General features: G+C 35.8%; 2 protein-coding genes across 2 annotated transcripts; one reads left to right on the top strand and one right to left on the bottom strand.

Moving 5' to 3' along the window:
* Positions 1–29,213: 29,213 nt before the first annotated feature.
* On the bottom strand, positions 29,214–33,113 carry LOC129004477 (uncharacterized). Its single transcript, XM_054433078.1, has 2 exons — positions 32,903–33,113; positions 29,214–29,563 (listed from the first exon to the last, which is right to left on the bottom strand). The coding sequence occupies exons 1-2, from the start codon at positions 33,024–33,026 to the stop codon at positions 29,325–29,327; spliced, it is 363 nt and encodes a 120-aa protein (XP_054289053.1). The 5' UTR covers positions 33,027–33,113; the 3' UTR covers positions 29,214–29,324.
* Positions 33,114–46,175: 13,062 nt separating this feature from the next.
* LOC129003745 (uncharacterized protein F54H12.2-like) lies at positions 46,176–47,111 on the top strand. Its single transcript, XM_054432041.1, has one exon. It carries the CDS (start codon positions 46,176–46,178, stop codon positions 47,109–47,111), a length of 936 nt encoding a protein of 311 aa, XP_054288016.1.
* Positions 47,112–72,089: the final 24,978 nt, after the last annotated feature.

The raw sequence follows: 72,089 nt of genomic DNA, 5'->3' as shown, positions 1-72,089 counted from the left end.
ACATGGCAAAATAACATGCATATCTGATGTAAATTATCCATACAAATGAATAAGACATATTATTAAAGATATTAATTAGTTAATATAATATAAAATAATACATTAATAATAAAGACTGTAACTGACCATGAAATAATTATAAGTTAAAATAAATTTACCTTTTAAAAATCATATAATTTAAAATTACATTGAATAAATTATATTAATGAATTAAATTACTGTAAAACGAAATAACAGTGGCCAAAAGAACGGTTGCATTATGAAAACAGAATTACACACTCATTTTCCATGCTTTGCATAATCAAAGGCGTTCGAATACAAGTATTCGTAAAAGTATTCGAATACAGGGGAGGCTACGAATTCACTGTATTCGATTCTTTAAAGTATTCGATTCTCCCATCACTAAACCGAACCGACGACGACGACGTGACGACGATAAGAAAAAAGACACCATGTTATGGTTAGAAAAAATGTCTCTTTAAGAAAAATCTGATTGGCATAGGCATTTAATAGTATGCTATAACAATAATATTGAAAATTAATAATATACAAAGCTCAAGACAATGTTAACACCACTTATTTTTAGAAATCCATCATGCCACCCAAGTGATGAAGTTTGGCCCAAGGACTAAGGTAAGGTCTTAATTCAAGCCTACTAAACAAACAACATAAACACATGTAAAAAGTTAAAACATGTAAATACCTAAAATATTTTTATCGATTATAATACATTTGAGTGGATATTTTTAAATCCCATATTTATTTCCTCAGATGAATATTTTTTTTTAATAATTATAATTTAAAGATTTATTATGCATATAAAACCATTGACTAATATAATATACCTACACTGTCTACTCCATGGATGAAATAAATAATAGAATTCACTTCGGTCTCTTTGGTCTCTAGAATTCACAACAAAGTTGTTGGTCGTAAAATGTAAACAAAAAAAAAGAAGAAGAAGGTAGCTCCTAATGTTATTCTTATGGGGGAAAATTAAAATGGTTTTTTTAGGATTTTATAATTATTACTGAACAAATAATCTCCAATAACGAACTTAACCAAGATAATATGATAAAGAACCTTTGTGCAAAACATCAACTTCATATACGTAGTCATTCTCGAGTTTTTGGATTTACATGAGATGCATTTTACACCAGTATGAGAATTCACTTCGTTCATTCAATTAACATTGTTTAAGAATACCTAGGTTTGCTGCTTAAGGGAAACTAATAAAGTGGATTTTTTATTAAAATATTAATAGCTTAGTACTGGATAAATAAATCTGCCAAGTTTGATCAAAATATATCCATAAACAAGCCAACTACTACAGTTACAATATTGTCCATAAGAATAACATTGGAGTTTTAAATGAAAAATGTTTTTATTTTCTCAGTAACCAATAACCGTTCAAAAACACTTTTACCGTTCAAAAAACATAGGTACTCTTAAACAATGTTAATTTAATAGATTAATTGAAAATCAATCCAGACACTTCTTTAGACACATACATTAACATTGAATGGTAAAACTGTCTATATATGACTCGAACACAGCCATCGATGACGGGTTTATATGCGTTTTTGCGCCGAATTAGGTTGTTTTGTAAGATTTTTCTAGTTTCTTGACGTGATCCTTTGAGTAAAGCATATCGAATTTGGTATTTTTGTAAAGCCCTTTTAACGTGCTACAACTTTGCCTCCAAGTTATTTCTGATATATTGTATCAATAAAACGTTATCGACAAAAATAACAGAAAAATGTTTAAAAATATAGGTTTTTGCAAAATTACGAAAAATGTACTAAACATACAACAAAAGTGTAAATGTAAAAAAGATAGCATGTAAACTTATCTTTCAAACAAAAAAATATTCATTCCGATCCGATACATGGTATGTAAAATATAGTTATTTTTAATATAGCCCTTTCCGCCATTTTAATGACGTCATAACCGGAAACTGCAGTGGGTGCAGACGTGACACCCGAGTTGAAAACACTTATTTAGACACATACATCAACATTGAATGGTAAAACTGTCTTTATAAGACTTGCGAACTGTCCTAGATGCCGGACTAATAGGCGTTTTTGCGCCAAAATTGGTGTTTTTATGAGGTTTATCTAGTTTCTTGACGTAATCTTTTGAGTAAAACATATCGAATTTGGTATTTTTGTAAAGATTTTTAAACGTTCTACAACTTTTTTCATTGGTGGTTTTTGATAAATTGTATCAATAAAACGTTACAAACAAAAATAACACAAAAATATTTAAAAATACAGGTTTTTGCAAAATTACGAAGAATGTACTAAACATACAACAAATGTGTAAATTTAAAACAGGTAGCATTTATAATTATCTTTCAAACAAAAAAAGTTCATTCCGATCCGACAAATAGTTTGCGAAATATACGATTTAAAAAAATCAAAGGCCGCCATTTTGATGACGTCATAGCTCGAAAACGTACCAGGTGCGAACTTGACACCCGAGTGGAAAACACTTCCTAAGACACCTATATTGAAATGCAAAAGCAAAATTCTCTATACACGACATGCACACAGAACCCTAGTCAGGTCCTGGACTATTGGGTTTATTACAGGCATTTTGCATTCTATTGGAATTATAGGCTAATTTTGCCTTTCTAACTGCTTTTTTATAATCACGCTTAAGCCTATTATAATTATCTCTATACTCTATGCACCCAGTTGTTTAAAAACATTCTAGTTTTAAACATTAACTAGACACGAAAACGATCTTCGAAATATACAATAGGATGAAAGGTCTACTTGTGTTGGTTAGTCTATCTATGGTATATGCTAGATATAACAATTAGTTTAACCAACGCTTTATCTATGATATAACATTGGCTCTTTGCATTCACATATGCGTCCCCGGCTTTTCACCCGGGTGTAAACAAGGCCCCACTAGTGGGGGCCTTAGTGTAAATCAGTATTTTTGCCTGACTGTGTCTGATTCAGGGACTGAGTACGTACAGTTGGTTCTCCAATTCTTTATTTTTACCAAACAAAGCCTATAAACATTTTTTGTATGAGAGAATACTCAGCCCCTGTATCAGACACAGTCAGGCAAAACTACTGATTTACTCCAAGGCCCCCACTAGTGCAATAAAGGCTTATTGCAAGGCCTTCACTAGGCCCCCACTAGTGGGGCCTTGTTGCACCCGGGCGATAAGCACGGGACTCAAGTGTGAAAGCAAAGAGCCAATGTTATATCATAGATTAGTGTTGGTTGGTATAATTGTTCTATACTAGCATTGTTTATTGTTTATTTTTAATTTTTGTTCTAAGATATTAATTGACACGATCAATGCACATTTTGTATTTTTTATTTTGGTTCAATAAACGAGTTATGAGTTAAAGAAGGCTGAAATTAACATTTTGCACATTTTGGCTTTGTTTGAATTTCAGTGGTAGATCAATACCCCTGCCACAGCAAACCATTTTCCATTTGTCTCAGTAAATTGTTACAAAAATATTTCATTGGACATTTAAGATTTATATACCATTTAAATAACATTAGGCAAAACGAGTCCTTAGGTTAGCCTATATAGTGAAGGCAATGAAGAGTTGTTTTACTGTAGCTAAAACCATAAAAACCTCATAAGTGTTATACATGCATAAGTAATAAGTCAAAATTTGAACTACAGTTCAAATTCAAAAAGAACGGCGAAAGATATGCTTATGGTTAACATCAGATTGCCGTGGACATTATACACAAGTGTACGCTCTTCTGTCGTCACCGTACAAAGATATGCATAACACTCAATCGGCACTTTTACACACATCTTCGACCCAAAAATAACATATTTATCGTGGGAGTAATGTACTTTCATTTCGGGCACAACAAGTAAAGCATAACCACTTCTCTTTTAGTCATTTCAATCACAAACACACCCATAAGTCACAAGATTCCCGCCTGGAAACGGGTCCCGGGTCGGGGCGGCTAATGTGAACGGGCTTTTTGGGCCAGCCCGGATCGACGGTCCGGTACCGGTCTGTATTGCACTGGTGTGATTGCCGGTGTGAAAGAAGGCTAACAGGCCTGTACCTACTTACAGTATGTTTAGTTTCAGATTCAATGGTTTTTTAACTTTGCCCTGTACTTATTTGTGTTTTTGTGAAAAATCTTATTCTAAAAGCTTTCATTTTCTACGACCATCGATTTCGAATAGTGTTAGGAAGAATAATATATTGATTTTCTAAATAGGCTAAAATACACTATATCCAAATAGGATGTCATCCTATTGTAAAATTGAAAACTTGGAAGAGATTAAATCGATTCCTGAATTTGGTCTGAAGCCTGTTTTGACTTTTTTTGTTACATACTGGATACTTTTAAGAAGAGCTGATGCTGATAATGTTTTCTTATTTCTTGAGGAAATCAATTATATTATGTACTACAATCTTCGATTTTGCATGTACCTTATCTGATCTATAAAAATTATAAATCCAGAAGAAAGTATATATTTTATATTAAAAAACCTACCCTAGTTGTCCATTTGGTAAGGTTGTTCATCGTTGATTAAAAGTGTAATACTACAGTACTACAAGTACTACTGATTCTTCAGTATATCGATGATATAATGTATATAACCATAGAATATACACAGAATGTATATAGTGTATACAATGTGTATAGTGAACTATTATATAACCAACCAATGGTTGTACGTAGAACTAAGCAAAGATGTCATACAACAAATCATTTCTAGTCACTCTATTTAATGTTTTCATTGTTTTTGTTCCATATAGCCTCCTCTTATACAAGCCCGTGACAAGACAAAATTGGAAACAATGCAGTACCAGCCTATTGAAACAGCTGCTCTAATTCAAAATGGAGCGTCTACGAATTGTTAGTCTCTTCTAAAACAATGCCGTAGTCTACTCTAAACGTCCTATTGCCATTACCAGGGCATTTAACAGACGTGTAAAGTCAATGAATACAAACGCAAAGTAAAGATGTTCCCAGAACGCGCTCTATGATTTCATGCGTCATCCACAATCCATTTAGACAATCATTCAATTTGGTTAAATTATGCGTCAGTTACTGGGTGGAATAAACATAGAATAATTCATGTTAATAGCAACCTGCGTCACTTAGTGGCTTCAAAATTCGTGATGTATTTTATACATAGCTGATAAGGATGGACACGATTATGTCTCATCATATCCCTATTATTTTCATTGCGAGTCCTATTATTTTCATTGCGATCTCTTCGAGGCATCTTAGACAAATTACAAATACTAACGAAACATACTATGAAAACACAAAATATAACGTAAGCCATTTTCTTCTTTTCATTTTATACAAATAACATTACAACATTTTAGGCGAATTTAGGACCACATGGTCCTTTCTTCACCTTTTTGTCATCAACCGAACAAACGAGTAAAGTGACACACATTTACGGGATAGTGGTTATGATTAAAAATATCCTACATTTATATTAAGTTTGGTTCAACAATCAGGGCTTACTTTTGGGATTTGGTGCTATATAAGTACTATATCACTCTTCTAGTAGGTCTCTGGTCTACTACTATCATTGACCATAAATACGACTATTATTGAGAAAATTAAAGTCAATCCTACTACAGTGTTAGGTGGGGTATATACGCTGTGATTTCTTGGGTTAAATTAAGCAAAACAGGTTATACACGCATATGTCTGATCTCATTACGTTTAGTGTCTAGACAGACGTCTGTATTGGTTTTACAACCGCCCTACTTAACAGATTTCTAATATTGAGGTGTCATTTAAAGCTTGCTTTAGCGGAGGGACGGATGGCAGTTGAAATTTGAAAAGGTAAAATGTTTAACCCTCTAGATTGTTTAGTTGTATCCTAATTGAGGTAAACACTCTTTATAGGAATAAATTTACATAAAAACGATAAATTAAATTAATTGAATTTATTAGTTGCATATCTTGTAGTTTTCTTAAACCAAAATTATCTTTTAAAGGTAAAAGGACATTGAATTAATCTGCTTTCCTCAGAAACAAGTTTTGTAATTGGTTATTGATTCTAATCGGGTCTTAGAACCTTAAAACCTAGTCTTAGAACCTTGTCGTCGCTGTCTTATACGTTTAAAACCCACAGGAACGAAAAAAGCAAGACAGAAAAATAATATTATTTCACAATATTTAACCGTTTTAATGACCGAAACATTTCGACTGAAATCTTGTTTGTGTATGCTTTGAAATGCATCGAGGCGACATAATTCAGACCAGTGATAAGCTGAAAGCCGAGCATTTTGTCAAAGCAGTGTTGGCGGAGTGAATCCTGGGGAGGAAATGATTTTGTTATGGTGATGGGTTGACCTCGATATAGTGTATACTCTTCAGAACTGAGCTTTCATATCTCTACTTGATAGAGGGATTCTTGCAAAAGTAAACCAGCCATTTCATCTCTTTGAGTTCAGATAAGAAGTTATTAATTAAAACAAAATGAATTGCTTTCAATGTATTTGTTTATCAATCATTTCAGCCTCTGGATTGCTTATATAATCAAATAGATAACGTAAACTCTTACCTTGGCAATCCTTATTATGGTTGTCCGATATTCATTTCGAACCCGTAACTAATTATATAAAATACAGTAACACAAAATATCCTAAAAGTATTAAATGTGAAAGTTTGAATGTTTGTGAGTATGTCACATCGTGATTCACGTTAAAATCACTGAACCAGCCGAACATTTTTAGAAAAAACAGCTACCATGGATAAACATAGGCCTATTTTTATTTTTATACTCAACTAGGACACCACTCCGCCCCTCTGGCTTCCAAAGTTGACGTGTTAATTTTCATGATTATGCGTCCGATCAATATTTGAGTTAGTATATTCTCTTTAACAATAGTACCTGGGGACCGAGCAATGGCTCGGTGTAGTTTATTTATATTGTAAAAGCTATACTGTATAAAGGATACTCACGTTTTATTAACAACTAACTAATTTTGGCTTTTATTATTTAAGTATCAGTGGAATTTCAATTTATTATGATGGAAATTTTAACCTGGCAATACTCAAGACATTAATTTATTATACAGTCGATGTATACAAGTCGAAGCTCTGTACATGAGTCTTAAAAAAAGGATATGCAAATTATTATACTGCTCAACTTTTTTAGGAAAGGGTAGGAAAATCCATTTTTTACACGTTTTAATTCATTTTGGTTTGTTTACAATCAATGTTTTTGAATGATTAAACTTTGTTTGAATTAGGCCCGGAAATATTGATGTCATAAAGAAGGAGATCAAGAATCCTCAGGAATACAATTTTAAATTACCACCACAACCTCAGACAGGTTTTATCCAAAGATATACAGATATGAATGACATAGATTGAGCACAACGTCATCATTGACCTAGGATACTGCAATTAGACTAACCATCCTTTTATGAAATCTAAAAAGTTGTTTGACGTGTGTTCAGATGTGGCTACGTTTGGAGGCGCTGAATATTTTATAGTTTAAATAAATGAATATGGGGAATTACGGTGTACATTGATTTAATGAGGGTGGTTTAATTATTAAGGATATTAGAATTGATAACGGAATGGATAATAAACATAGACAATTAATTACGTCACTAGCTTTACTAGCGTGTTTAACGTTTTAAATTCCTTCAACATGTGACCAGTTCTTTTGTTCCAAATGAATGTTATTTTATTTTTGACTCAGCTGTTTACCAAAACAAACTATATGTTGTTGTTTTTACCTTTTTGTTTACACTTATTTATTTAGCAATAATTGATGCAGTGAAATTGATATAAAGGATATGTGTGGACGATTCGTTTAATGATGTCAGGACACCAACGTTATATAATTATGTGTACTGTGAATTTTATTGGATGTTTTTGTTTTATTTTAGGGAGTTTCTATTCAGCCCTACTGGAAATTGTGTATAGTATGAGTAATTGTATTGTGTTGATATTTTGTTTATGGAAGAGGCAGGTATGCGATGGAATTGGAAGGTGATATCGTGATTAGGCCTATACACTTTCTCAATTGATAATTAATCTTTCTACTGTAGGCTGCTATAAAAATTTGTCTTTATACGTGGAAGCTTTATAGCTGTTCTGATTTATACACAGTTTTAACTTACTACTCCCGTACATAGGACGGGCTAACACCTCGTAATTGTATATCTACTAGTGTACCTGTTGCTCGAATTCGAGCAATTGCGAAGCATTACAGGCAACTCACAAAGATTTTGGAAATACTCTCGATCTACACAACAGTTAGATATAGGCTAATCAAAATCTTTTGTAAATATCTTATCTTTTCTCAAAAAGCTGATCTTGTTTTTTAATGTTTCTACAAATTTTTCCCTCTCATAGCCGCATTAGGTTGTCTATAATAACGATTATAAATGAAAAAAAAAAAAACATTATTTCTTTTCTTCTACTTGGTTGTGTTCCATGACTTTTTCTATGTTTCCATTGTTTGCAAATCGGTTATTTCAATGATTGCTCAAGAAATGTAGCATATTGTTAATTCAGTTTTATTTTTAGCCTATATCAAATTGTCCAGGATTTCTCGCTTTTTTCCATTGTAATAATTTCACCAACCCAAGTTTCGTCTACAGATGCAATACGCCAAAGAATATCACCTACGTACAATCTCCAAGAAGTGGTAAAAAAAAGGCAGAAACCAAGCCCTACAATAGATATAAGTTAACTCCTTAAGAAATAATTTTAAGAGTTAACTTACTGTGATATTAGGATTTTCCATTGATTTGGTAATAGAACATTATATTGCAAAACATGACACGATGCAGAATAAAATCGGTTTTAAAATCAGAAAAACCCATTGCAAATACTGTACTTCATTTTGACAAATTCAATAAATCACAATTTAAATATTAACAGCTGTTTTATTATAAAGTAGTGTAGAATTATGCATATGGTAAACAAATTTGAAGAGACAACTTTAAAGGCTTCTGGGGCAGAGCCCCAAGGGAATTTACCTCGTTCCTCTTTTGATGGCTCATCTATAGACCAAGACCTTTCTTTAGAGACCCCTACCAAGTTTCTACGCCCAGCCGTTCTCTCAAATTAGCTGGGTCAAAAACCCAGTTTTTCCAGTTTAACATGGGATGGGAATTCAAAGGCCACTGGGGCAGAGCCCCAAGGGAATTCACCACGTTTCTCTTTTGATGGCTCATCTACAGACCAAGACCTTTCTTTAGACACCTCTACCGAGTTTCTACGCCCAGCCGTTCTCTCAATTTAGCTATGACAAAGAAAAACAGTTTCAAAATAATATATAGATAAACTAACGCTTATCCTCTGGTATAATAAACAAAAATTAATAACACTAAAGTTTACCGACATCGACGCACCTGAACGTTATCGGACATGAGACAAACATGTTTCAAATTTTAGAACATTTTGAGAAGTCTAATTGCGGTATCCAACGTCGATGGTCTGAACAGACTAAAGGTGTTGCAAACGACAGCGTTTCCTATCAAACAGTGACAATACGGGTTTAATTGCCTAGTTAGTGTACTGTTTGAAGCTACCATCTCTTTGGCGAGTACTGTATACTGTTTGTGACGTGTGTCTAACGCCTGTAGAAAATTTGACTGATGAAAGAGTAAAAAATAATAGTAATGAACTTCTGCCCAAGCTATGGTAAATGTTGTTTATATCACCTACTGGTTTTACTTTAGGCAGTTACGCGCTAAGGGAAATAAAATAAAAACTCTTAACTGGTACAATTAATTATTCCACAGAGCTCATCTTAAATAGTAAATTAACATACATAAACATTTCAGTTACACGAAGCGATTCAAGAGTAGTAACTAATTATTTAATATGATACAAGAACATTTCTTCATGATTGACAGGAAATTTAAATTCGAATTTATCGAGCCTCCCGTTGAAAACGCATTTGGTTACATAAATACGACAATCATATCGGACATTGTTTAGGCGATGATTTAAAATGCATAAGTAAGGATCGATGCCCAGTATTTATAACCGTAAGAGTTGGTTAGCAATATATTCAGTAACACTTTAAATAATGTGCATCATAACTCACGTTAGCGCCTGTATAGGGTTTTTCGGTATTTCACACTAGCGCCAAGTTAAAAGGTTCGCCCCACTTGCTCACCGTTGCATCGCGATGGCGATATCCAACTTCCAACATACTCCCCTCCTCCCCTCCCCCCCCCCCGCCAGGGCAAACATTTACCTCAACATGCATCTCAAAGCCACTGGGATGGTGATGTGTACAAAGCCCCTCTGTGAATACTACAACTTATCTGCTGTACAACTTGTCTACAATAGCATTGCTGTTCACAACAAATGCAACGGCGAACAAACGTTTTCAAGATCTTAGCCTAAGCTGTGAGAAAATTATTTCTCGTTATTATTTATTTATTCTTTATTCTTTCATTTTCATACAAAAACACACCAAACACATTAAATCACAACGGAAGGTCTTTGAACTTGCTGAAATTCTGGATATTCGCCTCAAGACTCCAATGTAGAAAATTGACATGTTTTTATGTTTTTGTTTACACATAAGTATGCACATTTTACGTCAGCTTGTATATTATTAATTTACAAGTGTACCTGTTGGTTGACATCTAACAATTATTATCAAGTACCGTTATATACAGGAGTTATTTTATAAGACATAACAGACATGAGTTCCGATGAGTTTAAAGAGTCAACTCAAGGATTATGTGCCTAAAGGAAATACTCACGCTCTTAATAACAGCTTGATGTAATAAACATTTCTTGTTAATAGTTTATCATTTTTCAGAAGCTGGCCTTGTTTGTGTACAAATCTTTCCAGACTTACCCATAGCTGTTACCAGTAAACATTTCTTGCACGTTTTCGTTTGATCTCACATAAGACAAGTTTACTTTACCGCCGTCCTAATACAATGTGTATATTCTTATTCTTCGTGTATTTTTTCACTTCCAAAGTACTGTAAGTTGCATATCAGAACTGGCAAATATTATTCATCTCTCCAAGTGAGCGTGTATCTAGATTCCTTACTGTTAGACGAGCCGGTACCCGTTAGACCATGTCTCTCTTCCTCTACTCTTCTCATATACAAAAGATCTCTTATTTGTCTCCTCCTCCTGTCTTCAATATTTCTTCTTTGAACTCAACGCATTTTCTGTTCTTTCAACAAAACTGATTAACCAACAAAAAACCAGTATGGTCGGACTATGGGAACAAGGTTATTTTAATGGTGGTTTATCGTTGTAAAGATTTAGTTTTATAATTCTTTGCCCTAAAGACATTAATTTTGTAATATCTTCCTTAAAAACAAAAACAACAAATAATTATATAATTAGTATAGTAAAGCGTTGTTTACCTTATATTTTCCTTAATGCTTAAGGAAAAATCCCCCCTCCCCTCCCCATAAGCATGAACTATTATCAATTATCAAAAATCCAACAATGAATTTTGACAATTTTGTTTTGATTATTTGTTTGTTTGTTTTAATTAGAGCAGTAAACTAAAAGAATATTTCTGCAAAGTATTAAAGTGCGAATTGTTTTAAAAACTAGTATGCGAGCTTAAATAAATAAATAAACTAATAAATTACTAACAAACGCTTTTTATCAAAAATTTCCTTGAAAAATCAGCAGAATCAGTTTGTACAACTGCTAACTGCATAAAAGCTTTTCAGAACGACAGCTTAAAATTCCGTTTCAGATCGATGGCAAAAATGTCTAGAAAAAGCTACAAATACTCCAACTTATTACTATCGATATTACTTAACTCCGCTGTGTTATAAATAAACATTTTACATAGTATAAAAACAGACTTTGAGTATATGAAATCATTTTAATCGTAATTTTCAGGAAGTCTTAACTACTCGTTGTATTAGGCCTATGTTGTATGCTTTTATACTTGTCATTCTGATACAATTATTTAAATACGACTAATTGAAAGATACTAGGGGAAACCCGTCGAAATCGACGGTTACTTTCAAGGCTTACGTTAATTCATCTAACTGCGATAAATTGGGTGAAATATACATATTTTGAGCATTTAGCATTGTTTAAAGGGTAGTAAGTGTGAAAACAATAATGATTTTAATTGCGTTAGTTGCCAAATTTGGTTGATCATTCAATGATTAAAATATTTCCCATACCGTACGTCATTTAACTCATCGGAGTTATTATTAGTATGTTATATGATATCTCTTCCTTTGGAAGAACCTTTAAATAGTATTAAAATCGTATTGGTGGGTCTTTTGTAGTTAAACACTTCTGTGATTTCATCAGTGTAATATGATTTTATTTGAAAAGAAAATATTTTTTTGGAAGAAATGTTCTAACTTCAAAGGGAGGTATGTCCGTTACAGTGTAAGTTTGATTTTTCCTTCGTCACGTCGCGTCAGTTCATATCGTTCATAGGCAAAAGTGGTGAAAAAGACAGACACCAACCCGTACAATAGATATAAGATAGTTCAATAAGAAATAATTTAAGAATTTCTGTGATCAAAGGATTTTCCACTGATTTCGTAATAGAACGTTATATTGCAAAACATGACATGATAAAGAGGAAAATTAATTTTAAAATCAGAAAATAACATTGCAAATACTTATTTGGTACAATTCAGTAACCCAATAAATATGTGTGGTTTGAAATACAATTTAAAAATGAACAGCTGTTTTATTAAAAAGTATTATTCACATGGCCAAAATGTAAACAACTCTGTGGAGGGATCTTTAAAGGCTTCTGGGGCAGAGCCCTAAGGGATTTTGCTTAGTTTTTCTTTTGATATCTCTTCTACAGACCAAGACCTTTCTTTGGACACCTCTACCAAGTTTCTACGCCCAGCCGTTCTCTCAAATTAGTGGGGACAAAGTTTCCAATTAAATATTTAAATTCCCCATGTTAATCTTATGGGAGAAAATCCAACTTTGATGGCCTGTGGGGCAAAGCCCGAGGATTTTTATTACATGAATTGGTGAAAGGGGGCGTCTACACAAAAAATACTTTATTTTGACACGTCGTTTGTAAAAATCCGTCCATTATTAACGGAGGAGTAGTGTTTTCAAGAAATCGCCTTCACGTATTATATATAAGGATTTCGTAAAAATGCTAACGAGAAACTTCACTACAATTTTAATTGGTTTATTGCCTATCATATGTTAAAACAAATGATGCGCAACTGTCCTCATGGTATAGCAGGACAAACGGTTAGATCATTCTAATTTGGAATAGTAGTTCTCCAAGTTTGTTCAATTTAATTATCTTTGTTTAACTTAGGATTCTATAATATACGAATGCAAAGCTGCTTGGTCAGCCCTAAGTAATTGGCTGTTTTGTCTGACTTGGATGAAGATGTAGGTCAGACTGGGATAGAAGGATAAGCATGTCATAATAAGCGGACGTCACACAAGACTTGAATAAACTATTGTAGTCGGTCAACCATTTAAAATAAAACTGCAATAATAATACTCTCTACCTTATATGTCAAGCGTATGCAACCGTATTTTTAATATTTGTTGCAAAGAACCTGTGTCAATAACAATCAAAACTAAAGTGATTTGCAGGATTGATCCTGTTGTTAGTTAACCAAAGCCAATTGCTGTAGCTTTCTAATCCAAGTTAATGCTGCCAGATAATAAAGAGTGATACATCTACATGAATTCAGGAAGAAACACTGGAAAGGCTTGTGGCACGTGGGGAGATGACCCAACGCGAGACCCGGCACGACGCCTTGCTCTACTTTCAAAAAGTGCGCCTGGAAGTGGATAGGAAAGGGTTTTCATACTTTGGCCCAAAGATTTACAATGATCTCCCCTTGGACCTAAAACAGCTGGGGGTCCTGGCTTTTAAAAGAAACTTAAAAAACGTATTTATATTGTAAAGTAGTTGTATATATATTTAATATTTTTATTTTATCACACGATGTCTTGTATTATAATAGTATTGCATTTTTAGTTAGTTTTGACCTGAGTTACTCTGTAAAACAGTAATATTGGTTCTGCGAGACGCTCGGAAATAAAGGCATTTTTATTTATTTATTTATTTAAACGCTCATCTCTATCTGGTGAGGTTTCTGTATCTGCTGCAATGTATAGACGTGCAATGCCAGGCAGTGCTCGTAAGAACTTGAACACTTGATAACTTATTTTTCGAGCTGTCGCCCCACAGACGGTCGGCTGACTTGCTGGGATCCGTCTTCACTTGGGATTATACCTACCATCATAGATTAAAGGAGTGTCTACTCTTTCAATCTATGCTACAATTTACCATACAATATGTTACAGTGTTCTATATTCAATGTCTTTACCCAGATGGACGGTAACCCAGAACAAAAATGCCACTCTTAGTTAAACTGCTTGTACACTGATGAATACATATAAATAGAACAGTTAATGTTTGTGAACTAAGTTTTATTACAAGAAATCTCTTGAGTATATTATACTCACTTGTAAGTGCGCATTTTACACTCCAAATATGAAAGAAGAATAAGGGTAGAATAAAACCAGATGCATTGGTAATGTATGTATTGGTAGTGCATTGGCTGCGTATGTGACTACTTAGGTTTACTGCTATGCTTAGTTCTCAAAACCTTCATATCGTATATCGTCAAAAGAATAGTTTTAGTACATGGATTTGACGTGAGGTTCCATTCTAAGTGGTTCATTGACTACATATGTGCTTGCTTATAAGTTTACTGTTATGATATAACGACTCCTTCATATTGAGTGTTCCAGTATCTAATATTGACGTGAAGTTGCATCCTAAGAGGTTCATTCTCTACAATGAGCATTCTTATAAGTTTAGATAATGTCGATCTATGTGATCAAAATAGAGAATTTTGCTAACTGCCTAAAATAGCGTTATTTTGTTGATAATGCTGTAAATTGTCATCAGTTCAAGTACTTTATTGTAAATGTAACCAATTAAAGTACTTTACCTAGTTTAATTACTGTAACTTACCTAGTCTAAAGACGAAACTGTAGAGTCGGCCACGTATAAAGTAAAAAAAACTCAATATTTTTCGAGGGCAAATTCATTTAATGAGTCACTTTTAAACCTCTATAAGGCATCGTTTCAAACACTCTACTTAATAAAATTTGTTAAATAATCAAATACTCGTACTAAAATGGTTTGTGTGGTGAACTAAATATCTAGAATTTAGCTGAAATAAAATGTTTGAGTTCGTGTACATTATGTTCAGCGAGATTCCAAAAGTATTTCGAAAGGTACACATTCGTTGTAAAGTTGAGACATTTTCAACATAAGGTTAGCAAAAGTGGTACTTTAAAGAGCGAGCGTAATAAAGAAGTATGGAGTTGTAAATGGAGAAAAACGAGTGAGAAAGTTTGTGCTGCAGACGGAGTAAAAATAATGACGAAAGTTGCAAAATGGACTTTCTTGGAAAGTTGAGTTTGCAATGACAAAAAATGGATCTTACAGCCCCATAAATTATTTCTGTGGCTATTTCAAAATAACTTCTGAACTCGTTTACCCACCTGTATTTATTTATACTGACCATTTATTACCACCATGTATTAACTACTAATTAGGATTTAACTATGATTTATTTGTAAAGTAGTTTCGTGAAACACGATAGCATAACATCAAAATACAGTAAAGTGTGAACCTAAAGTTATATGAAATTTGATTCGAGTCCCACAAACCACTCACTGTAAATAGTTTGTATCAAAATGTCACAACCTAAATGTGTTAACAGTGGATGTGGCAATGCAATAATTAAACATTAATATTATATTTCACAGAACTGTGTCTGCATCTGTATTTCAAGATTAGCAACTGACACAGCTAAATATTCCAGTTATTATTATTTTTTTTTATAAAACCATTAAGATCAAGCATAAGCCCAATTTAACGACATATGACATAATTATTGTTGGATTATTATTAGCTACTAGTGTACCTGTTGCTCTAATTCGAGCAATTGCGAAGTATTACAGGCGTTATTTTAAAACGAATAACAGTCATAATTTCCGATGACTTTAAAAGAGTCAACTCAAAGATTATGTACATACTCACGATGTACATAACAGTTCGATATGATCAACCTTCCTTGTAAATATCTTATCCTTTAAAAAAATATCTTGTTATTAGTGGTGGAATGGCCTCTGGATCGTCTGAATTAACTATATAGTGGTTTAAATTACCTTGTTACTGTCAAAACGATCCTTTGTAGTTTGTTAAGACAACAGCCTACAGCTGTTTCATGCTTCGAATGGAGCACATCATCAGGTCAGAAGAATGTCAAGTAGTCTTCATATTCCTCGCAGTGGAGTTCGTCAAAAGTTTAATAATAAATAGACAACAAAACACATAACACACGGAAACACGAAACATTTAATATTGGTCGACCAGACGACGGTAACAACACACGTGATACGGCGCCGGTTGAGGGTGAGTCGCGACTCAATTGGTGAAGTTATCGCTTCATCATTAGTTTAATAATTATCTATTTATTATTAAACTTTTGACAAACTCCACTGCGAGGAATATGAAGACTACTTGACATTCTTCTGATCTGATGATGTGCTCCATTCGAAGCATGAAACAGCTGTAGTCTTACTAACTACAAAGGATCGTTTTGACAGTAACAAGGTAATTTAAACCACTATTTAGTTGTTATTAGTGTTTTTACAAAATGTTGCCCACTCATAGCCGCATTAGGTTGTCCATAATAACGATTATAAATTCTAAAATCTTGGTGGTGTTCTATGAATTTCCTAGGTTTCCACAGTTTGCAAATCGGCTCTTTCAGTGATTGCTTAAGAAATGCAGCACAGTGTTAATTTAGTTTTCTTTTTAGTATATCAAATTGTCCAGGCTTTCTCTCCTTTTTCCATTGTAATATTTACGCCAGCCCAAATTCAAATAGTTAATATTCATCAAGTCAGCAAATGTTTTTAACACATTTATCTTTATTATTGAAAGTGGCTTTTGCGGGTTTGTATGATACCCATGAAATTCCTTCGTCCTATAGTCTTTTAAAATTTATGAGTTTGTGCTGAATTCTAAATTGTTGATCATCTAAACTTTTTTAAGTAGGTATAGATTTGTTTACATCGAAACATATAATTTTGTTTACACACATACATGGGGCTATCATTACAGTAGTTGGTGATGTTTTAGTGAATTCAAGTAAAATATTGTAATGTTATTTGTATGAAATGAAGAAGAAAATGACTTACGTTAGATTTTGCGTTGTGATAGAATTTTGTGTTTTCGTGGGAAAAAAGAGATTTGCCCGTAGATCTGTGCGTGGAACGTATCCAGCAAAGCAAGGGGTGAGCCGGTTCAGTACAAAGCTGAACTGAACTGAATGCTTTCGGCAGTGACCAGGATCCGAACCCACGACATCGCTGCTTGGGCCCGAAGTCCGTGACGCTACCGACTGAGCCACCGACTCACCACTGGTCGAATTACCCAATCCATGTAAACAGATGTTTAAAATGCAGGATAAAAATACACCGTGTTAGCTGCAAGACGTTCAACATTATGCAAGATCAGCAATATTGTAATAGTCTGTTTGAGATGCTAACAATGCATACAACACTTGTGATGCTACTGCACGCGTCCTTGTTGTAAGGCATGCAAACAGCATCCTGACTCGTCACCTGTTAAGGTAAATGCACCAGTAGCTGACAGTGCTCCAGAAGCTGACAGTTTGAGTTTCTTTACATTATAATGTGGTCTCTTAAAAATATTTACACATGATTGCATTGTTAGAAGAACATATGTTTATTCTTGATTTGTTAACAAACAAATCAGTGAAATTTAGCTCATACTCGCTGAATGGTGGTGGTTTGAAAGCGACCCTGTCTGTACACATCACATTTAGTCGATTCCCTTAATGAACTTGTTAAGAAGGTAAGTTTGGTTTTTTGTCATTTCGCTAAATTTCTTAAATAGTATTAATGATTAGGCTAATTATTTTTATCAATTATACCTTTGTTGACAATTTCATGATAAAATTGGAGTGTTAGGGGTTTTGGATTTAAAATTATATCAATGTCAGGCTTTGGTACACAAAAGCTATACAAGTTCCACTAGCTGACAGGGGATATTTACTACTTGCACAATATTAAATTGGTTTTACCCATCGAAATTTGCATGCTATTTATAATTTATGTAATCTCACATTTTTATAAAATGATTTTAATTTTTTAATTAATAAGCCAAATTATTTAAAAAAATGTATATTTTTTAAATATATATAAAATATATATATATTTTTTAAATGTAAATATTTTTTATTTTAAAATATGTAAAATAAATTTTCTTAATAACGTTTTACACGATTTTATAATTTAATTATTAAGTTAGATTTTATTCGTCTTATAAATTATAAAACCCTTAGGTTTAGCAGCTAGTACATTTATAGTTCCAGTGTCAGCTACTGGGACAATATTGACAGTCAGCTACTGGTACAAGCACTTTTTTCACTGTCAGCCACTGGAACACGTACAAAGGTTGAATTAAGTTTAAAAATGCTATAAAATATATTCAAAAAACCCTTTTTGTATGACAAATTTGAAAACTACACTAAATTTAGAATCATATAAAATCCGTAATATCTCTGTAGTTCCTATTTATTCAAAACCACGGATTATTAAGTGCGTATAGTTTCTTATACTGTCAGCTACTGGTGCGTTTACCTTATATACCTGGATGAAGCGTTAGTTTGTAAACTACGCCAGTTTATACGCTTACATGTTTAATTTGCATGCTGGTATATTCTATCTGTATGACGATTTAGCTAGGATTTATAAGGTAATGTGTTTACTTGCTGATACAAATCCCACTTGTGTAAACTACGCTGTGTAAAACAGCTTCAGCTTTTGTATTTTGCCAGTATATCCTATCTTAGTAAAGTATGTGTACTACGTCGTTTTACAAGCCTACGTGATATATTATGTTGCCGGTATATCTGGATAAGCTTGTGAACACCATGCTTTACTGTCATATTTTACGTGTTGTTACTCTAGTCTAGATGTATGAAAAACTAGACTTTGTGCATTAAATTTTATTTTGATGGCAAACGGAAGAAATATATTGTTATTGTTGTTAAAATTCATTGATGTAAAACAATACGTTTATTTAGTCAATCAAATTGCAAATTACATAGGTCCACTGTGTATAGTCAATGGTAAAACCAAAACGTACATGTTGATGATTAGTTTAGATACCCTATGCCTAGAAGTTTACTTTGAATCCCATTCTCCTCAATACTGAACAAAACAGTTCCGGGCTAGAACCAAAATATAAATAAATAAATTAACAACAACTGGTTTATTTTTGTAGCTAAATTCTAATTAATTTATCTTTTTCTACTAGGCCTAGCTAGTTAAAAAAATTATTTGGCTCTATCCCTTAGTTATTACTCTACATAAACCAAAGTTATGATAAGTAGTTCTGAAAGTTGATTGGTAATATTTTACTGGCTTATCAAGCTGTATGATCTCGGTAAAGCATCAGATAGGAGGCGCCAGGTGTTAAGCAGTGAAAGGGGCTTTACTCAGTTTATGTGGGACGTAAAGCAGATTTAACGGCGAAGGTTTAGGAGATGATTCTAACCTTTTACGAATTTTCACTAACGAGATTTTATTAACGAAATATGAATACCTTATAAAAATGAAACCTAGAATATGTAGCTAGAAACCAATCTGATTCTTATGATTCTGAATCAAAGAAATATACAAATACGCCCGCCGCAGCAAACCTGAAATTATATATCCCTTAAATATTTCCTTAAAAATATCACTTTTAGTCCCTATTTAAATAGAATTAGTTTAACGAGTACTTAGGTTTACCGCAACAGGGAGGGTAAGGAAGTGTACTATTAAAATTTTACAAATAAATGGAGAATGTTAACTGTTGTAATATGCTAATAAACAAGCAAACTACAACAGTTTACATTCTCCATAAGAATAACATGGGAATTTTAAATTTACAATTTTTTGGAATTTTCTCCGTAACTATTAGGCGCATTTTAACGCTTCAATAATACTAAATTATTTGTTTTTTAGCTCTAAAAATGGGTTTGAAAAGAAATTGCTAAGTTTTATTTGTTTGTCAAAAATAAAAATAAAACTATTTTTACCCCATAACACCCCCCATAAACCCCCGTTCCTAAAGTCCGATCATGTTGGTTCGTGAACTCGTTCGAATACATGTAGGTTTTACAAGTTTATAAAAAATGTCATCAAAATCGGATCATTTTTGCTCGAGTTATCTTGAACGGATGGTGTTTTTGGCCTCTAGGGACCTTAAAACGGAAAAGAATGGTTAAAAGAATTTCCTATTAAGAGATTTTTAGCGTTCTAAGAAAAGCGGTAAACAAGGTAACATTGAGTTTGCAGTTTAATCAGTCGGGTTAGGACGAACTTTCTGACAGACGTCGGTGGCGGCGGTGGCGTCCGTGACGGCCGTGCCGTCCTAGTGCGCGCACCTCCATTTACATTACATGGGAACGACTTTTGGAGAAGGCCGGCCGTGACGGCGCAGTGCGCGCGGGGCTTTACAGTCTATAACCTTTTGTTTACATCGCACACATTGTTAAAACATACCCGGTTCAAGTCTATCATTGTTACGGATCCACAATCGACAATTAATGGATTATGTTTTCTGTGTTTCTTATGTAGGGCGCGTTTTGAGTTTTGCTATTTGCTACTGCATAACTGAATGCTGTATTGATCAAATCGGGTGTGCTACCGGGCTAAAATAGTGGTGTAGAGTCGGACAGTGTGAGAGGGAGAGGTCTACATGTGCAATCCGGCATATCACAAAAATGTGAGAAGTTTGGACGTTTATTTAAAATAGTTGTAGAATCAATCGCGCCACTCATCCTACACTCGGGGCAGACTCAACTGGTCCCGTAAGCCAGGTACCCTACTTCTACTGGTCCCAGTCTCAAGTAAGGTCTCTTAATCCGCACTTCCACTGCTCCCGTCGGCAGCCCCTTTGTAATTTGTCTAACAGGATTACGGCTAGTGTCTGTATAGCTATCAATGCCCATTCATCAGTAGGAGGAAGGGGCCTGAGGTGTTTCGTTGTCTCTAAAACCACATGTTTGGAGAGTGTTTGATAGATTTAGATAGTGTTACCAGTAACATTAAAAAGTACAGCATTAATGTTTATATACTTTCAAGTGTTTAAAAGGTGATTCAGCGAATGAGTATCAGTAATATGGCATGTTATAGAATTCATTGGGTTTTAATTCCGAAGGATACTAATACACGGTGTTGTGAATAATGTTCGATTATTTCATGCTGAAAATATTTATTATAAAATACAAATGCGTTAACAAAAGAACTGAAAAAATATACAAAGACATGTGTTTAAAACAATCTATATAAATAAAACTAGAGTTTTGTATGTACATTGCTCAGAATCATAAATTTTTAGGTTATTTTTACGTTTTATACATTAAAGAAGCCGAAACAAGTCTCATCTCAATTTCTGTCTGCCTGTCTTCCGTCTGTCACGGCCCAAGAGCCATTTACGCGGCCTTCTCCTGAAAAACGAGAGTACTTATCAAGATCCGAATCATTTTAATCTATTCTTTGGATTGGCGAGAGTGTCTTTAGCTATTAAAATATGGTCTCACTACTTTTTAAATAAACTTACGGACGTTTAAAAACCCAATTTTGTGCGATTTTTGTCAAGTTTTCTCCCAATTTTTATCACATAATCATCTATGAAATAGCGAACAGCTGTTCGGATCAAGATTATTTTTCTCTAGATGTCACTGATATGTTTACATTTAATGTTATTTACAAATACCGCAATCATTTCCGATCACGTTTCAAAAGCAAATCCAAACCAAGTTGGATTAAAACAGTTTTTCCTTACATAACGGATTTAATTAATCGCAAGTTCAATAATTTGTGGAGTTACCGTAAATGAAAATAGAGATTCTTTGTGTATAAAAGTTTTCTTGAGTTTTGATAACCGGGAAAAAGACCTTGAATCAGTGTTTTATACGGCTGGGAAACTTACATTTTTTACATAAGCATTACCAATAGCTTACATAAAAGGTTTAAACTCATTGACGGCACTTCAATGGTGGTTGTGTAAGGTGTAAAGTGACAACTGCAGTGGGTGATTGTAACAGAGGTTTACGGATTATGCTCAAATCGCTTTTCCAATGTGTCGTCTCAACGCTATGTGCTGCTCGCTGGACCATACAGCCATTAGACCAATTGCCCATCTCTTGGGATCGTAGGCCTAAACAATTATTCATAAGTTGGTAGCGCATATTATATTACTCAGTGTTCCGTACGGACAGGACAAGAACACCTTTGATAGTGAAATTTTCAACCTGAATGTTTAATAGCGAGGTTGAGGTATAGTAAGGTAAGGTTAACCTAACCTAACTAACCAAACGATATATCGAATTAAACAATCGAATAATCAATATTACTCATTTGGTTGTTTGTGCCAACAGATATGGAAGTGTAGGACCCCTTATAGTTCTATTACGCATTTTTTTTTTTTTTTTTTACTTGAAACTGTCGGATACTGTATTTGTTTATATATAATAGTTTGGCCAGCATATTTGAAAATATGCAAACCAACTGCTGTTCTTTATATAGGAAGGTTTAACTGACCACTATAAGATCCCCGTGCGTAGAACGGGCACACAGCTAAAAGATTAAAATTTACGATTTAATAACAACTAAGTACATTTTAAAACATATTTAACAAAAATTGACATAAACATTGATCAAAAACCAGATCAAATACGATTATATATGAAATTAAATTGCGGAAAAGATATATTTACAATTGATAACAAAAAAAAAAAACTCATAAAATATACGAAAAAACGAAAAATACGACAAACTGAATGCTTACAAAGATTTTACAAACAAACTACCATATTACAAATGACTAAAAACTATATTTACAAACTCTATTCCCCTCGACTAAACCTCTCTGGGTAAGGAAACGTTTGATACACATTTTTAAATAACCCCGCCGCAGCAAACCTGCAGCCTAAGCGATTTTCCATTTGCCTGATTGGTTTTACACTAAAATGTATCCTTAAAAATATCACATTTATTCCCTATTTAAATAACATTAGTTTAACGAGTATGCCTACTTAGGTTTGCTGCAACAGGGAGGGTAACAATGTGTTTTTTTTTTGTAAAATGTTAATAGTTTAGTATGAAATTAATGCATTTTCCAAATTTGATCAAAATATGTTCATAAACAAGCAAACTACAACAGTTAACTTATTCTCCATAAGAATAACATGGGAATTTTAAAATAACAGATTTTTGGAATTTTCTCCGTAACAATTAGGCGCATAATAACGCTTTAATATACTAAATAATTTGTTTTTTAAGCTCTACAAAATGGTTTGAAAAGAAATTGCTAAATTTTAAGTTTTTAGGGTCAAAAATGGGAAAACACCATAAAACCCCCCATAAACCCCTGTTCCCATGGTCCGATCATGCTGGTTCGCGAACTCATTCGAATACACATAAGTTTACACGTTTGTACCAAATTTCATCAAAATCGGAACATTTTTGCTCGAGTTATCGCGCTAACGGACGGTGTGGTGTTATATATGAATTTGAACGGATGGTGTTTTTTGCCTCTAGGGACCTCAAAACAAAAAAAAAATAAATCGGTCCCGGGTCCAGGTCTCACCATGAGTAATACGGTAATAGCTTATTCCCTATAGGGGAAATCCGCTAAAAGTGACCAGGTCAATCTCCCCTGTTGAAAGAGATTCTAGCTTTTTTTCGATGAAGTATTTCATTGCTACAGTCTTCTTTTTCCTCCACGTTCCTTCTCTCCCCTTAACATTTGATTTTGAACATAAATATCCCTACTAACTTTGCTTATTACAGTACTACCTCTTGTACTCAATTTTGTTTACTTCTCTCATAGATGTTTAAAGGGTCGTACTGCTTTTGCGCTCTAATCCGGACCCCCCAAAAGGATTAGCAAGGGTCACTTAATCCCCGATCTCGTTTGCGCTTTCTTCGGGCCAGGTAGCCAACGTGACGGCATTCCCCTTTAGACAACTATTTGTAAACAAACCCTTACACACTGGATAAATATTTGTAAATAAGTCTACTCCTTGTGAACGCAGCCGTGACAAAAAACTGATCTAAAGACCAAGTGGCTTGGAGAAAAGATTGTCCAGTTAGGAGGAGAAAAAATTGGGAAAATGGACTTTATAAAATGTGTGGGGTACAGGGCGAGTGTAGAGAAATAAGTTTTCCTACAGTCACCCGACAAAGTTGGCTCCCTTGTACTGTTTATTGTACAGAAAGCTGCTAATTGCTGCATATATATACTTTGTCGTACGGTTTATACTTTGTCGTACGGTTTATACTTTGTCGTACGGTTTATACTTTGTCGTACGGTTTATACTTTGTCGTACGGCTTACACTTTGGCGCACATCAGGATTCTAACGAAACAACACAAAACAGCGTGGTTCTATTATGCACGTAATCCGTGTACGCTTGGAAATAGGTTGGCAACACTTGAAGATAATAATACTATGAACAGCTGATTGACTATTATAACTACGATTTAACCTGTCATTTCGTGTTCATAGTTTACGTTCTCTTTTCGGTATTTCTGAACTTTCTGGACTTTTCTTTTAAACGTTTTAAAACACTCATACAATCTTAATAAACAAGAAAATATCTTTAAAGCATTTTTTTAGGCGCGGAAACCACTGCAAATTACAAAAATATACGGAACTATTTTCTTAAGTTGCGGAGCACATTGCTTGCCGAGGAAAAAATAGCGGAGTGATACGGACCAGAGACTAACTTCCTCTAGGGCACCTATTTGTGTTGCCAGCTGAACCTAAAAACGTGTTGTATAGTGTTTGAAAGACTAATTATTTATATGCTTTATAGTGACTGTAGGAAAAATATAATGTGTAACACGAGTGCAAAAGGCCTTTGCTCACTAGTTACACAAATAACTATTTAAATATAGGGTTAAGTATTATGTATATATTTCTTTTATTGTTTGTTGTTTGTATTGTAAATAGTTAAATCAATAACATCTATAATATTTCAATTACTATATATATATATAAAACATACTCTTTTTCAGATATTTTTTTGGTATAAATATGTTTACGCATGGGAATGGGGAAATATACTGAGTTAAAAGTATAAATGTGTATTGTTTTAATAAGCCCATAATATAATACAAAGAGTACAGCTTAAGAAAATACTAGGCTAGTACTTAATTTTAATATAGGATTTTAATATACTGTAGTTCACAATCGAGTATGATATTCAATAAGAAAGCAAGTCATAACTCTGAACTCTGACCCATTCGACTCTGCATGTTAGGTGTCTACTTATAACTAATTATACGATAGAGCAAGAATTACAATCCGTATTTAATACAAACGGATATATTTTACAAATGATGCCGCCAAAAAGCGCAAACGAGATTTGCCTGATGGGGTACCTGTGGGCCCGTCTGGGCTTGAAGCGCAAACGAGATCAACTTTCTACCTGACAGAGGATTAGAGCGCAAACGAGGTCCGCCCGTTTAAAGGCATATTTATCAACTTCCCCTTATGGTAGGTGAGTGCTACAAAACCCCAAATTCGCAACATTCTTTGATACCGAGAGCGCTGCAAGTATTTGCTGTTGTTGACGTGTAGAGTGAAGTGATGCATTGTTTAGAGCTTCGCGATGGGATGATGACCTGGCGAGGGAATTCCAAAATTCGCACCATTCATTGCTGAGGACAGGACTGCAAGTATTTATTGTTTGTTTACATCACGCTTCATGCCTCATTGCCCCACTGGATTAGCCACCCCAAAACTACCTGGACCTCTCGGGACCAGTGGAGTCGTTTTATTGCCCCAACCTTTTTCGACCCTCGGATTACGGGACCAGCTAACCATTACCCCTACACTCATCTCCATTCATACTTGGCTTAAAATACCTACTTTGTATGGTCGCCATTTCACTAAAAAGTATAAAGTATTCATAGGACGCGATGTATAAACACGCTCCATCGTTGATATAAACACGAACAGAAAATAAAATAATTTTATATACAAAATGGGTTTATAAGTTAGAGGATTTCCTCTATGAAATTAAATAATTTCCTCGCTTACGTCAATATCTTTGAAAATCTGAGTAGGTTACAGAGCTCGCTTGGCAATCAGGAGGACTCCGTTCGATCCTGAAATATTCCGCGGTCTTTGATTTGAAACTAGACCGGGCTGTTATTGGTCATTGGACTGAAACTGATCGTTCTGAAAAAAAAAAAACTGTAAAATATCTACATCTACATCTACATCCTCATTCATATTTGGGTTAAAATACGCCTTCGCTGCGTCCCCATCTTATTACAGAGGAATAGTGCCGTTAGAAATATAACGCTTCAAATGATCGCAGCTAAAAATGCTCCGCGTTATAAATAATAAAAATAGCGCACCAGGTGTTCGGTGAGGATTTACACTGTTTATGAACGACGTAAAATAGACTTAACGGTAATATTCAAGAGATGAATTCCACGTTACCTCGCTACACCCTATACATAGTCATTATAAGCTCAGGACGGTTCATAATTCCGACGTAGTTTTACACTAATCCTTTATGGGAGCACGAACTTCATATGTAACGGTGATTTTATGGATTTGGATACGTTCATGTCGCTCATATTAGTTTTCTCACGCTCTATTCATACAATATTCAATTATATATACTATATTTGTACTATTTGTACTATATTTGTATATTTGTACTACTATATTTATATTTATACTATATACTACAATTTAAACAAACTATTTTTTCTCTTAATGTTTACGATCCACGGTAGACCAATTTGGCAACGTCCAATTTTTATACACGCTTATACAGTACTATGGGCAGAACGATATTTTTTTACTACGGTATGCAAAATTGTAGCCAGTTTTTAAATAAAAATTACATAGCTTAATTGAGCTATTGATTGGTTACACTGCTGTCAACTGATGTTTTCTGTTTTTTTTTTACCCTAGCAAAACTAAAAGGGTAAATTACTAAAAACTACAAAATCTTTATACCCACTCAACTACGTAAGTTTGGAGAATAAAGGTAAAATAACTTATGTAGCGCTCTCTGTGAGCCGTTCATTAAACTAACTTCAGATCGAATGAAAATCGGCTAAAATTTGGTCCACTATAGACTTTAAAGTCCACTCTGTGACTGTGTTGGTTTGGCTTAGAGTTGGTATTTAAATGTTCAGTTTACTATTCAATAGTGATTTTTTCACTATCCATTCGGTAGTGAAGTAGACATGCAATCTTAATATACCACTTGTAAACAGTATTTGCTCAGCAAGAATATGCTCGAATCATATAGAGTATACTACTGACGTTCAACCCTCATCTTCACTTTTTGGTCATTTTATTATTTTTTTTTTTCATTTTGCCTACTATTAGAGTATCTAAAAGTCATTGATAGGCCTACTAGTTTCTCATTTTTTGAAGAAGACATAAAAGATCCTTTAATTAAGTCGTCCTTTCAGATGGCACATAAAAACAAAACGGTATTGTACAACAATCCAAGACCTCAACATGGTACGTAAACTACAAGTACTTGACGATGATGAATCAATTAAAGCTTACACCAAGCAGATGGGAGAGGTAGTGCCTAACTTAGTATATATAGTCAATATACAATGCGTTTCCTCGTGTATTTGCCAAGTATTGTCATTTACTGCCTCCATCAAACACAAAACATTCCTGAACTAAACTCTACTTTGATTCGCCGAATGTATGATTGAGACACATATTACTTGTCGGCGACTGCAAACTGCAATACGAGAGGTAAACCAACAATCATCTAAATTTAGTTGAAATCCCTTTGTTAGTATACAGCGTAAAGGGATTCCTGAAAGTTTGAAATTAAATTCTCTTGAACATATTCCCTCGACACACAACATTCCCGTGTTAGTTACGAGCCTTTCCTTATCAAATAATATACCGTATCTGAATTCGTACCTTGATTTGTTTGAGCTACGGGAGTAACAGTTTAGCTTTAGGGCCGGCGCGCACTATCCCGACCACGACCACGACCACGACTCCGACTGGTCGGATACGACCAGTTTTATAATAGGAATAAATGGAACAGCGCGCACTGGTCGGCTGGTCGGACCCTGGTCGGGCCCTGGTCGCACGACCAAAATTTTCCAGTTTGGTCGGGCCCGACCCGCTGGTCGTTGCAGCCAAAAATAGCACACAATGTAATGGGACGACGCGCACTACCCCCGACTTGCCTCCGACCCGACCAGTACACCACTCAACCCCGAATATTCCTAGACTAATCAAACGGTGAGCACTAGTTTTTTGCGCCGGTCTGTGAAGTGACTCATTTGGTAAAATGTCGCAGGATTTTGACACTTTTGAAACCTGTCTTCATATTGACGTAGCTCTTCATAAAATGTTGCAAAATGCCCTTTCAGACCTAACAGTTAACAGTGTCTTCTTCCGCTTAACGTACTTACAATACAAATGCACCATAACAACTACTTCTTCAACAATCATCTTGACACTGAAGTTTGTAAAACATTCGCTGCCTTGGTCGGGTCGTGGTCGGGTCGTGCTCTGGTCGCATGGTGAATGACAACCACCGGTCGGGCGTTTGGTCGTGGTCGTGGTCGTGGTCGGGATAGTGCGCGCCCGGCCTTAGCCTACTCGTCTTCCGCTTAAGGATTTCTTTGTGACGGAAACAACTAAACATTCCAAAACATCGATAACATTAATTAGTTTAACAAGACGTGCAATTTATTGAATTTCAATTTTGAGGTAGACATACCTTCTTTAAAGACTATCTGAAGAATTTTTTCATAATATGGTTGAAAGGCCATGTCACAGGCCTTAATCTGAATTTCCCTCCTTTTTTGTTGTATTTTTGGTTGTAAAATCGTGTACTCTCAGTTTGGCTTTAAAAATTTTCGTATTCGGCAAAAATCAGTAACTCACATAAACGAACTCAGTCGATGGTTAAATTCTACAACGTTAATTTTTATTTGAAATCTGCAACTTTAAAATGAGAATGGCATCTGGCATGTCCAGTTCTATAAATAATAGTCAAAACGAGCATCCTCCTTTGAAGTTTTATACTTGTTTTGTTTTACTTATGTTTGAAGAGTTTGACAGTTACGGATCCAAAATTGTAATTTTTTTGACAAATAAATTTATTGGTGAGATTGATTAAAAATCGCAACAAAATCTATTTAATCGAAAAATCATCACTACAACACAAACACAATTAGTTTACATAGTTGTTCCTTTTTGTGTGATATCACTCCTAATTTCGAAGTTTTCACTCACTGATATCAGATTCCTCTGGTGTGTTTATCAACATCCCTCTCTCTTCCATTGGTAGAACTCTCAATCCCCAGCAGATCGACAACAACGTTCTGGTCCAGAGCTCTAAGACACGACAACAATCCTTGTAGACTTCGCAGGAGAGCCAGGTCCCTCTGCATATCCTCCAGGAACCGGGAGAGAACCGGAGGAAGCGACCGGGAGAGATTCTTCTTCTCCCGTAGTCTAGGAGAATCAACCTCATCTCCTGAAAGTTAAAACTTGCTGTATAAGGTTATACATACATGCTAGGAATCTTTGCTTATTCTGAGAGCTATGACGAATGCCGAGGGTTTTTTGGTACGTCTGAAGTATTTTGTGTGTATGATGGTTTTTAAGAGGTGTGTGGCAACTGGCAACCTCGCATTTGCCCATATGGGCCGAAAAGGCCTGTGCGTGCAAAAACACACTCCAACCAAACAGCACACATCCAACAGTGCAAACATACTCCTCAAGGAGTATGTTTTATCTATGGTGGAGCATATCAACGTAAAGCAAAGCCAGGGAATAGCCGGAATAGTGCAATAGAGACATGTACTTAAAATGCATTTTTTTAATTGGCAGGACCGAGATGAAGCCCAAAACATCTCTGCCTTGATTTCATAGTCCGTCTACTCACAAAAAGACCGAACTTAAGGGGGCATTTTCCTTATAACCGTTCGATGTAAACAAGGCTTTGGCATTTTAACATTGCGAGAGTCGCTAGACCTTTTGCACCTAGTGTAGACATTTGAGACAGTTAGACACGAGATTATCTTGTTGTTTTTTTCCAAGGTGCATACCGAAATAGTATCTCAGAACGGAAAAATACCCGATTTCATTCTTGTTTACAAACAATATTTTGAAAATCTACTTATTAAAACATCAATCTTTATGTCGAGACCTATATCCAAGACTAGTGTATGCACCTTTTCTTTTTAAGATCCTAAAAGCCAAAATCATCGAAGATATGTTTTTTTTTTTAGGTACAACAACTCTCGTAATAAACTCCAGGATTTTAAATTAAATGAGCACTGTTAACTAATTAACCCCTTGATTAACTTAAAATTTATCTGAATGAATTCAGGAGATACTCTCATCCTATCAAGTTAATCAGAGATGAAGAAGGTTCTACAAAACGGTTAAAACTTTTTTCAAACCTTGCCATTGAAATTAGCCAATTAACTTAATAACAATTCAGTATATCGCCATGTTTATCATACTCCTATTGGTGGCAGATAATTAAAAATATGACACGAAGAATGCTGTATCCCAAGTCTTCTTTGTGAAAAGTGAAACTAATAAAGTACTCTGGAAATTATGTCGATTAAGGTGACCAAGGGAGCCATAGTAATTTATATACCTATCATTAGAAACAAGATTTTAATCTGAAAACGCTGATGTAAAAAGTTTCTGCTGTCACAAAAACTGAATAAACTACGATAGTTTTTAATTTTACTTATGTCATGCCTCTTGTCTGATTTTCTTTGTAAAAGTTAATTTTTTTTAAATTTTCCCTCCATAGAGCGTATTTTTTGGCGACTTCCATCTTATGGCTTTAAATTAGATACAATCATATTTTAAGTTGCATTTTTTTGTTTTGCTACCCAAAAAGTAACGTAAGTGGCCTCCGGATAATACCTTTAGGAAAATGCCTTCAAACACTGATACACTATTTGCTACAGTGTAATGCACTACATGTTGCAGCACCGCTTTGCAGGCTACATTTGAATCTCTATCTATAGCCACAGAGTAGGCCCGTGCTGTATGCTGTAACTTAGCCCACTTTGTCAAACATACTACATTTGGTTTGTTTTTTAACGACAGTATATGTTATAGTATATAACTACAAAAAAACAATTTAGGTACGGTACTCATTTCTTGTGACTTTTCTAAAAATTGTTATTGTTAATGAAATTAATACCTTTGATAACATGTTTAATCATCTAAAGATAGTGATTTATTTATTTAGACATTAGCACAACTTTCAAGCATTAAGCTTATTAGGTTATACTACAACTCCTATCAGTATTATTTTGGAATTAAACTTTTACAAAGATATAGCACGTACGGTACCGGTATATTGTTTAAGATACATATATATCTGTTAACCAAGGAAGCTTGAAAAATATTTCAATAATAATCAACAAGAACCAGCAAATACACTGTAATCGGTGCAAAATCTTCACTAAAATATTAAATACCCCCGCCGCAGCAAACCTGCAGACTAAGCGAATTTCCATTTGACTGATTGGATTTACACTGAAATGTCTACTTAAAAATATAACATTTATTCCCGATTTAAATAGAATTAGTTTAACAAGTACTTAGGTTTGCTGCATCAGGGAGGGTAAAACTGTTCTTTTTTTGTAAAATGTTAATAGTTAGTAAGAAATAAAAATATTTTTCAAATTCGATCAAAATATGTTCATAAACAAGCAAACTACAACAGTCTACTTATCCTCCATAAGAATAACATTGGAATTTTAAATTTACAATTTTTTGGAATTTTCTCCGTAACCATTAGGTGCATAATAACGCTTCAATATACTAAATTATTTGTTTTTTTAAGCTCTACAAAATGGCTTGAAAAGAAATTGCTAAATTTTATGTTTTTTGGGTAAAAAATAGGAAAAACCTATTTTTACCCCATAAAACCCCCCGTAAACTCCCGTTCCCATGGTCCGATCATGCTGGATTGCGAACTCGTTCGAATAAACGTAGGTTTACACGTTTGTACCAAATTTCATTTTTGCTCGAGTTATCATGCTAACGGACATATATATATATATATATATATATATATATATACTAGCTGTACCCGCGGGCTTCGCCCCGTTTAACTTCATAAATATTCGCATGGCTCATTCACGTCCTGGTTGAAGTTCGTTCGCTACGCTCACTCACCTTTAGGTTGGAGCTCGTTCGCTGCGCTCACTTGCCTTCAGGTTAGCTCGTTCGCTACGCTAACTTGCCACCAGGTTGAAGTTCGTTCGCTACGCTCACTCACCTTTTGGTTGAAAATTAGCTGTTGTCATAAATAAAAAAAAATTAATAGTGCTGCACCCTGTTGGTAATCATTGTAACTTTTACGCTATTGCACATCATAGAACAGAACCAACTTATTTAATTGAAACAGCTGTTAAGATTCATTAATTCCTTTTAAATATGAAAAATCATAAGATTAACATGGGGAACTACAGAGCCACTGGGGCGGAGCCCGAAAGTGTTTTTGAGATAAGAATATGCTTTAATGTTAATCGGGAATGTGAGCTATCATCATGCCAAATTTCAGCCCAATCCGTCCAGTAGTTTATGCGTGATTGAGCAACAAACACACACACAAACATACACACAAACATACACACAAACATACACACAAACTCACAAACTTTCAGATTTATAATATTAGTAAGATATATGAATTTGAACGGATGGTGTTTTTGGCCTCTAGGAACCTCAAAACGAAAAAAAATCGGCCCCGCGTCCAGGTCTTACCATGAGTACTACGGTAATAGCTTATTCCCTATATGGGAAATTCGCTAAAATGCCAAATTGGCAAACTTACCTAGACATTCTAAAGCTCCATTCAGTTTCGCGATCGCAACGTAATTAATCATCAGTCTGGTTCTCTTTTTATGCACATCTAGCATAGAATCTAATAAATTAGACAATTTTCTCATAATTTCCATCGTGAAAACACTATATTAATGTAACACGCACTGATATTTAGATATAAAACTGAATATCACAGTTAGTCGGTATTTATGTTGCATTGTTTTTAATCACACAGCTGTTTAACATTTTGACGTTTAATAATCCTACTAATTGCCAGGCTTAAAGGATATTTAATAGACAGGTGTTAGTAAAGGCAATCAGGTTAGAATGAATGGAGTCAATAATTTACAATACATGGTGGGTTGAAGGGTTTTGTCATTGTTACATAATCAATGGTTACAGCACCAATGTAAAGCAACTAGACGTGTTTTACCAAAAATTTCGCGAGTGGAGTGTAGAAAAGATAATTTTTTCACTGGAATACCGAACCCCAACGTGAAATTGGTTTCTTGATAGGTGTAAGTTAACTTTTTTTAACAAAATTATATATTGCTCCCATACATTCTTCATCTATACGTACCAGCCGAAGAAAACTTAAAAGATTAATTTCTTTCCAGTTTGTATTAATACGTGTTTAATCTGTAGGCCTATATTTCTTGTTATTTCAACAGTTTTGAAACAAAAAATAAATTGAAATGAAATGCATATAACATTGCTCGTGTGTAAGATGTGTTCATGGTTAACTTATAAAACAAACTAGGGGATTGTTCTGCTTTATATTAAATACTCCCATGTAGATTTGTCGTCAATTTTAAGATATAAGTGTCTGCCAGGTATATGGTATAAGCCATTCAATTTTAAAAATTTATTTCTTGTTTTTTTATCAGCTAAAGACTATTTTACAAAATAAATGAATGTATTCATGTATTATAACTTGTTTTTTATGAAGTGCCAAAGAGTAAAGAGGACTGTAAACTTACCCTAAAATAAGATACTGTATCAACATCAATATCTACGTAGTCAAAAGTAAATCGGACATGAAAAACACATCAACAACAGTATGAACAGTATGGGGTGTGTTGCTAGCCTGTATACTGTAGTAGTCTTTGGGGCAAGAAGGGACCTCGATATATTCACAAAAATTAAGTTTGGGTTTAGATTACTTTCCTTTTAAAGTGATAAATGGGCTCAATAAAAAATTCTTTGAACTTATAATAATAATCTTTTTAATATAATAGGAATAATCTGTTTACTGTAGTTCATCTATGAGTCTACTAGCATCATCGATAAAACATACATTCATTGTAGTCCATGATAGCTCTAAATATTGTAGAGATAAATCGGAACGACACACGTATATAATTGGACATCGTGACAATAAATAAATCTCAGAGGATCAGACAGTCCATAAGTTGAGCATCGGACAGATTTGTAGTCCCAGGGGGCAATTGTTGGCGTTTGTCACCTCTATCTCTCTCTTGCTCTGATGGGTGACAAGCTGTTTATAATTACAGGCTAAGTTAGGGCCGTTATTTGGGGAAGATCGCACGGTATGGCTCCAGAGATTGTTTTATGTTGGGAGATATTTAGAAGTGCATCGGCCACGACTGTTTGTGCAAAGGATTTACTGCCGAATCAGGCGATAAGTTAGATTCAAGATGTGTAAACGACCGCTGCATTCCTAGAGCGGCTGTTCTGAAAGGGGACTACTGTTTTAGTTTTGGGTCGTGAGCTTCAACGTTGTATTTGGAAACGGTTTTCATAAATCTTATATGAGGTAGTTTGCGTACTAAAGAATATTTGTGACGCAATCGTTTTTTCTTTGTGCAAACTTACAATTTTAAAAGACACATATTTTTTTGTACTAGCTGCTAGGTTAGTCACACAGTGTGAAGACATAGAGGGAGGAGGGATGGAGGTTAGATGAAGAGACCGTATTACGTCTATGTAAAACGTAAATCTATGTAATTCATCATGTCGGGCGCGCACGAAGAGTCGCATTGGAGGTTACATAGAGGTGTAGCCGGAAGCATACTACTCTAGTTTGGTATACTACGGGGTCTTCATGGAGGTTTGCGTGGAGGATTATATGCGGTTGGTACACTCAGTGCCATAGCACCCCTCTTTCCATTTCTTTTATAAAACCGTAATTATTTGATACAAATTGTGTACATCAATTAATTTACCCTTCGAGTGTTATGCTAGGCCCACCTCAGAGTGTTGAAGGCCCGTCACATTCATTGATAAATGTTTATCGAAAGGTCGTATGGAAATGTACCGCCACATATCTATAATAGTACAGATGGTAACAGCCCTTCTCAAACTCATCAAATGCCACAGCCATGATGTATTACAGAACTAAGTCATATGTGTATTTTCAGCCTGTTTCTGTTTTACTGTCGGTTGTCACAGATGTGATATTACAGTCATCTCCAGTGTCTAGCGGCGTTAATTTGTTTGAAAAATCTGGAATTGGGCGTGAAAGTGTGGTTATTTAACGAAGCCACCCACGAAGTCGATCTGTCAGGACTGCAGGTAACGAACGACGCTTCATGAATGAACCTCATTCATCAGGAACAACACGGAAGATATGAAGAGATCTTTTGTAAATAAAATGAGGTAAGTAAACTGCTTTCATTGTATTCATACGAAACTACTCCTAGTAAGACTATAGTTATGCAGAACCATCGATGTATAAATATATGGCCTAACTAATTAAAGTTAGACTATATCAATGTGCATATCTAGATTCAGACGATGCTCCTTGATACAGTTGTTTATAAGCAACATCGTTCGATATTAATTTAACTATTACCCCATCGATGCAACACATCCTGAGAAAATTATTAAACGAATTGTTTTTAGTTTTATTTAAAATCAATACATATTATGCATGGTTTTTAGTGGGGTGAGTTCCTCGGTACAGAGGAGTTTCTCATCGCTTAGTAAAATATAGTTCTAAATAGGACATGTCTCTCGTTAATTGGGTAACGTACTTACTTATGAAGGTGGATGCCGAACCACTACATTATATAGCAATAATATGGTCCATTTGTGATCAGCTATGTTTGAACCCGGGCCATCAGGCTGGAAGACCTAACCTAACCTAACCTATCACAAGAGATCAGTCAAATAAATCAAATTGATCCGTAAAATGATACATCAAAAATTTAGTTAATAACAAAGACCATTTAATTGTTGATGAAAGTAATAAATGCGAGAGCTCCGGTACAAGTTCATTTGCTGGTACTGTTTTATCTTAACTTACTTCTAATATTTTACAAAATACACATTATTGATCTTGGTGAATTGTGAACGGTACGTGCACAAGTCACATCTAAGGATAAAAACTAAGCTCATCTCCTGAAGTACCAAGTTTCCATTTTGAAGATGAGGATTCTGGGTTACAGCAATAATAATCATTAGCATTAACAGTACAGTATTACTTACTGAGAACTATGTACGAGCCAACTGCTTGGAAAAGAGTCGTTATAACATGTGCAGAATACATACAGAGAACTGTAAAACTGTAATGGTAACTACAATAGACAGAATGAATACTCTTAGTTGAATGAGTTTATTTTTATATTAATACTTTAAGCTTGATTCATATATTGACATTGTAAACTATTACTTACTTTTACGCACTATTCCTTTCTATTAATACTTCACCTCTTCTCAGTGCAAATAAAGAATTATGATATAGGACATAGGGTAACAATTGGAGGACGAGTGTAAGATAATACAATAGGTCTTTGGAGAAATAACTTTAACAATCCGATTAATTTTAGCGAATTTGCCAAATAGGGAATAAGATATTACCGTAGGTCTCATGGTAACACCTAGACCCGGGACAATTTTTTTTTTCGTTTTGAGGTACCCAGAGGACAAAAACACCATCCGTTCAATTTCATGTCCGCTAGCGCAAAAGATTATCTGATTTTGATGAGATTTGGTACAAACGTATAAACCTACGTTTATTAGAACGAGTTCGCGAATCAGCAAGATTGGAATATGGGAAGGGGGGTTCTGGGTTTTTTTATGGGGTAAAAAAGTTTTCCCATTTTTTGACCCTAAAAGCACACACAATTTCTTCACAATGTCTTTTCGAACCATTTAGTAGAGCTTAAAAAAATAATTTTGTATATTGAAGCGTTGTTCTATGCCGAACGGTTGCGGAGATAATTAAAAAAAAAATTAAAAATGTTCATGTTATTCTTATGGAGAATAAATAAACTGTTGTAGTTTGCTTGTTTATGGATATATTTTTAATACAATTTGTCAAATTTGTTTATTTAATTCTAAGCTATCAACATTTAATAAAAACACTACACACCTCATTACTTTCCCTGTAGCAGCAAACCTAAGTAGTCTTTAACATTAAAGTTAATTAATTAAATAGGAAATAAATCTGACAATTTTAAGGGAATATTTTAGTATAAATCCAGCCAAGAAAATGGAAATTCGCTTAGACTGTTGGTTTTCTGTGGTGGGGGTAATAAAAACGCAATAAAATAATATGAATAACAATTTTATTCATATTATTTTTTATGCGTTTTGACATTGGGTGTTCGCAGTGGGACCAAAGATTAGTTTTAAAATAAGCTAAATTTAGGTGAAATAGTTTTAAAATAAGTTTTTTAAATATTTTAAATTCAAAATAAATTTTAGCTTTGCAAGGTCTTAGACAGCTCAAAATGTCCAAAAAGTCTGTTTGATTTGTTTACAATAATAATTAAAGTATGTTACGTAATACCACACAATAATCTTGTTACTGTATTGGTATTGATTATAGTTTGAGGCAATTCTTTGCAATATTTGCTACAGGTAAAAATATGCATACCTTGTAAAGTATTATAGAAACATCAATATTTTATTGGATTTGATCGTTATTCATTTTTCCAACAGGATATTCATCATTCTAAATGTCCGTGTCAAATTTCTTCTCTATTTATCAATATGAATACAGTATTGAACAATAACATTTACTTAGCACGAATCCAATTTTAGTTCCCGTCAACCGAAAGCATCAAATCCGATTCTGATTCCTGTAATGTTGCAATTCCAGCTAATTTGGATAGTTGGTTTAATCTCGCTAGACTTAAAGTTTATTCTGAAACACGAAAATAGTATTAGCCAAACCTCGCTTAATAAACTTTAATTTCTTATCCGAACAATCTCATATCTCCGCACCAACTAGTAACTAGTCCAATTAAAACTTTGCTTTACCCTGATAAAGTAATACTTTTAATTTGGAGTTTATCCTCTTTACTTAGCAGTATTCAAATTAGAACTTCTTACTCCGTATAATTAATGTTTTCTGTGGTTGACGTCCTCAGAGTTCTATGGTAACAAACAAAATGGTTGATCGTGTTTCAGTTATATCTTATTACTAAACGTCACTTATTTGAAAAGGTGGTTCATTATGTTTAAACCTATTTCATTCTGTCATACAAGTAGATTATTCAAATTCTCTTATGCTGTATTTTTGCTTTGTTAATATAGTGGGCATATTTTCACCCAAAAAATATGAAAAAAGGGTGATCGTAGAATAGAATTGAAGGGATAGAATGTTCCTGATTTTTAGAAGGATTGACCCGCCGACCTTTTGTTTATTAGCACTACAACCACTAAGCTATTGATTTGATATCTCATTCATTTTTTCATCTTGGGTAAATTTAAATAGGATTTTAAGATTCGTGTCTGTCCAGTGTTTTGTAGATGGCGGTTAAATGTTAATTGTTAATTTTTTATTCCATATTACTTCACCCAATATAACTACATTAGGTACCCAATAAAACGATATATTTACATAACACTGTTTTCCATCAGCAATAATAATAAAAATTGTTGAGCGAATATTATTACAAATACTGTACAGTAGACGATAATGGCAAACTCTTTTAAACGTAACCGAAAAAAAAACACATTAAAACCTTCGGCATGCAAAATAGAGTAATAAGACTAAAGATAAAATCCTGTAAGTGGTAATCCAAATTAATCATATAGTTTTTAGAGTATCTATTTTTTCTAAGTATCTTTTTAACTTTAATTTGAAGAAATACATTATGTTTGTTTTTCGCAACATTTAAACGGATTTTCAACTTTTCGTCATTTATAAGCTCTAATGTATGAATGGAAGGTATATGGTAATAGTAGAGGGATTTAGCGGCTCCGGCGGCAGTGAGCGTGAGTGAGCGTGTGAGCGTGTGACGTCACACGACGCCGCCCCCGCCCCCGCCCCACCCCCGCCCCGACGCCACCCCCACCCCGACGCCACCCCCGACGCCACCCCACCCCCGGCGCCACCCCCGTCGCTAACCCCTACCACCCTCGGGCAGGTTCAAGGTCATCCTTTGTTGTCTGGAACCACCCTACGCATCGTGGGAGGTCTCCAAGCCAACCCTCCCTACACCATCACTCACTGTCAGCCGCAGCTGCTCCCCAACACCTGCTCTCCAAGCGGCCCCCCGCTCATCCCTTGTATTCTTTGTTCTCCGCATAGCGCACACTTATTTCTTATTTACCACCAATAGGATGTTAGCTTATTTTGACCAATCAGAGAGCAGTATTTCACATATTTCAAATATTTTAACCGTTTTACCTGCCAGACTGTTTGAACGACCAACCCAACTGAAAAAGTGGTAGGAATAGTGATGTAATAGACGTACACTATGAAAATAGCGTACATATGACACAAAATTGTAAGAAAAGTGTATGTTTTTCAAGTCCAATAGTTACTGTATTTTATTTTGCGGACTATGAAGACAGAAGATGCTACTCACATTTAGATAGTATTCGTTTTAAACTGAGAATAGAACAGACTGAAACATTATTACGTAAACCTATTCTGCTAAGGTTACAACATATAATAGAGTGTCAAAATGTAAACCATGAGTTATGTTTTGAAAAATTATTAAAATATATTGTTGGCACACCTGCATTGGCTTGCTCACCTCTACCCTAACTCATTGCACATCACGTCAGTCACAGTGGAGCAGCCGAACAGTGTGAATATGAATCCCTCTTGCAGCATTGACGAATACATTCAATCATTTATGCAAGAGATAGACGGTATGACGGACAACGCAGTTCAACAGACTCCAATCACAAACAGTACTAGTGGTAGTAGTAGTAGTAGTATGAAGAAAAGGAAGAGTTCCCCGGCTAAGACCAAGGTGGAAAAGTCAGGATGGGTACCGAAGCCGCCAGCGGATTGTCCCATAGTATCATGGATGGATAAAGGTAATATGTATGCAGTGCAAAATCCAGCAAACAAAGGAAGTGTTTTATTGAAAGTGGAAGTGTATGAAGGTGTCGACATGAAGTTCATGTGCGGTTTATATTTGGACAAAGACAAAGCAGTGCAAGAAAGTGTTAATGAAGCAATTGAAAAGATCGAAAACATGTGGGTTGATAAAACAACTGGTGCTCCGAAACTCACGGGATTAACTCAAACTGTTACACAATGCAAAAGTGGCGAGCTAGATGTAAAACCAAAGAAACGTGTGGTACGTAAAAAGCAATAGAGATGTTTATATGAATTAATGAACACATGTGCCCATAAACTATCCACATGTGACAACCGACTCTTTTTTCTAGACATTTGTAAACACGTGTGTTAAAACAGCTGCGCTCATTATTAATCCCCCCCACTCTCCCACCAACTAAAATGGCCGCTGATCAGAATAAAAAGCCCCAGTCTGTCTGAGACAAACATCAGTCTGCTCCAGTTCATCAACGACTCACCACTAGCACCAGCACTATTAGCTTCTACACTATGAGCGACATTGTTGAGACATACAACGTGATGACCACTGAACAGGCTACACCGATGGACCTGAAGACCTCACTCAACACCTGCAAGAACAACTCCCCGACGTACACCAGAATTACCGACTTGATTGCTGAGGTTCCATACCTAATAACGATGATGGAGAGAGTAGTTACACCATTCGGCGAGACGACCATCGTCATCCTGGAGGGTCAAGCGGAAGATGACTACTACCTGCGAGTTTATCTGCCGAGACGCTTTAATAATGTGGTGAGCAATTCGGACATCGATCGCTACAACAACGGCTTCGGAGATCGCCTTCGCTTGGTGAAACACGCAGCCAGACCCGGCACCTCCTTCACACCGTTGGAATTTTTGTAAATATTGTAAAGCAAGTAACGTCAAGACGTAAAAAATGTATATGTTCTTAAAATAACCAATGTAGATTTTGATAGTTTTCGTAAGTAATAAATATTTCATTTATTTGCAAACATAAATACTTGACTAAAATGATTGACTTATACCCGAAGGTAATACTATAGTTAAAGCAATGAGTGATTGGTATCAGTAGTTAGTATGACTTTGAAGTGGTTACACCCATTCTCCGCCATTGTGGCGGGGCCTTCAGGTAGTGGTAAATCAGTGTTTGTCTCAAGGTTTATTGATAAAATTTCAGAAATGTGTGACACATCATTCTCTAGTATATACTGGCATTATGGTAGTGGTGGAGGAGTTGGTAATTCATCAAACTCAAAAATAAAATACATTGAAGGTTTACCAAACATGGAAGACTTTGACGGTAATCAACCGATACTTGTGGTAATAGATGATATGATGCGAGAAACAAATAACATAGTGGTTGATCTATTTACAAAAGGTTGTCATCATAGGAATATAAGTGTGTTTTTTATAACTCAAAATATTTTCCACCAAGGACGTGGCCAGAGAGACATATCACTAAATGCGCATTACTTAGTTTGTTTTAAGAATCCTAGAGATAGGGTGCAGATCAAGTGTTTAGCTAGACAAATCCATCCAGAAAATTCAAAGTTTATCGAGGAAGCGTATGCCGATGCAACAAGTAGACCACATGGCTACCTATTGATAGATCTGAAACAATCAACACCTGACGATATGCGAATACAGAGTAATATATTTCCAGATGATGATAACCATTTTGTGTACGTACCGAAACAAAATAGGAAAACAAAATAATTTAGTCGTCATCATGTCGTGCTTGAGGAAGGACAGAGCGCTACTCAAAGTGTTAATACATGCTACTCCAAAAGAGCGCAAAGGGCTATTAAAAGTGTGCGACTTGAGTACTATTCGTACAGTTTGTGAATGCATTTACAATGTGTTACGAGGTAACGTTCCTCTATCAGAGAAGACAAAACAAAAATTGCGAAGACATAAGACTACTCTTCGTCGAATTGTAAAACGAGGTGAATGTTGGGATAAAAAACGCAAATATTTAGTACAAAAAGGAGGTGGAATTATTATCCCATTATTATTAAGTACTGTGTTACAAGCAGTTGTACAATCAGCTTTGAATAACTAAAATTGTATTAACCAAGTGACTTCTACGTTTACATCCATATAAAGATTTGGCATTCTATTCTGAGACACCGTGCGTGAAGTTACACAGAGCACACGACAATGGAGCATGCACGAAGAATGGTCATTGTTCCACAAGAGTTAATTGAACGGTTAAAATCGTCTGCTAATCAACCGCAACTTTCAACTGAACGTTCATACAAAAGTTTGGATGACGAAATGGAAGAGATAATGAATAATAAAAAACTCAATGATAGTGATAAATGGAAGTTGTACAGTCAAGTTTTACAACGTTTTTTAAACGTAGCGTCAAGTAATCGTGAACCAGTTAGTATCCCCATCGTGAACACTAGACTAGACGATCAGATTAACGAGGTGGGTGAAAGAGACAGGCAGCATGGGCAACAAGGACCTAACAAGCGACGTATTTACCCCGGTCAAATAGAGGAAATTGTTGAAACATTTTCAAAGACTTATAAGGATAGCGCACGAAACTTGTTGCGCTTCATAACACGCGACGACAGTTTGATTAGCTGGAATGATAATTTTGAAGTGATTATACAGGGTAACAAAATACCAGGATCCAATTTAGTGGACGTGACACATGCAATAGTACGAGTTCGAGCAGCACATTCATTACCACCAGGATGGAACGAAATGTTGAGAGCATTGAAACTGATGAATGTCCCTAAAGAATATATACATAACAAACAAGCGTTGGACTATTTAATGTTTGATGAGGCAACAGACGAATCAGTATATGACTCGGTAGAAGAAACAATGGATGAACCTGATGATGGGGCAAGAGGAGGAGGAGGAGGAGTAGGAGGAGCCACGGTATCAGTTACAGGACGAAGAAGATATTTATTACCAGATCGTTTACAGTCGGCATATGTGAGGCGAGTGGGTCACGCTCCGTATCCACAGAGGCAAGTGGCTGATCACCGTGCAGTGAGAAGAGAGGTTCTTGAAGATTCGATTGTGCAGTCACTCAACAATTGGGAACCGTACGAACCGTAAACAATGGAACAGTTGTATTATAATCCAAACGATCCTGCCTCATATGGCGGCGTAGCTCCGTTAGTACGAGGAGCGAGAGAGAAAAATATTTCCAAACGTAAAATAGTTGATTGGTTACAAACACAAGACACTTATACTTTGCATAAACCAGTCCGTAAACGATTTAAACGCAATCCGTATATGGTGTTTCGACCATATGAACTATGGCAAGCGGATTTAAACGATATGCGAGGATTGAGCAAATACAATGATGGTTTTAACTACTTGCTGTCAGTGATTGATGTGTTTAGTAAGCGTCTTTATGTTAGGCCGTTAAAGAAGAAGGAAGGTGCTGAGGTGGCTACAGCTTTTGAGGACATTTTCAAAGAAGCTATTAAAACACCAACGTGCTTACAAACCGACAAAGGGAGTGAATTCACAGGTAGAAAGACCGTACGATTGTTTGAAAAATATAAAATAAAATATGTCACCACACAAAATCCAGACATCAAAGGCGGCGTGATCGAAAGAGTAAATCGGACCTTGAAGACTCGTATGTGGCGATACTTGACTCATAAAAACACTTATCGTTACATCAATGTGTTAGAAAAATTGGTGAATGCGTACAACAACAGTGTGCACAGGAGTTTGGGCAATAGATTACGTCCTGTAGATGTGGACGGTGGGGACAATCATGTCATCTACAATGTATTAAAACATATGTTTAAAAAGATACCACGACGAGTGAAACCAAAACTAAAAGTAGGCGATACAGTTCGAATAGCCAGGGAGAAAGGGAGATTTAGCAAAGGCTACGAGACAAACTGGAGTAAAGAAGTGTTTTCGATACATCGAGTGAATTTGTTTATGCCGCTACCTTTGTACACACTTACCGATCTCAATGGTGAAGAATTGAATGGACAGTTTTATGAAGAGGAAATACAAAAAGTCACATTACCCGTCAATCACTTGTTTAAGATTGATAAAATAATAGAGACCAAAGGTCGAGGACACAGTAAGCGATACCTAGTGAAGTGGGAAGGTTACGGAGACGAGTTTAACTCTTGGGTAGCTGCGCACGATTTACAACATGTCTAACATCAGTCAATTTTTCATGACATTGCCCAGCAATAGTTCTATGAAATATTTCCCACAAAATACAGTGACCAGTTATACCACACACTTGTCCAAACACATCCAATTAGACGGGAAGTGGGAATTGGCTTTGGTGGACATTCACTATCCTTGTTCATTTGTGGTGAACGGAAACAATGTTGATGACGAAACAATACGATTTCAGTATGATAGTTTATTAGCGAGATCAACGATCCGCGATACAGAACATTTCGCTATTAAAATAACAGGTGGATACTATAGGAATCTTGATGATCTATTGAATACAATCAACAAACATGAAGACATCCACGATTATATGGAATTTTCATACGACACGAGAATCAACAGAGTTAAACTCAGGATCATGAACGAAAACGTGTCGAATGTGAGTCTGAGTGAAAAACTATCACAGCAGTTGGGTTTTGATTATGATGAGAAAAATATATTAAAACCAAATATTACCGAACTGATTGGTTCTAAAGCGCCAAACCTCGCATTGGGCATTCCAGCGCACATTTATGTGTATTGCGACTTAATAGAGCCACAATTTATCGGCGATACTACAGCACCATTATTGAATATTGTCAACGTCAATATAGATACGTACAAGTACGGATCGTACAATTCAGTGTCATTCACAAGTCCGCACTATGTACCCGTTATGAAATCCACATTTGAAACAGTGGAAATCGACCTGAGGGATCACACAGGGAAAAAACTGCCATTCATGTTTGGAACGTCGTACGTGAAACTTCATTTTAGGAGAGTGCAGCAATAATGATAATCAATCTGAATGATCCCTATTTGGCATACTACCGACGGCAACAATTACAACAGACTGGCGGTGCTATTGATCGAGTATTTCACGGTGCACCATATCAGCGAGGGCATGGAATCGGTAGTTTTCTGGGCGGTATGATTCGCACTATCGCTCCGCTGATCAAGTCCGGAACAAAATCGGTAGGACAAGAAGCATTAAGATCCGGTGTTGGATTCCTAACCGATCTGGCAGGTGGTAAAATTACAGATCCAAAAACAGCCGCCAGCTTACGACTTAGAGAGTTTACTGGATCGTTGAAACGTAAAGCTGACGAGCAGATGGAACGTATGATGCTTGGTGGTGGAGGTGGCATTAGCGCGAAAAGACAACGCGTAACGCGTAAGAGTAACGCGAAACGCGCAACGCGAAAGGCTTCTGCGAAACGCGCAATGCACGGCCGTGGCAGAAAGCCTGTTACACCACAGTCGTTGGCTAAACTTCTTAGAGTGCGGACGTCTGCATCAAGAAGAGGAGGAGTGAAACACAAGAGACTAGTAGGGAGACGACAACAACGACAACGAGGAGGAGTAGAGTCAATGAAGAAGGTGACTTCGCCGAAGAAGCGTACTTATCGCAGTGAAAATTTAAAGTCTATTGATATTTTTAGTTAGTTAAAGAAGAAGGAGTAAAATGTCGTTTCTACATCAAAAATCATGTGAGTGTGTCAAGACCGAGCTGGATTTATTCTCCTTACCACCTACGCAAACGAGTATTGAAAGCGGCAAATGGGTCCAGTACAAACCAATATCCACATTGACCGATGATGCGCCAATAGAGTTTGTAGTTCCGGGTAATGGCGATGAATATACTGACCTTTCACAAACAATGATACAATTGACCGCGTCTATTGTTAAATCTAATGGAACTGCGGTCACTACTGACGAAGAGGCGAAAACAGTTGGGCCAGTCAACAACTGGCTACACTCACTATTTAGTCAAGTGGATATGTTTATGAATCAAAAACTTGTTACGCCCCAAAACAACACATATGCATATCGAGCTTACGTTGAAACGTTAATGAACTATGGATACGATGCTAGAAAATCACATCTAACATGCAGTCTTTGGTACACGGACGATGGTATTGACATGAACGATTGCGCGGAAGAAAATGAAGGACTCAAAGCGAGACGGGAGCTAACTAATAAAAGCCGTGAGATTGATATGCTCGGACATTTGCATGTGGATATTTGCAATCAGAATAAGTTCATGCTAAATGGCGTAGAGTTGAGATTTAAATTTATTCGATCAAAAGATGCGTTCTCCATTATGGCCAGCGCTGGTGAATTCAAGGTACATATTGTCGATATTAGTCTCTGGATTCGAAGATGCAAAATAAGTCCCACCGCACTGTTGGCGCACAGTAAAACACTCCAGACTGGTACGGCAAAATATCCAATCACACGAGTGGAGCTGAAAACATTTACACTACCCTCTGGAATACGTAACAAGACTTTGGACAATATGTTTCTCGGCCAAGTGCCGAAACGCATCATAGTGGGAATGGTTACGAATGCCGCATACAATGGAGATTTTAAAAAGAATCCCTACAACTTCGAACATTTTAAAACAAACTTCTTTTGTCTATATGTTGACGGAGAACAAGTTCCATCAAAACCATTACAGCCCCACTTTGAAAAATCAAAGGATAAATATGTTATGGCATATCATTCGATGTTCTCCGGTTCTGGTGTACATATTAGCGATGCCGGCACCGTTATCAGTAGGGAAGACTTTGGACAAGGATACTGTCTGATGGCATTCGACCTAACTCCAGACTTATCTGCAAGTGACACAACACATTGGAATCTGGTGCGTAACGGTAGTGTTCAAATGGAACTCGGATTCGACGACGCGCTTCCCGAAACTGTTAACTGTTTGGTTTATGCCGAGTTTGACAATGTCATCGAGATTGATCGACAACGCAATGTAATTGTGGACTTTGGTGGTTAATCGATCAGTCTTCTATAAACATTCGTTTGAGATGGACCGTTTACGCAGAGCATTCAAGAAATTGAATATATCATCACCCATCATTGTGGACATTCAATGTTTCAAGGACAACCAAAATGAATATACACTGAAGGAAGTTTGCGTCTTGGAAGCTGACACCGGCGTTCTACTTATGCATCATATTGCTAAACCACCTTACGATCGATCAGAGTTGTCAGATGAAAAATTGCGGGAAAGCTACTGGCTCACAAAACACTGCCACGGACTACGATGGGAGTTCGGTGACATTCCGTACTATGAACTTTTTAACAAATTGACTGATTGTATATCAAGAAGACCGACGGTTTACGTCAAGGGATTTGAGAAGAAAGAATATTTAAAGCGTCATCATGTGATGGACTTTGTTACTACCAACGTAATCGATATTGGTGCAATTGGTTGCGAATCAATCACTTCAATCAATAATTTAATGTCAACAAACGTTTTGCGATGTCGCAATCACAAGTCTATAAACAGTCGATGTGCGCTCACCAACTGTGTCGCAATACGTGGGTGGTTACATCTGACAACAAATTTGGATGAATGTGTGGATACCAGTGGAGATGCGAGATCCTACTACTGCTCTTGTTTTAGCACATCTACTAGTACAACTACTACTGCTGCCTCTGCCGCTACTATTGGTTATGATACTGTAGAATGAACACAGTGCAGATAGAAAGGCATCTATCCAAACTACCTGTGAGCAATGTGGGAGTTTACGCTGCTGACCGAATCCCACAACACATCTCTCCATCCACCGCCATGATTGTCAACACTGATCCGCACAACGAAGGGGGTACACATTGGGTGTCATTCTATTTGAATAGAAATGGAATAATTGAATACTTTGACAGCTATGGCCAGCCACCATACTTACCGACCTACCAGGGATTCCTGAAACGTAACGCCAAGTGTCGCTACATCTACAATGATCACCGCCTCCAAAGTGACGACTCTTCTGTCTGCGCTCACTACTGTCTGGTGTACCTGTATCTTCGTACCACTCACCACAATATGAAGATGGTGGACTTTGTTCACCTTTTTGACAACACATCGACTGCTCAAAATGATGCAATCATAAAAAAAGTCTTTACTCAATTGTACTTAAACAAAAAATGATTTGCAAAAGTAACAATATTCTTTTATAATGAAGAATATATCCCTCTGTACTGAGAGTGTATGATTTATTTCAAATAAAAAGCTTTCAATTATAAAATTAGTCTTTCATAATTTATACTTACCTATACCTATATTTTTAAGTTACCTTATTATTTTTACAAGTGAAAAATTGCAAATTTAGTTTTATTCAAAAGAGGTTGATGGGATAAAAATATAACGCACAAGTCATACAAAATGTGTCTGGTTTATTAACAGAAACAAACAAAAGAAAACAAACAAAGACTAGAATCATAACTAAAATATTCAATCAATTAATCAATCAACTTTATTTAGAAATATAAACATTATATACATTACTTACGGCAAATATTCTGAGATTATGTTTCTGCAAAGAATAGTTTGAGTTCAGGGACCAAGTCGTAAACTTTAAATGAAAATATTATACAACAAAAATTTAAATGATATCACTTTTACATTGAGTTGTAACATAAATCTGAATGCTATTAACTATATTATTATAATATGATAATCTTTAAAGTGTCTATTCACTGTTTATTGTTTTATCACACACATAAACGCCCTATAACCATCACACTCATGCGACTCGTTACCTATACAATTTAATTTTCGTCCAACTCCATCGGAGCTGGTAAAAATGGTGCTGCGGGTAGTGGTGGTGCTCTGGGGGGTATAGCATAATGCCCCCATGGTAGTGTAGAAATTCCATCCTCTGGCATGACGTATCGCTTATCGTCAAACGGTGCCAGAGATCGTTTCCTCACCACGACTGTGTACATAATATGATGCCTACTTTGGAAGCGCTGATTGTCTGTGCTCTTACAAGTTTTGTTATAGAGACAGTCCAAGTAGTCATCAACAGTCAATTTATTTTTAACAACATCGCGATTAACACCCTTTGCCCTCTTGACAGGTGGTGGTGCACCAATATCGTAGTTATCATCTCCGTTACCCTCAGAGCAAGAACTCTTACCGAAAACAAAACAATATAGTTTAGCCATCAACCCTATGAACATATTGATAGTGACTCCTCCTGCTTCGTCCTTAAACTTTCCCAGGACTCTTGCGTTGCTTCCGTCATAGCAGATGTGATTTTTGGGGTAGTTGCTAGTGTCAAAGTCATCGAGGTGTTGTATCATGTCGCGGTAGACGTTTCTGGTACGGATAGCATAAATAATCCCATCAGTGTCAATATACGTCATCCGTATTCTATTCAATCCGTATCGTTCTACCATGTCGTAGTGAAAACCGTACATCCATCTTTTACTATGGTCCAGAATACACATTCCTGCATATACTGGCTTACTAAGTACAATTCTCACTTTTCCCATTTGAAGCAGGGCCAGGTTCTCGTTATACCAAACTCTGTCATTGAAATTTGCCTTGGCCACATACTTTGTGTAAATTTTGTGGGAGGCTGCTAGTTTGAGATTTTGATGTTTCCTCACATTCTGGAGACTCATGCCGTAGACAGCGTTTACCATCAGCTTAAACATCTCAACTTCAAATTTATTGCTGGCACGCTGTCTGAGTTCAGTATTCAATGTCACGTACGGTTTTAACCACGGTGACTGTTTGAATCGGAGTGCTCTGTGGATATGACAAAGTCGTAGTCCATTTTCCATAGCTTGTTGGAGGTAACGATAATGGATCACATATTCTTCCTTATCCGTTAGTGTGGCCATAAGTTTATTGGATCTTCCCGCACCGCTGTTGGTGATGTCATCCGATGAATATGGTAATTGATAAATTGGTGCCTTTCGCACCTCCGGACAGAATGGTAAGTCACGGTGCTTATCATGAATGGCATGATCCCTCGGGTACTCCAGATCCACTTCCAGTACATAACCATACTCACCATCCGATGGAATTTCTGCAATGTTCAAGTCATTGCATTCCGCACGTGATAGCCACTCAAACTGGGCGTAAGGTAATGGCTGAGACATTGCCCATCCATACAAGTTATTGGCGTCATAGTACATTAAAAATGTATCATCATCATTCTCTTCATTATCTGCTTCACTTGTTGATGCGCACTGACCGTTTCGATCACCAATTTTATTTTCCATCCTGGTAAACTTGTTGTTTGCGGTGACGTGTCTAGTGACGCATTGGGTGAGTCCACCTCGAATACCCTTTTCAAAAAATAAATACTGATCTACATCTTGAAGGGTATCAAGTATCACGCCGGTCTTGAACAACATGACATCCCACGCGTATGAAGGTAATGTTAAATAATGTGCTGGGTCCAAGCCGTAGTGTGTTAGACACATCTCCCTGAACCCCTCGAACACATCTGCCAACAGTAGTACGTCTGTTTGTAGGTAGATGTCAGCATATTGTCCGAGGGTTGTGCAGTTGAACTTGGACCAGACACGCTGAGCGTGCGCGTAATCATTATCTGTCACATTATTCCCAAAAACCTGCTTTGGTGGTAGGACTTCTTCGTTCAGTACATCCTGGGATGTAATGTGCTCATAAGGGAAAATGCCTTTCCTACGTAGCATGTCAAACTCTTCTTGATCCGGGTAGCGAGCTCTTGTTATGCTCATTTTATCAGCTGGAAGAATTGATGCCAATATTGCTAGTGATTTTGACATCAGTCGGTATGAATCGACAAATTGTAGTTTGATGCTTTTCCTCCGACCTGCTCCCGGATGTTTGAATCGCTTAGAAAAGGTAATGTATTTTTCCTCGGTGTTGGCGAGCACATCAATATCACCTTTATCCACTGCGAGCTCTCTGACAATAAAGTGTGCATCATAGTTGGATAGGTTATGCAGGTACATGTTCACTTGTTCTTGTTCCTTGTACCGGAGGTTACAAAATCGATGTGCCGCTCCTCGGAACCTGTACGGTGGTGAATGTTGATGATCCCTCACCTTATTGTCTTCATCAGCAGGACCAAACTCTTTTTTGCAGATATGACATACTGCAGACTGTTGATATATTATCTCCTCTTGTGGTGTTAACTGTGGGGGATCATTTGGTATCCGATGTCCATAGAGGATGTCACCAATCTTCCGCACGTCATCCCGTACAGAGTTGATGAAGTGATTAGCGGTGTCTTCACCTCGGTATAGTCGCAGCTTGGAGAACGTAGTGCAGGCTGGGTCGTCATCATCTGCGTCACCATCGTTGACATCCCTCTGGTCGTCATGAATGTAATAAGCATATGCGTACGGTGTATGGATATTCCTGACATTATTAGGTGCATTTGCATTTTGCTGACCTCCCCCTACTATTCTATTACCTGCTGGGTCCCAAGCAGGTGGCACTATAGTTGGTGTAGGTTCGATAGGTTGGTCAGCTTCGTGTGGTACAAGTGCGCACTCAAAGTCTGCGTATATCGTAAAACGACTACGCTGAGTTCGCTCATAATTTTTAAATTTAATTTCCTTTTCTTCTGCAAGGTCAGTTCTCAGTGGCGTGTGTTTTGAACAGTAGCGTTTATGTTCTTCTAATCGCTCCGCCCCTCTGAGCCCTAATTTAGTCGGTTGGTTGTCAAAATATGCAAAGCATCGTTTACATATAAAAATCGCACGTTTACCACGAGTCAACTGACTAGTTACCAACCGCTCAAAATCTTTAATAAATGCAAAATGCGTTGTGCTTTGATTTGTCAGAAATAGTAAGTCAAAGTGATTAACCAATTCTTGGTCGACGACACGGAGTGGATATACAAATGTTTTATCTTCAATCCTACCATTGGTCTTATTCTTCTTCTTCTTACTGTCCAAACCGTACACATTTACGCTAACGCCGGGGTTGTTGCGCTCAAACATGCGGATCTGATCTAATTTTGTTGGAAATTCAATATTACTAAAATTTAAATTTGCTGTTGCACGAACCTCCGTAGTGAACATATTTGGACGAAGTTGTGCGTGGGAAGGATTGTCAATATATTTGGATAAAATGGCATATTCAAAACACCTTTCGTCCGCATCGTTCAGCACGTTAAGTACAGCTTGTTTCGCGGCTATTTCCTGTGGCAGTGGGATGTAGGAGCTACCTCTGAGAGGATTATAAACATTAACTCTCACTTCCATAGTCATAACCCTAACAAAGCTCCATCCCGATCCTCGTAGCTCGCATGTCTCCTTTTCCAACAGAAGTTTCAGAATAAACTCCCTACATATTTCATCAACATCTGATGTTTGGAGCAGGACTACGTTGCAAGTTTTAAATACTCGCCTACACGTTTCACCGTGAATATTAACAAATTCACATTCAATCCAGAGATTTACCTTAAGGGCATGAATGATGGCTAACAAATTGCGCATGAGTGTGATTACCTGATCACGCACATTGTTGAGGAACTCTTGAAGTGTGATGGCTTCATCCACAGGTTCGATCAGACGGTATGTCTTTAACCGCCCGCGGAATGCAGTCTCGACTTCTGCGAAGCCCTCTGGTGCCAGGTCGGATGGAATGATTGGTGCTTCATCGTCATCCTCTCCTCCGGATGACGACGTTGACGTGGCTGGGGAAGGTGGAGGTTGTAGTCCACTGAAGCCTGGTAGTGCTGAGGTGAGCTTGACTGGATGACAGCGGCGATATCGGGTATGACATTGTAGATTATCTTTCCTCGAGAACGTCTTCCCGCACGTCTCGCACACGAATAGTCCTGAAAAAACATTAGTACACATATTACACAGACGGATAAATATAAATAATTATTTTACATGTTTTTTTTGCCTAATTTAATTTACTGTTTCAGAATTATATTTAGCCATATTATATTAATGATATATATTAATAATCTTTATTTCACTTGGCTTTTGGTAAAAAAAAAATAGTTAGTAGAGTTTAGGATTTTTAAATATTTTTAATGGATAAAATTTAGTTTGTTTTAAGAAACAAAATACATACGTACAACAACTGCTAAAAGTAGTTTGTTGGTTTATTTTTTGAATAATGTAATTACCTGTTAGTAAATATCAAAGATAAGGATAGTAAAACAAAGAAAAAACAATACATACCTGCTGGACGGATCTCCTCATGTTGAACTGTTGGTTGTAGTGGTGTTGTATATGGAGCTGATGATGGTCCTGGTATGGGTTCAGGCAATGGTTCTACTCTAGGCGCAGGTAGTAGGCATGCTACTGACGGCGTTGGAGCGTGAACCGTGCGTTGGTGACGTAGGAGGTTGCTCCGTCGATTGAATGCACGACCACAGTCGGGGCAATTATGCAAATCGTTGACGTTGCAATGAACTGTCCTGACATGCTCAACAGCATGCTGTTTCAGCCTGAAGCTGCTGCTGCAAATGGCGCACACGTATGGTCGTTCTAGGACATTCTCCATAATCTGAATCATTGAAATGCGATTAGTGTACTGACTAAATAATCTATTTCCCACTACTATTGCACACAAATATTTTTCTGTTAGTACAACAGATAATTTTAATATGTGATGGAATATCTGTTTGTACACTACTAATACACCAAATGTAAATAAAAATCATTTAAATATAACAACCACTTTGAATACTAAATTTGATACGTTGTATGATGCCTGGAGATGTATGTTACCTTACTAGTAATGCATAAAAATTTAAATATAATAATTACATAAAATACTTTATTTGTTAATTATATTATGTGATGAAGTCTCTGTTTCCGCACTACTAACTTACAAAATTGAAATGTAGTAATCACTTTGAATACTATCGTTGATAATTATAATACGTGATAAAATATCTGTTTCCACACTACTAATGTACAAAATGTAAATGTACAATCACTTTCAATAACTTATTTTAAATATTTAATGTGAGGGTGGGAATGTTCCATTTCTCCACTACTAATGCATGAAATTCAAATGTAGTAATCACTTTAAATACTATCTTTGAAAATTAGTTGTATGGTATACTATTGTTTCCCACTACTACTTCACAAAACTAAAATGATTATTTTTATAAATATGATAATAAAATGCTTACATTTATCAATACTATTAAACGTAGTTTGAAATGTGATATTTAATAATCATACTTAGTTCACTTCTAAAAATGGTTTACACTTATAATGAAAAGAAAAATTGTTATTTAATAATAAAATACTTACAATAATTATTATTGTGATGATCCAATGATGACACAAAGCGCGAACTCGTGATGGATAAATTACTTGATTTAATAGAGTCACGAATACGTCTAATCACTGTGGTAGCTGGGAGCAGACTGGATAGAGATCGACGGGGGAGCGTGCGATGAGCGACTTGTTGCTATGCGGAGAACAAAACTGCTCTCTGATTGGTCAAAATAAGCTAACATCCTATTGGTGGTAAATAAGTGTGCGCTATGCGGAGAACAAAGAATACAAGGGAGGAGCGGGGGGCCGCTTGGAGCGCAGGTGTTGCGGAGCAGCTGCGGCTGACAGTGAGTGATGGTGTAGGGAGGGTTGGCTTGGAGACCTCCCACGATGCGTAGGGTGGTTCCAGACAACAAAGGATGACCTTGAACCTGCGCGATGGTGGTAGGGGTTAGCGACGGGGGTGGCGCCGGGGGTGGGGTGGCGCCGGGGGCGGGGGCGTCGGGGGGCGGGGGCGGCGTCGTGTGACGTCACACGCTCACACGCTCACTCACGCTCACTGCCGCCGGAGCCGCTAAATCCCTCTACTGGTAATGCTATGAAATAAATTTTGAATGATGTTGGCTTGAATAGAATAGAATCAATATACCGTAAGGTGTCATTTAAATTGAAGCAGTGCTGAACCGAGTGTCCCAGATTAAATTCAATACCAAACCTGAAAAGAAGTGTAACTTAACTTTATATAAAAATAAGTGGTACAATCTTACTAATATTATAAATGTGAAAGTTTGTGTGTGTGTTTGTTTGTTTGTTTGTTTGTTTGAAGTTCAATCACGCATAAACCACTGGACGGATTGGGCTGAAATTTGGCATGATGATAGCTTACATTCCCGATTAACATATAGGCATATTCTTATCTCAAAAATCCTTTCGGGCTCCGCCCCAGTGGCTCTGTAATTTCCCATGTTAACCTTATGAGTATTCATATTTAGGAATTAAAGAATTTAGTCAGCTGTTTCAACTAAAAAAGTTGGTTCTATGATATGGAAAAGCATTAAAAAGTTATAAGATTTACCAACAGGGTGCAGCACTATATTTTTTTTTGCATTTATGAAAACAGCTAATTTGAACTAAGCAGCAACAAAAAACTGTGATTCGCAATGAGAACTGTCAAAGTAGGATTGTTTACAGTTATGTTTATGTTTTTCATTTCATGAATAATTTGTAATATTTTGCGAATTGTTGATAATTTATTTTTCTCTATTGTTTAGGTGAAGTGGTAGAACATTATGGCTATAGTAGATGTGTAATACTATAGAATACTGTAAATTTAAAAAAGCAAATTTTATCAAACTGTGTCCTCCCTTATTGCAAACGCATAGCTTGAGTATAACTGCAATAAGTATTTTATACTTATATTCCAACCCCGTACGAAGGACGGGTACTCTGCTAGTCTATATATAAAGGCAAAAGTACTCATGAACTTTTGAGAAAACTACAAGTCACACCCCCATAAACCATATACTTAAAATGTTCGTCATGGCGAGAAACCTTGCGCAAAACTATCCATTTTTTCATAAATTGCCGTTTAAGGTCTTAGTTGCTTTCCAAAGGGAACTTTCCATATACTTTTAAAAATACCTCAGCTGTTCTTATTTGTATGTTATTCTTTAAATTATTCATTACCTTAATCTGGTGTGATTATTTGTTTGTAATGCTGTATTCTGTTTTGTATATTTCATCTTAACTTAACCAATCAATAGTTTTTTATAATACTTATGAAGTCAAACGGGTTGAAGCCCGTGGGTAACAAGATAGTTTTCAGTAAATGTAAAAGTGAATACTGTATTATACTTATGAAGAAAGCACGAAGTAATATTACCAGACTATACCGAGTTAAATATATGACGCCATTCTATATATTACAGTCATCAATAACTGTGTCACTGCACGTTGTAAGTGCTCTTCTTATGTTATGACGACTCTTTTCGAAGCCATTGAATTCTAAATTGTTTCTATTTAGTAGGGGTAATGGTTTATAATCAATGATAGTACTGTTAATTCCAATTAATTTTAGTATGCCATCTTAGAACTTACATCTGGTAGTGGAAACTTGGTGCTTCAGGAATTGAATGTCGATTGTACTTGCATTAAAAAATGTACAACGCATTTAGTAATAAAAACTAAAATCTGTATTTTTAAAACAATCTAGGAATTTCAGAAAACAACAAAATAAACTTACACTTTCCAACTCTCGTTATTATATTGATAGTAATAGCACAGACAATGGAAACATTAAAGTATTATATTGTCTGTGGTAATAGTTTTATCTAAGGTGTTTATTATCGTAATAGTCCCAAAAACAGTTTTGGTTTGGGAAACAACCTAAATTGTATATCCGAGTTACAGTATGTATTTACCGATCATTATTATTATTAACTAGAGGACCAATGATGCTCCGCAGCGTTGAAATAAATATCATATCCGAGAAATAATCAAATTTATGATTTTTGATTGAATAATACAGTATTTTGAACCTAACTGATTCAAACGATCAATAGCTCAAATTAAAGCCTATCATTTACTGACTACTGTACTTTGATTTTAAAACATACTAAAACATATAAACAATACAAAACAACTATTGCTCTTTAATCATACAAAACCTTAAAAAAATAATTTTTATCTTGGTTGTTCACCTTGCGTTTGCTTGTAAGTCGCCCGCTTTGAATAACTAACAGATTAAATGAAAGCCGGTATTTCACTGAAGGTTCTTAGACCAAAATATGTAGGATTATATAATTATAACTGGTTAAATACATCTTTAATTAAAGTAAGAATTCAAAAATAAATCAAATTTACGTTTTTTGATCGAGTAAAACAGCATATAAATATATTCAGATGCTTGATGTGAAATCTGTGCGTGCATACCTTCAATTTGAGCATACCTTCAATCATGAAAATCAGTCGGGTAGAAGAGCCCAACGAACTCGGAAAAGAAAACCCATTTTTTCACTTGATGACATCATGGTAAGTAAAATTTATTACACACCTATTTGACCAAGGAAAACATGTAATGAATTTGACTTAAATACAGGTCATAAGTGGTTAGAGTGTTGTTACTACGCGGCAGGTATTATTTTGATCATTGATCGATTGATCATAAAAGGAAATTGTAAACATGGAAATTGTACCTAATTAAATCATGTTATTATAAAATATTTTTCTCATACTTTATTTGCTTATATTTAACTTAAGTGTTAAATTGTTAGAGATTTTTTTAATTCTTCTCCTTTTGGTCCCAAACCCACAAAGAACAACAAGTATAACTGTTTGTAAACATCTTCCAATAGACATTTCTTGTTAATTCTTTCGTTGTATGAAGCTAAGTTATGAGAAGTTAATTTTCAACCTTAAACTCAAGTTCGTACGGAGAATTCTTGTGTGGATGTACAGGATGGTTCCAAACAACCTTGTGGTCTGCATCTAAGCCTCGACTCCCGGTACCTGTTGAGTTGCAAATAGGTAATACGACACCGCAACCTAAAATGCAAGTGAAGGCAGGAAGCCGTGCCATGTACCGGAAGTGCACTTGACAAGTGTTTTGCGTGACGAGGACCGGAAGTGTCTGCACGAAGCTGGATCATCGGAGATCTGGTAATTACTTTGATTGTTGCCATTGTGTCATGTGACCTGACCCGAGCGTTACGTGTTGCGCTGCCGCACGCGTGATGCGTGATGGTCTGTGTGACTCTGGAGATGGCATCAGCACGCCGTTGTCGCTGTGGCAGATCTTACCATTGTTGAGGACAACTGAAGCAGAAGACTCGCAGCTTGGGCTGACTTCGACGAACTCCCGTGTCTAAAGTCTCAGACAAAAGCTTTCTTTTTAGCGAATTTCACCTTTAGGGAAGAAGTTGTTGTGGCGCGGTAAGAGCTTCGGGACCGATTTTCTTTTTCATTTTCATGTTTGCAGAGGCCAAAAACACTATTCGTTCGACTTTCGATTCTCATACAGTATATACTGGATGAATCACGTAGGGAATCCACTATTGATTTCAGACAAACCGTTAACGATGAAATGATAAGTGTCCCACAAAACCAACCATATGGGTAATATTATAATAATCATTAATTAATTGTACCTATTGCTATCAAACAGCCGCAAGTATCAATGTAACGTAATTGGGCTTTATTAATATTACAGTACATTCTTGAAATGACTCAATGTCAGAGTATCAACCATCTTATAGCCATCTTATAATATTGTATATGTTCGTTGAATACAAGATGTGAAAATCGCCATACTTTTCTACCACTGCACCAAACAACAGAAAAAAGTAAACTATAAAACTTTCGCACAATATCACAAATTATTTATTAAATTAAAAACATAAACATACAACTGTAACTGTAAGTATAACAATTGTAAGTGTAAACTATCCTACGTTGACCGTTCTCATTGTGTAACTCAGATTTTTTATGCTGCTTACTTCAAATTAGCTGTTATCATAACTAGCTGTTACCCACGGGCTTCACCCCGTTTGACTTACTATTGGTTGGTTAAGTTAAGCTGAAATAAACAAAACAGAATACAGTAATACAAACAAATAATCACACCTGATTTTAATAAGGTAACACCATAGATGTTTTGGTAACACCATTGACTATTGGATATTTAATACATTGAAAGAATAACAAACAAGTACAGCTGAGGTATATTTAACATTAGGTATATGGAAAGTTCCCTTTAGAAAGGAATTACGACCTTAAAGCCCTATTGTAATATTGTAACTATTCAGTAATTTATGAAATAATGGATAGTTTTACGCAAGGTTTCTGGTCAAGACGAACATTTTAAGTGTACGGTTTATGGGGGTGTGACTTTTTAATGCTATGAATATCATAGAACCAACTTTTTTAGTTGAATCAGCTGACAAATTTTTTTTTTTTTTTTTTTTTAACTTAATTTTATTTTACAATCTGTTCAGTACTTTGAACAATTAGTAAAAGGAATAATATAAATAAGTGTCTTGACCAAGAATCTTCCCTGTGAAAGATCTTGCAAAATTAAATAGTCATGTCATAACTAAAACTATACAAATCGGTATGGGAGTTCTAGAACTTTCACAATTTTCAGTCTGTTGGGAAAATCACTATTGTCCAGCAAATTAACGGCTATATTGTTCGGGTGGGTTTCGAGTTTTTCTTGATAGTTCTTGCTAATTCTTGTTATTTCTTCAATTACTGTAGGTATTCTGAAATCTTCATGGATTGTTCGATTCGAAACAAACCACGGAGCATCAACTATTCTTCGTAGCGCCTTTGACTGAAATCTTTGAATAATTGCTAAGTTGGATTTACTTGCCGTTCCCCAAAGCTGTATCCCGTACGTCCAAATAGGTTTGATCATAACTTTGTAAAGTGTGAGTTTATTGGTCAACGAAAGCTTAGATTTTTTGCCTAGAAGCCAGTTGAGTTTACGAACCTTCAAGTCCATTTGTTGTCTTTTACACCAAATATGTGTTTTCCAAGTTAATCGTTTATCCATATGGAATCCTAAATACTTAACGCTGTCCACTTCTGTCAACGCTATATTGTTCAAAGTAACTGGAGGGCAGTTTTCTTGTCTCAGCGTGAATGTTATATGTAAAGATTTTGTTTCATTAACTTTAGTTCTCCATTTTTTTAGCCACAGTTCGAAATCATTTAATGCAACTTGCAATTGATTTGAAGCATCTTGAGGATTTTCGTGAATGGAGAGAAATGCAGTATCATCCGCAAACGTAGCAACCGTAATATTTTGGCCCACGGGGATGTCGGAGGTATATAGTAGATATAAAACAGGTCCAAGAACACTGCCTTGGGGTACTCCAGATTGAATAGGCTTCAAGTCGGTTAAAATTTCTTGAAATTTAATCTGGAAGAATCGTTCATTTAAGTAAGATTTTAACAAACTGTAAAAAGAATGGGGGAGCAAGGATTTAAGTTTATACAGAAGTCCAGTGTGCCACACTTTATCGAATGCCTGTTGTACATCCAGAAATGCAGCAGAACAGTACTTTTTTGTTTCAAATGAATTTTTAATGATGTCTACTAGTCTGTGGGTTTGTTCAACTGTAGAGTGTCCTTTCCGGAAGCCAAACTGATGCTCAGGAATCAAATTTAAGTCTTCTATAATTGGGTTCAATCTTCTTAGGATTAGTTTTTCAAATAATTTGGATACAACAGGAAGCAAACTTATGGGTCTGTAGGACGAGACCTCATTTGGTGGTTTGCCTGGTTTTGGAATGACCACAAGTTGAGCTATCTTCAATTGAACTGGAAAATATTCTAGCCGTAATATTGCGTTAAATATGAAGGTCAGCAATAATATTCCTTTTCGTGGCAATTCTTTCAGAATCCTGCCAGTGATTAAATCGTATCCGGGACTTTTCTTTGGGTTTATTTCCTTTTGTATTACTTTTAGAACTTCGGACGGTGTACAGGGTGATATAGGCAAAGATAATTGATTAGGTGAATCCAAATATTCAAAAATATCACTCTCGTCGTTTGGTGGATTGGGAAGTAAGGGCTTGAATACTTCTGAAAAGTAATTTGAGAATATACTTGCTTTCTCCATGTTAGTTTTGGCCCAATTTCCATCATTTTTCCTGATAGGTGGAACATGTTGTACTGGGCGCTTTACGTACCTCGTGGATTTCCATAAGGAGTAATCTGTGGCTTCAGTTGGAGATAAATTGTTGGTAAAGTCGGAAAACCATTCATTCTTTAGATTTACTAAACATCGTTTTAAAGTTTGAGCTGCATGATTAAACCTATTTTTATCAGCTGGGTTTCGAGTATTCTGCCAAATCCGTCTTAGCTTGCGTTTCTCAGCAATTCGTTTTTTTATAAACAAAGGATAGTTTATCGATTTCGTCACCGAGGTTTTTGCTTTAGGAGTGGCTTCCCAACCTGCTTTTTGTATAGTGGTATTGAAGTAATTAATTGATTCCTCCAAATCTGTTGGGTTTTTAACGGAATTTTCAGGTCAATATTACTGTTTATTAAGTCTCTAAAGTGATCCCAATCAGTGAATTTATTGCAAAGGAATGGTGGTTGTTCTTTAAGAGAAATGATCTTACTGTATGTTATGATAACAGGAGAGTGATCAGAAGAAAGATCAAGGGATGATTCTACATCAATATAGTTCAATGAAATGCCCTTTAGTACGCAAAAATCTAATAAATCTGGCACTTTGTTTTGGTCCGTTGGCCAATAAGTAGGTTGGCCTGTCGAAGCACAATCAAATCCATTTTCTGTTATGGCGCTATAAAGCGTTCTTCCTCTAGGAGTTATTAGTCTTGATCCCCAGTGGGTGTGTTTTGCGTTATAGTCTCCACCTGCAATGAATTTTGAGCCAAGAGATGAGAAAAATTCTTTAAACTGGTCTTTATTGATAACATGAGGTGGGGGACAATAAACAGCCGACAGTGTCAGAGAGCTATCATGCCCGTCCTCTAAAACTACGCTGGTAGCTTGTAGAAAATTATTTTGTGTTTTAGGTAGTTCAAATTGTTTAAGTTTTTTGTGAACTAGCACCGCTGTTCCGCCATGGGCCCTATTATCAGGGTGATTAGTACTATAAACATTGAAATCTGAAATATTAAAAAAACTCTTGTCAGTAAAGTGGGTTTCTGAAATCAAACATATATCTATTTTTTGTTGAGTAATAAAAAGCTTGTCTAACTTTACGGTTAAGACCTCAAACCGATTTGATGCCATCAGTGAGACTGATGTAATGGAAGAGAGTGACGCGGCGGCGTCATCTCAGGCTCCTGAAGTCAAGCCTCCTCCGATTTTTGTTCCTGACGTATTAGATGTTAAATGTATGGTCACCATGATTGAGTCTGTAATACCCAGTAGCTCTTACACGTATAAATGTCTGAGCCAAAACAAAATTAAAATCAATACAGAGTCTTCGGAAGCATACCGAAAACTAGTTCACAAACTTAAAGAAATTGATGCAAAATTTCATACTTACCAGCTTAAGCAAGACAAAGCTTATCGCGTGGTTTTAAAAAACATGCACTTTTCCACAGATGTTTTGGACATAAAAAACGCTATTGAGGCTTACGGGTTTCAAGTCCGTAATGTAGTCAACATCCGGCAACAAAAAACAAAAACGCCTCTATCATTGTTTTTTGTCGATCTTGAGCCTAATTCAGGCAATAAGAACATATTTAATATTGAATACCTTCTAAATGCTAAAATCACTTTCGAGCCTCCCCTAAAGAAGCCTGATATTGTTCAGTGTAAAAGGTGCCAAAACTATGGCCACACTAAAACTTATTGCTGGCACCCATATCGATGTGTAAAATGCGGTCAAAATCACGATACGCTAACATGTAAAAAACCTATTTCTGAACCACCAAAATGTGCCTTATGTGAAGGAAATCATCCTTCAAATTATAAAGGCTGTTCCGTATACAGAGAGATCAAAAACAATCTGCACCCTCCTTTGAGAAAGAGATCTCTGAACAACGCCAAATCAAATAACGAGAAAGCCTCTGCCGAAATTCCGCCCAGTCTTCCTTTAGTTGATACAACTGATCGACCTCAATCATACGCCCAAGCTGCTGCTTCTAAAAAAATGCCACAAATGACTGAAACCTGTAGGATGGATAGCTTAGAAAAAACCATTGAAAGTTTTATAGGCAAATTTGAAAAGCTACTGCTCCAACAAACTCAGCAAATAGGTTCTCTTATGAATCTATTAACCACCGTCATAAGTAAACTAAATTAAATGAATCATTTCCTTAGGATTGCACTCTGGAACGCCAACGGCTTGGCAAATCATTGTCAAGAGCTGACAAAATTATTTAATTCCTTTTAAATATGAATACTCATAAGGTTAACATGGTAAACTCTAGAGCCACTGGGGTGGAGTCCGAAAGGATTTTTGAGATGAGAATATGGCTATATGTTTTTTTCGGGAATGTAAGCTGTCATCATATCAACTTTCAACCCAATCCGACGAGTAGCATGATTGAACTTCAAACAAACAAACAAACAAACAAACAAATAAACTCACAAACTTTCACATTTATAATATTAGTAAGAGATGTTATGTTAAAACTATAATAATTACTACTACTACCACAGTATTATAGTAATTACTACAAAAACCATTTTGTTCAAACTGAAATCAGGTGAAAGAGTTAAGCTTGCAAAGCCAGCCAGTTAATAATAATTGGTCGGATTACGTTTCTGTCTGGGTTTAGTTTAGCATACCTAATACCTTCGTACTGTTTCTAGTTGCATTTTATAATCCCTAACGTTCAACATCGTTCTAAAGTTTTCTATATTGCTTTGCATAACGTAGGTGTCGTTATACCCTATAAACTATCGTGTGAACCCAAACTACACACTTTCTTAATTATGCCATTTTCATCAAAAATAATACCATAGGCAATAGAATTATAAATCATTCTTTTGCCTATAATAACCCTATGTTATAAAAAAAAAACTCGTACGACGACACGAAATGCCTTAATTTGTGTCATTGTACGAACTTGTTGTCAACCAAGCAATAGAAAATGCCTTTTATTGTAATATTTGACTATAAGATAGCTTAAATTGTATTCGTTTGATTAGAATCGAAAATATTACTCTGACAACAGATTGATACGACGAAACAAATTTCGTAAGGGAGAACTTCGCACAACGAATGACTGTGAAAATAAAATATTCAATCCCAGATTGTAACCATTTGTCGATACAATAGCTTACACTTTTTCTAGATGAAGATAGCCTTTGATAATTAACCACACATCATACCCTCTGTAATTCTAACAAACTTATACTACGACACAAGTATAGGAAAGGAGAACTTCATACACCAGGAACCTGTTACAAGGAAATACACAATACATCGTGTCTTACTGCAACGACTTGTCGCTGCAATCGCCCAGCCCTGGACTGGGATTCTGCACGGTGCGTTGCGGAGGTGAATCAGCCCAACATCTTCTATACTGATCCTCAGCAGACAGGACCCCCGGCGCCGAATGTATACAAATTCGCAGAGTCTAGACGGATAGACGTTGTCGTGCCTCGTGATTGCGAGACTGACGGACAGTTTCCTGGGAATGTTCGTGAGGAGGTCACTCGCGAAGCACGCAACATGCAACAATAGGGGAGCCGCAAGGGAGTACACTGTTGCTCCTCATGTTTATGGAACTGTTGCTTGTTAATGAGGAAATCGTTTTTATCTCTGATTATTCTGAGTTTTTTGTTGAAATTGTGCTGTCTAGTGCCAAATACTGAATAAATCTTACATACGCTTCTTTGGCTGTCTAGTGTCTACGACATCCTTTTTCAAGCATTATTCTCGTGTATCAAAGGCCAAACATAAGTGGGAATAGCGTACTTTATCTACGTTTGTTGCTGTAGAGCAGCATGTTACCTTCAGATAACCAGGGTTTGGCCTCATACTCATCTGTAACTAGTTCCTAGATTCTAGATTTTTTCTTTTGAAATACATGTAACTGCTACAAAGCTTGAGCTTTTATACATCTAAATGACTGTCACTTTGGATTTGGCCAGATCAATAACAAAATTCAAGAGTAATAAATGTATTGCATTTAGCCAAAGTCTGTTTACATACCACAGACTAAAGAGAGTAGCTGTACTCTCTACTCTATTTAATCTTTGGTAGAACTGCTACAATACAAAGCTAGACCTGCATTTTGTCTACGATTGTCTCCAAGGACGTGGCCTAATCTATAACTTCGGTTTTGTCTGCAGCAAAAGTAATTATTTCCATGGATGTCTTGATATTTGAAGCTGCCTTCATACAGCCTACACCACACTCAAACTTAGGAAACGTAGGACTAGTACAGAGCTAGAGCTGCAATTTGTCTACATCTAGAATTTATAAACCCAAGATCTGGTTTTTTTCTACGTCTTTATCTAAAGATGTCCACCTTATCGTTTAATTTAGCATGCTTGACGTGGTCTGTTTGCAGCTAGCTAGACGTTTCCTAAATGTGTAGCTATAGCTAATCTTGGGCTAGTGTAGAGCAAGCTATAGAACTGCTGTCTGCTGCTAGATATAAACATGTTATATCTCTAGGTTCAGCTAGACTTGGTACAGTGGTTGTTATGTCTGCTACCAGAGCTAGACTTGTTATGTCTACCGCCAGAGCTAGACTCGGTCTATGTCTCAAGTTATAGCTAGCCGAGGCCGCGCCGAGGTCACTCCACTATTAACTGTTATCACGGTCTAGACGAAGTTTTGGTTTTGTTGCCTCCCTCCTCGGACACCGCGCGGTAGTTTTATTACAGCAGAAACTATCGAGCGCTCCACGACATCACGGCTCGGTGCTGGAGATTCCACACTACACTGACGATGATAAAATCAGACAACATATAGGTAGACTTTAAAACAATGATGAGCTACAATCAGCCTTTAAATTCATTAATCTGTAAAAAATATTTTGATATTGCTATATTTATTTACTAAGTTCCTATCTGATAATTTCTGTACAGTAGGCGTTAATCTATTAATTATAATTTCATTTTACATTACAAATGTTTCCAGATATATCAAGCACGGATAAATATTATTGTAACTAGCTGTTGTACCCGTGCTTTACAACGGGAAGAGGAGACGAAATAGAAACATGTTGATCTCTATAACATTATATAAAGAGTTTCACACCCACAAACGCTTTTATAAGCAAAATTCAACATTTATGGCCTTTAGAAACGTTTGTGGCTTTTTAATTTGATAAGTAGTGGAAAGCGCCATTTTGGTTTTAGTTGATTATAAATCTTGTAATATGAGAAAACCCAATTTTTAAATAACACTTGAACATACATGTTTCATCTCCATATCCCTTATTTGGATATTTTTTTCTTTATTTTTGACATTTGAAATTTCAATCTTGAAGTTTCAAAGCTACTAATAAGGGTGCGCTCTACCCCTGATGCGCAACCGTATGCAAGGGTTTGCAACATTACTGTTTTCACCTGCTACATTAAAGGTAGAATCAAATTTAAGGTCTCATATTAAAGGGGATGAAATTTTCTATAGTTCTGCGTTTAATTTATTTTTAATACACACTGAAAATTTGAAAAAAACGCAAAACTATGGATTGGTATTTGCACTACTATAAGTGGTTTAGAGTGCGTAGTTATAATAATTGGTTAATTCGAAAACAGTAATCTTGGAAACCTCTGCAAGCGCTTCTCGCGGCACTGTCCAATGGTGCAACATAGCAACTGAAGACCGAGCTGAGATTTCCGAGCTGAGGTAGAGCGCTAACCTTTAAATGAACAAGTTTGTTAGGCCAATCTTCTTCAAATTTTATCCATATAAATAAAATTACAGTTTTGTGTGTACATTGCTTAGAATCATGCAGTTTTTGTTATTTTACGTTTCATAGCCTAAGAAAGCCGAAATTAGTCTTATCTCAATTTATGTCTGTCTGTCCATTCTGTCATTCTGTCAGTGACGCCAAAATGTCATTTTACGCGGCCTACTCCTAGAAAACTAGAGAACCGATCAACGTTCAAATCATTTTTCTGTATTTACTGGATTAGTGAGAGTGTCATTGGCTATATAAACATGGCCTCGCTTCTTTGAGACGCTTTAACAAATAGAAAGCAGAGCTTGATTTTATACAGTAACTGTTATAGAATCTTTTTTATTTCTATAATCATTGACATAGTTTTAAAATAAACAATATAAAGTTATAGGGGTTTTAGATTAAATATACCTACCATATAGCTGTGTAAAATCCATCTAATACGTGAATACGTTTTTTGTAACACAACTCCTCCCTTATTTGTGGACCAATTTCAACGTATAAGGTGTCAAAAGATTCGTTTGTGGGTTTGCGTTTGTGGGTGTGAAACTATTTATATAATGTTATCAATGTGTAGTTTTGCAATAAGGCTTTAGAATTGAAAATTATTTAATTTGAATTTTAATTTAAACTTTAACGATTTTGGAGTATTAACGACCTTGCAATTTGGCATAGGGTATATTCGTCAGAAACCTGTGTTGTAAATTTATATATGCGCCCTCTGCCGGTGGGCTAGTTAAACTACATTAATTTTACTTGTAAGTTTTGCTGCAACTTTATTATGGTAATGCACCACAATCAACTGTAATACGGACTATTTTGTGTCATAATAACTTATTCGGCTATTTTTCTTTTCACTTAGGTTGAAATCGTGATCACACCCAACAGTCACCTAGCGTGAATATTACAATGATATAGTAATACAGTATAACCATTTTCCATGCGATTTCACCATTCTTGCTGCAGCGTTCTGCCGCTATCTCCAGTATACCTACTTGGCAGTCTGTCCGCTAGACAGCTCTGGCTGTACTGTCTAACAACAGAACGTTGTCGAGACTCATCTCCCGTATCTGAAATTACTGTAATTGCATTAAAACGGTCCTGCAAATGCATCTCGGTGCAATAATTGCATACATCTCGACCTGGTGATTGCAAGTTGCACCTTATAGTTACTGTTATCTGCAGACGCAAGTTTGTTGCTGCCAACCAGTTAGTTGCTGATGGAATCTGCTCAGCACCAACCTGTACTTTACCTCAGACTAGTCCAGTGATTGGCTGTAATCTTCATAATCTCAATCAGATAAAGGCTGCATGATTATTGCTCACTCCCGGTTGACAGTGTTATAGCTTGATGGATTTTAATGGAAAATGTTGTTGGACGTAGGCATTGTCTCTGATGTGACAAAGAATAATATGTTATCAAGTGTGGTATAAACAGTATTTCTTATACTATAACTTAAAATACTACTAAAACAAAACAATTATAAACAATAAGCCCCATGTAATTAATATCCTATTTGATTCTTTTAGATGCAGATTTCAAGAATATTTTTCCTGAAATGAAAGAGTTAATATAATAGTTTTATTAGTGTAGTTTTCTCGTTGTTAACAAGATCTCGTTTACTGCTTGTAACCCAGTAATAAAGCTCACACTGTCGAATTTACCTTGAACTAAGAGATACAAACAATGTCGACTTCAACTCACTAAAGCGTTTTCAAACATGAAAAAAACACCAAGTAATCTTTATTTTACAATACTATGAAGTCAACAATATCAAAATTCAATGAATAAATACCAACTAACATAAACCAAACAATAGTGAATCTGTTGAAACAATTTGTCTACCATCCTTAAGTAATAAAAGCCAACAATGCCATTAATACAAACTCTTTACACTCTCAATGCTTCTGGATACGGAATATTTCTTATCGTGTGTAAATTTGAATGTGGCGAGTGTTTCTAAAAAGGATAATAAAAAGCCCGTGGAGCGATGAGACCATTAACTTGAAGAATTCCATTTGCAAAGTTTGAGTGATGTAAGTGGTTTTGGAGATAGCTAAAAGCGATGTGGCCACCATTAGCGAGGGCAGTAAAGATATTTTGGCAATCTCATAAAGCTTCTGAAAACTTGACAAGCAGCTGAGGAATTGACGAACATTTAGCAGGAACACTGCTTGCAACATCCGCGAAATGCTGCGTTTGATGTTTGATGCGCCTCTGTAGGGGGGAGGGGGGGGGATGAATTACTGTACTTCAGTTAGTTTTGCTATGGACTATGGTAAATGATGTAGTGTGAAATATTATACTAAAACAATACACACATTAATAACACAAAGCATTAATAAAGAATGCCATATTTGATAGAATTAATCCATTTAGTGGGTTACACCTATAAATGTGATTCACATTTATAGGTGTAACCCATGTGATTCTCTGTTGTAGAATACAATCCTCATGGATTAACGAAAGACCAGTTAAAAATTTCAGCCATATATACCATCCTACCAACCATGTAATTAGTGATGTTTATTTATATTTTTGTGAAACCTGAAAGGTCGTCAAAACCATCGAACAACAATGTTAAGTTGATTTTGACTTTATTCATAAGAGTTCTTGCCTGTGTCCAACATATTTTGGGCACCTGTTTGAAACAGATGTTAAAACCGAATGAGAAGCCTTTCTGCAGAATATACTGTATAACAAATGTTTACATCTTCCATGATGTTTAGCATTTGATTTAGATAATATTTGGGTTATGATATGGATTGTTCTGGAAACGAAGTCAATATACCATGCATAGTTTGTGGAAATTGTGTACCTGTATGGCTAAATAAAACTATTAACACTAACTACAAAATGTAACTAAACTATTTTAATAATGGCGTTTATAAAACGTTTTTGGTATTGCACTACCTGGGCTAGTAAGGTACTACCTTAGTTCAATATACAGTCAATTACCGTGGTCTTTATAAAATAATATTATTTGGTTATGTTACATAGCAAATTCAAATTTTGACAACAGAGTTATTACTAGTTACAGCATATCATACCATGAAATACTCTTAATTGATTGATTATATTTGTGATAAAGGCTCTAGCATAGTTTTAAAATAACTCGTATGATAAATATATCACAACTTAAAACTAAAACATGTTCCTAATTCTAAGGTAGAGTTCTTGCAACGTTGAAGTATCCGATGAAAACCAATAACTGTATTCATCCGAGACACTTCAGATAATTAACTTAGCAATTCCAATGTATTCTCTCAACTGTCGTAGTTTAGTTTCAACTTGAACTGTCGTGTATTTTGTTGGGTTTTAAACGAGTTTAACTTATTCCTCGAATGCGAATAATTTGTATCGATGAATTTGGATAGTGGTGTAAATCACATCTATATCGACCACCAGTTGCCAGTTTTGACTCACAGGGAAGCTATTTAAGCAATAGTGTTTGCTGGATTGAAATTAATTTATCCCTTTTGGTTTTTCAAACTAGCATGGTTGATGGGAACATAAAGTGTGCTCTAGTTTACCTAAGGTTTACTTTGCAGTTTCAAATTATTAAAAAGTATTTCAGAATTTTCATTTTTATTTCAGAAAGTATCATTTGCGTTCCAGACTAGCAACTTTTATTTCAAAATTACAATTCTGAAATACAGTTGACCCTTTCTGAAATGAAAGCGGAAAAGGTGTAGCTATACAACTGAATAAGGGAAAGCAATGTCTTTTAAATAATGAATATAAACTTTCGAACTTTTTTCCAAACATAGTTGTTTTGCAAGTTCTTAGGTTTGTATACGTATGCGTTTTCGGACAATATATCAATCCACCCTTACATTGACTTGTGTTTCATGAGAATGGAGTTACATTCTTCATTTCATTTTTCATTTAGACGGTACAGTAGACTATAAGACTGTGATATTGCCGGATCAGTGAAAATGCTGGATTACTGGATGTCATCAATAAAAACACTTAAAATGCACAAAACACGTCTGAGAATATCGCGCGATCGTAAACCGCTTTTGCCGCGATTGCACGTGACGACGATGACGTCCCCGTGACTGCGGGAGACGATGATAATGTATATTATTTATTTACCTAGTCTAGTAATTAAATAGCGGGACTTGCGTTTTGCAGTAAGGTTCTAAACCTTACAGTCACCAACGGGATTCAGATACGTTAAAATGCCGTGACACATAGATCTGAATCTTAATTGGACTGTGAGTTTTAGGAAACAACAGAGTATATGTCTCTCACAAACGAAGATCTCTCTCAGTTTAGGAAAATTCCAATTTCCACTTCATAAATCAGTTAAAATTATTAAATCGAAAAATGCAACTTACATAACTTCAATAGCGGGAGACAACGTTTTAGTTCGAAAAACATGTTTATAACTGAATGCATTAATGTTTTTTGAATGATATAAAAATTCGTCCTACTCAATTTATAACTTTGTATAGCCAGAATTCTCTACCCCTTCAGCAATACACATTTCTCAATTTACTATATAGCAATGTAAACTTTTACAGTAAAAGTTTCATCATTGCTCCAAGGGCAGCGATTATTTAAAGCCACACTACAGAAGCTAGAAGCAGCAAGTTCCATTTCGTCTTCGATGTAATTCTCACAGGTGAAGTTCCATTTTAACTTTAAATTGCTTCACCTCCTCACTGCTTCTGGCTCCTTTTCACACTGTTGTTACGAAGTCTGGCGAGAACAACTTTATACTATATTGAGAAAAATGTCACTGCGGTGTCATCTTACATAATATTATATTGACTTGAAATGGTAGAATTAAATGTTAAAGTGTTTTTGTTTAATCAGTAGCCTAGCTCATGGAATTCCTTTATTCATAAAAACAATACCAACATCAAAATCTTATATAGTACAGTATTTACTTGTAATACAGTATTTGTAGTTTAAATAAAAACAGCGACTTCATAGAAACAAATTAGTCTAATAAAATCCAACCAAACCATTGACTTTGAAGCAATAGAAATTCGTTCCTCCTAAATGAAACAGCTGTAGCAAAATATTTTTAGTTGAAGAGAACTTAGTCGAGCCTTTCAGAGAATGTGTACTGGTCACTACACTATATTCCTTCAGTTTGGTGAATAAGAAATAAAACGGCAATTTAGCACACTCTTACGGTAACTTAATTTACCTCAGTATTTTAAATTCTTAACTGAAAAAAAACACTTTTACCATGGTAGTATATGGATAAAAGTTATACTCATGTGGATGTTAAAAAAATCTAATTCGCAGCTCATGTATTCCTTTAAAATCGATCTATAAGCTTATTTATATAAGGCTATCTATAAGGCTTATTTATAAGATGCAGATTATTATAATCAGATCCCATACATGTGGCTATGCAACTGTGACTGCAGCTATGGACACACTTGGAAATGTT

The sequence above is a fragment of the Macrosteles quadrilineatus genome, unplaced genomic scaffold, assembly GCF_028750875.1.
Source record: "Macrosteles quadrilineatus isolate MER2022 unplaced genomic scaffold, UCM_ALF_1.0 Scaffold_9__3_contigs__length_116548681, whole genome shotgun sequence".
In the NCBI taxonomy this organism is placed as follows: Eukaryota; Metazoa; Arthropoda; class Insecta; order Hemiptera; family Cicadellidae; genus Macrosteles; species Macrosteles quadrilineatus.
This window is presented reverse-complemented; position numbering and strand designations above follow the sequence as displayed.

Bases quoted from the DNA above. Each gene is read 5' to 3' on its own strand.
- LOC129004477 (XM_054433078.1), bottom strand. From the start codon at position 33,026: ATGGAAATTATGAGAAAATTGTCTAATTTATTAGATTCTATGCTAGAT. The intron at 29,564-32,902 runs GTAAGTTTGCCA...TTTAACTTTCAG, and splicing joins TGGAGCTTTAGAATGTCTAG to GAGATGAGGTTGATTCTCCT.
- LOC129003745 (XM_054432041.1), top strand. From the start codon at position 46,176: ATGAACTATGGATACGATGCTAGAAAATCACATCTAACATGCAGTCTT.